The following is a 70,250-nucleotide window of genomic DNA, read 5'->3' as shown; positions in this document are numbered from 1 at the left end:
TTGGCATCCCTCAGCTTCCTCCCCTCTACCTACATTCTAGGAAGGTGAGATCAGTCCCCACAGACCAGGGTATTTCCAGTTAGTCACTGTACCTGGCCAGACACAACTCACATACCGCACACTTATTTAAAGTGTATGATCCCATGGTTCCTGGTGTATTCACAGTTGTGCAATCAGTTTTGGAACATTTTCTTCACCCCAAAAAGAAATCCTCTACCCGTTAGTAGTCGCTCCCCATTTCCTCCCAGCCCCTGGCAACCGGTAATCTACATCCTGTCTCTACGTATTAGTCTTTCCTGAACGACCTTTTCTACAAATGGAATCATACAACATGTGGGTCTTTTGTGTCTCATTTCTTTCATTTAGCACAATATTTTCAAGGTCCATCCATGCTGTAGCATGGTCACTGCTTCGTTCCTTTCTATTGCTAAATAAAATGCCACTGGATAGATATATACCCCATTTTAATCAACTGGTGAACATATGAGTTGTTTCCGTTTTTGTCTGTTAGGAAAAATGCTGTTATAAAGCTGAGTTAACATGTTTTTGTGAAGACCTATGTTTTCATTGCCCATCTACCTAAGAGTGGAATTTCTTAGCCATACTGGTAACGAATACCTAACCTTTTTAGGAGCTGCCAAGCTGTTCTCCTAAGTGGCTTTGCCATTTTATATTCCCACCTGCAGTGCAGGAGGGGTCCCAGTTTCTCCACATCCTTGTCAACACTTGTTATTATTTGCCTTCTTGATTTTAGCCAACCTAATGGGTGTGAAGTCACATCATGATGCTTTCAAGGTCTTGCTTCTTAAATCAGTCTTGCACAGAAAACAATTTTGCACACAATCGAGGAACGGAACACAGTGGCCTCATGGTTCTAAGCCTCTACTATGGGTTGAGTCTGAGGGTTGAGTGAAGACTGCCCTGCTGAGCCACCCCAAAGATGAGAGGTCCTGCAGGGGCAGGAGGCCTAGACCAAACCCTACCCTCCTCGGAGGAAACATCTAGAATGCATGATCTTTTGGCCAAACGTGGTCCGCATCATCCTCATGGTAAAAGGAGGTGGTAAATGCCCAGGATTGTTGTGTGAGACACGGGAGAGGAGAAATGCAGGCTGGCCCTGGGCTGGGCCCCTTCAAGAATGTCCCCAGTCTCTACCAGGGGTCATTTGTGTGCTGCCCACAATCCAATGACCTCCTTCACCACCTCCTTCACCACTCAGAGTCAGGGTCAGAGATTCCACCACATCTCCAAACTCGGTAAATAAGTTGCCGCCTTTTGAAAATGTGAATACCTCTGGGAGGGGTCGGCATCTTGCAAGAAGTCAATAGCTGGTTGTGAATGAGCTTATCAGATGCCGACCCACACCCGGCCGAGACAGGGCTCAGAGCAAGTGGGCGTTTTGACTCACTGGACAGGGTGGGGAGGGATGGGAGGGAGCTCTAGTGGAAAAGGGGTAGCTCTGCTCAAGAGGTAACATTCCAGGGGCGCCTAGGTGGCGCAGTCGTTAAGCGTCTGCCTTCAACTCAGGGCGTGATCCCAGCGTTCTGGGATCGAGTCCCACATCAGGCTCCTCCACTAGGAGCCTACTTCTTCCTCTCCCACTCTGTCTGCTTGTGTTCCCTCTCTCGCTGTCTCCCTCTCTCTCTGTCAAATAAATAAATAAATAAAATCTTAAAAAAAAAAAAAAAAGAGGTAACATTCCAGGATGCCAGGACGGGGCCAGCACTGGATCTGCAAGGAAAGTGTTCACCTTCATTCGTCAATGATACACAGGGATCATGATTAGTTTATGGCATGCCACGCGGTGTACTAAGTGCTTTGCATACAATTTTTCTGTTTTATTTACGTAACAAGCACTTATAGAGCTCCATGTACTGCCACCCATCTCTCACACTCCATGTGCCACATCTATAAGCTAACACAGATCCTGTTGGCTTCCCCTATAAAATGATTCCCCGATCTGACTATTTCTCACCACCTTCCCAGCCAACGCCTCCTCTCAGTCTTACTGCAGCTCCCACGCTGGTCTCCCTGCTTCCCCATTTTGCAGTCAGAGCAATCCTTCACCAAAGAACGGCCCTCCTGTATTTGAAATGCTCCATTGGCTTCCTATCTTTGTCACTATAAAAACCAAAGTCCTTACAATGGTCTAAAGTGTTACCTGAACTACCTTCTCTTACCTGGCTAATGTCATCTGCCCACTGGCTCAGCCGCAGGAATCCGGCTGCTCCTCAGCCACACCGGCGTGCTTCAGTTCAGGGCCCCCGCAATGACTGCAGTGCTCTGCCTAGAGCACCGTTCTCCCAGAACTTGCATGGCTTATGCCCTCAATTCCTTTGAGTCTCAGCTTAAATGTCACCTCCTCAGAGAGACCTTTCTTAGCAGTCCCTCCTCCTCCTAGAAGAGCCCTTGCATGCGCCAGATTGCTCACTGTCAGAAAAGAGGGTTATGAATACAGAAAAGGAGAAGACCAGAATGAATTCTAGGGTGATAGATTGGAATCAGAGATATGGAATGAACTCATGGTTTTCAATAGACACAAATATATATAGAAATAAATACAGATGGAAATGGGTGTGTGTGTGTGTGTGTGTGTGTGTGTGTGTGTACATACATATATTCTCTAGCTCAGACCACTGGAGAAGGCCTGGGAGCAAGAGTCCAATAACAATGAACACATCTCAAGCCCAGATCTTGACTTCCCAATATTATTCTCTACTAAAAGGAATCAGGACCCCTTGGAGAAATGGTGGATTCCAGGCCTGGGGCAGGAAAAGTTCAAGAAGAGCCTAAAACATTTTTGTGCCAAAAACTAAGAAAGTGCTGGGGTTCCTGGGGCTCAGTCAGTTGGGCGTCCACCTTTAGCTCCAGTCATCATCCCGAGGTTTTGGGATCGAGCCCCACATCGGGCTCCCTGCTCAGCAGGGAGTCTGCTTCTCCCTCTCTCCGTTCATGCTCTCTTCTTCCCTCTCAAACAAATAAATGAAATCTTAAAAAAAAAAAAACTAAGAAAGTGCTCAAAGGAGGGTGTGACACATCAAAAGGATACAGGAACTAGCTTGAAGCGTCTCGCACTAGCCAAATACTGGACAGCTTGAACACCAAAATAACTAATGACAAGAATCGATTATAACTCACGGAATAAACTAGGAATCTGTGAGCCCTTGGCAACATAAATAAATAAAAAGTTTGATGAGGACCCCGATAATTACAGTTTTCAAAATACGTCTGCAAAAAATAGTTCTTAAAGAGATAAAAAGAGTAACTTTACAGTGGAGAAATCTGGCAGATGCTAGTCAAGTGACTGAAGTTAATACCTCAAGTAACGAGACAAACAGAAATTGTCCACCATCTGACAGGAAGCAATGAGAAGTACACAGCATTATTTCTGTGATTATATACATATACATATATATGTATATGTATTTTTCTATGATATATATTTTTTCAGTGATTATATATTTTTTCCTGTGATATGTATTACTTCTATGATTTCTGCCAAAGATATATAACCTAAATCAAATCATGAAGAAACATCAAATAATCCCAAATCAAGGAACAGATTACAAAATAACTGATAATAATCTTTGAAAAGAAATGGAGGGTCTGCTCTAAACCGAGAGAGATGAACGAGATACGACTCCATAGCCATGTGTGGCATTGGATGTTAATTAGACTTAATACGGTCATTGTTTCATGGTACATACATGTATTGAATCGTTATGTCATACACCTAAAACTAATACATTACATGTCAATATATCTCAATTTAAAAAAATGGCAACTAAACGCGGTTCTGTGGTTCTGGAGGGGATTTTTGGCTCTAAAGGACATTATTGGGGCAAATGGCAAAATTAGAATGGGGCCTAAGGATTACGGTGTTGCAGAATTACACGATTCTTGCTCAAATTAGGGCTAGTCCCTGCTCACCTCCACAGTGGTTCAACGAATGCTACTAATGTCTAGTGTGCTTGTGACCAGGACCACCTTATCCCAACCATCTCTGCCACTGTCGCCTGTGTCCCCTCCTCCACTTTCTCGGTGAAGGGATTGATCCCCACCTTAGGAGTGTGGAGTTTGGATTCTCTTCTTGGGCTTGGATTGTGCTTTCTGGGGCTGGCAGTTCATCCATGTGGATGACCATTCTGTTGTCCTCTTTGCCCACGTGGGCAGCCAAGCTGCCAGGCTTGCACATTCCCAGGGCCCATCACTAGCATCTGGGCTTCCCAGGTCATCTTCCAGTCAAACAGGAAGACTTCTGCAAGTACCCAGAAATGATGTGTTTCCTAGAACAAAAAGTAGAGCTTGGAGGTGCAACATCTTTTAGTTTTGTTGTCATTGTTTTGTGTTGTTGTTTTTTTTTAATTTCTTGGTATAGTCACTAGTATCTCTTGGAGGAAATAAAAAGCTATGAAATCTCAGGCTCAGAATCTTCTAAGCAGATCCCCTAAGATGAGGAAGAGTGGGGGCTAGAACCTAGGGGGAAAAGCCCAATGTCAGGACGTTCCTTCATATTCTATTGCCTCCAACAATTAGAGCAGCTGGTCCTTTTGGAGAGCAAACTTTTCTACTTTAAAATTACACCAACTGCAAAGTGATAAGCAAATATCTGTGATTTCTAGTGGTGACAAACTCTCAGGTACAGCTCATGTGCTTGGTTTTTATTTTTGTTTTTGAACATTTACTATATCCATCATGGAAGGAAATGCTAAATATCATTTAAAGGTTTGTGAATAAGGATGTAATTATTTTCATCCAAGTTTATGAACATACTGAGTCCTCACCACCGACCCAGGTTAAGGACCCTGAGTTATCACGTGGTGAGTCTGACAGCCCAGAAATCACTTCAGAAAAGGACCTTCAGGATGCCCAACGAAGAGATGATGTGGGCTTAAATCAGGGCAAAGGCTATGGGCGCCCAGACGGGAGGCTAGAAGTGAGCCATCATCCGGACAGAAAGCCAGCTGGCTCGGTGACAGATGGGGCATGAAAGGTGATGGTGATTCTGGACAATTTGGAAGAGCAGTTGGGCAGGAAGCAGATGAATGTCTGTGAAACACAATGGCCTTACCATGGGCACGGTGCCTGTTACTTTAGAGATTAGCGCACTTCCCTGCAAAAGCCTCCCACAACCTCCCAGAGTGGGTGTGGCTCCCAGAAAAGTACCTTCTACCCTCCAAAATACTCCTCCCCCATTCAGGGTTAAGGACCCATTCTGCAAGACCTCTTAGTCCTGACCCTCCTTGAAATACAAATCCTTTTCAGAGAGGTGTTATTCACATTTTAGCCCAAATGAGTTTATCCATCCTTCCCTGAGAGTTATTAGGAGACTTTGAGTTCACTGAGCTTCTGAGAATAGGTGGGTATTGGGGCGCCTGGGTGGCTCAGTTGGTTAAACAACTGCCTTCGGCTCAGGTCATGATCCCAGGGTCCTGGGATTGAGCCCCACAACGGGCTCCCTGCTCAGTGGGGAGCCTGCTTCTCCCTCTCCCTCTGTCACTCCCCCTGCTTGTGCTCTCTTGCTCTCTCTGTCAAATAAATAAAATCTTAAAAAAAAAAAAAGAATAGGTGAGTATTGAGGGATGGGGGCTAAGAGTGTGACCCCTTTCCCAGTCAGGCAACCTTGAATAAAAGGGGACCTCACTGGAGCACCAGCAGAAAATTCCTGTTTCTATCACTTCTAGCCTGGGCAGGCTGAGCCCCATCCTCCCCCAACCCCAGTCCTCTCAGAGGCACTTTCTGGGTGGAGGGCAGAGTGGGTCACACGTTAAGGATAATTAGGGAAAAAAAAGAATCAAAATGTGATAGCCCTAAGCAAGTTGCATATAAATGTCTGCAGGTGAAGTGCAGCCAGTGGGGGCCTAATTAACATATTTTATTCACCCGTCTGGAGCCTCAAAGACACCTTGACGTGAGGATCCAGCATTTCCTGTAGACTCCTTCCTTACAGAGGGAATTTAAGACTCTACTGCCCTACCCTCTATTGCCTTCCCAACTGGCAAAAAGCCCCCATTAACTCACACGTTGTTGGGGGAAGGGCTAGGATAGTCAACTACCTGTAAACATTGGTTCTTTTTTTTTTTTTTTAAAGATTTTATTTATTTATTCGACAGAGACAGAGACAGCCAGCGAGAGAGGGAACACAAGCAGGGGAAGTGGGAAGCAGGGGGAGTGGGAAGCAGGGGGAGTGGGAGAGGAAGAAGCAGGCTCACAGCAGAGGAGCCTGATGTGGGGCTCAATCCTATAACGCTGGGATCACGCCCTGAGCCGAAGGCAGACGCTTAACCGCTGTGCCACCCAGGCACCCCAACATTGGTTATTTTTCTGATAATAAAAGACTCAAACGCACTAAGTGTATTTCCTTCCAGTTCTTTTCCTATGCAATTGTTACGTGCCCAAGAACTTACCGGCTGAATCTATACATACACTCGGTATCCTGCTTTGAAACTAAGCGAAGCAATACAAAAGGACATGGGTTGTAGTCTACGTCCTTACTGCATAGCAAAGGGCCTTGAAGGATGCATGCCAATTTGTGGGAATGTGAAAGGCAGCAAAGAAGAGCAACTTTCACTTTTCGCCTCACGGATTTGTGCATTTCCCGGTAAATGTTTAGGAACCATACACTACTGAGTGAGTTTCCTATTGCTGTCATGACAAATCAGGGCAGACTTAGTGGCATAAAACAACACAGGTTTATAATCTTATAGTTCAATAGCTCAGATGTCCGAAATGAGTCTCGCTAGATTAAAATCAAGGTGTTGGCAGGGCTGGATTCCTTCTGGAAGCTCTAGGTGAGATTTTTCATTTCTTTGCCTTCTCCCAGCTTCTAGAGGCTGCCCACAATCCTTGGCCAATGGCCCCCTTCCTTCTTTAAAGCCAGCAATCATAACCTCCTGACCTCCGTTTCCATCACCACATCTACCTCTGACGTTCCTGCCTCCCTCTACCCCTTAAGGACCCCTACAACATTAAGCCCACCTGGATATAACGCAGGATAATTTCTCCAACTCAAAATCCTGCATTTAATCACATCTGCAAAGTCTCTTTTTCCGAGTAAGGCAACATAGTCACATATTCACAGACTACAGAGACTAGGAAGTAGATTATCTTTGGAGAACAAGGGAGGGAGGGTAGTATTATTCTGCTTACCATCATTACTTATGTAACTTTTAGAAAACCCTTTTTGGGGCACCTGGGTGGCTCAGTCGGTTTAGCATCCAACTCTGGATTTTAGCTCAGGTCATGATCTTGGGGTTGTGGGATTGAGCCCCAAGTCAGGCTCCGAGCTCAGCATGGAGTCTGCTTGTCCTTCTCCCTCTACTCCTCCTCCCACTTGTGCTCACACGTGCTCTCTCTCTTAAATAAATAAAATCTTTTTAAAAGTAAATAAATAACCCTTATTAAAACCTTATATGACAAAATTTTTCTCAACATTAAAATTTCAGGATAATCATAATTTTTCATGGTGCCTAATATTGTATTTAGGGATATACCACAATTTATTTAAGTGGTCCTGCAATTTGGGGTATTTGGGTTGTTTCATCTTCCATGATCTTCATGATGAATGTCTTTGGGTCTTTCGGGAGGGGAATATGTAGAATTAGAAAAGGGCTACAGAAATGGAGTTGGTGGTCAGAAAGGCCTTCGTTCAAATCCAGGCTCTGTCTCAATTCTCCATGTCATTAGAGTCTTGGTTTCCTCAACTGCAAAAACAGGATCGTTACAACTCCAGCGTCAGCATTTTTTAACAGCTTTCTTGAGCTATAATTCACATACCATATAATTCACCCATTTAAAAGTACAAATTCAGTGGGTTTTAGCCTCAGGGTTTTTGCAGGATTCAGTGATATTAAACACTGAATTTTTTTTTTTTTTTGCAGGATTCAGTGATATTAAACACATGAATTGTCATCACTCTTAATAATTCTTTGATTGTAATTTATATTATTTTCTTAAGCTAAGTTCTTAGAACCAGCCATACGAGATAAAAGCCTATAACTCTCTCAAATGTTTTAGAAATAGACCTCGTGGGGGCACCTGGGTGGCTCAGTCATTAAGCGTCTGCCTTCGGCTCAGGGCATGATCCCAGAGTCCTGGAATTGAGCCCCGCATCAGGCTCCTTGCTCCACTGGGAGCCTGCTTCGTCCTCTCCCCCTGCTTGTGTTCCCTCTCTCGCTGGCTGTCTCTCTCTCTGTCAAACGAATAAATAAAATCTTTAAAAAAGGAAAGGAAAGGAAAGGAAAGGAAAGGAAAGGAAAGGAGGAAGGAAGGAAGGAAGGAAAGAAAGAAAGAAAGAAAGAAAGAAAGAAAGAAAGAAAGAAAGAAAGAAAGAAAGAAAGAAAGAAACCTTGTGAAGATAGAAGGTATTCTTCTGAGGGTTTGACATTTTGGGGGGTTGTATGTGTGTGTTTGGGAGCATAGGAGTTGGTATGAAATTGTTGGCCTATTTAACCCAAGATGCTCTCTTTCATTCTCCCTTGTGTAATCCTGGATTGTATTCACCCCTACACCCACACACACACAGTAACTAGGAGAAGTCGATTATGGTTCCCTGTCACCCAACCCTGCAGAGCCACTGACTTGTCCCTCACCATATCCTAGTGAGACTAACTCCAGTGAAGACTGCATCGGTACCATCTCCAACTGCCACTCTTAATTCACACCAAGCACACCGTATGGTGGGCTGGCAGGAAGGAGAGGCGGTGGGTCTTCACCAATGCCGTGGGGAACCCAACCTATTCACCAACGCATCATAAAAACACACTCAGTGTGGCCGTGGGAGGACCGGCTACAGGTTGCAGGGCTGAGTTAGGGAAGTGTCAGCCAAATCCAGGAGCACGTTGCACCAGAGTGATGTGTGGGTGAATCCTCGGCATCCCAGCAGGTGTGAAAGCCGGTTACGTGAGATGGGTGTGGGTTAGGTGGTGAGGGATGAGAGGAAGGTACAGAGAGGGTGTGTGGGGTCAGAGGTAGGAGGGGGTGGAGGCGAGGAATGGGGCCCCACTGGGGTTGGACCTAGTAGACAGACCGGGGGTTTGGAACCATTTTTGGGTCACAGCCTCCTTTGAGAATCTGATGGATGCTAAGGAAAGAATGCAAATACACGCACACACACACACACACACACACACACACACACACACTGCCTACTGTGTCAGGGATTCTTGGAACCCAGCAAGCTCATCCAAGGGCTCAGGATTAAGAATCTCTGGCCTAGACTAGCTCACAGGGACTTGTCAGAAAAAAAAATCCAAACACTGCATTAAGAGCTGGAGAATGTTTGTGCCTTCTTGCGTGGAAGACCTCTAGAGAGGTTTGCAGGTTTTGGACTTAAATTCCAAAGTCCACTTACTACATAAATGCTTTATTTATCTTCTTCTAGCTTTTGTTTTGAAAATTTTCAAATCTACCAAAAAGTTGTGAGCTCATGTAGTCTTCAACTATATTCTACAATTGTCAACATTTCTGTCTAATTGCTCCCCACTCCCCATGTATGCTTGTGCTCTAGGGAACCCACGTTTTTCTGGAGAACCATTTAAGAATAAGTTGCAGATATTATGATACTTCATCCTTAAACACATGGCATGTAACTCCTAAGATCAAGAGCGTCTCCTGAATAACCACAAGATAATCCTCACATTCACAAAATTTAACATTGATGCAATACTATTATGTAATGCACATCCTCTATTCAAATTGCCCCAGTAGTCCATTCATTAGGGTCCTTTTTGCTGTATTTCTCCTTCCCTCCCTCCTTCCCTCTCTCCCTCTTTTTCTTCCTACCTTTCTCATTTGGGATCAAATCCAGAATTACAGTTCTCTCTCTCAGGCTCCTTTAATCAAGAACACTGCTTCAGAGTTTTGTTTTCTTTTGTGTTGTTTTCTCTTGTGACACTGACAGTTTTGAAGAGTCCCAGACTTCGCTGTTTTGCAGAATGTTTCCCAGTTTGGACTTGTCTGATTCTGTCCTCATACTGAGATTCAAGGTAAGCATTTTGGGCGTATGCCATGTTCCTTCTTGGTGCATTACATCACAGGGTCTGTTGGTCCCTTATTGATGAGGTTAAATTTGACTAGTGGTTAAAGCAGTGATCTCCACTTTCTAATTAGTTAGTGATTTGTGGGGTAACACTGTATTCGTTGAAAGCCTCTAAATGTGGCGAATGCTGGGTGAGCCAGTGGCGAGCATCCAGAGTCAGTCCTTGCTCTCATGATGTTTTTACACTGGAGGAGAGAGAATTACAATTACAAAATATGCAGTTTTCTGAAGGATAGAGTGCTGAGATAGACAAGTGTCAACTCTACCATTTCAAGTGAACTTAAAGTGGTGCCTGGCTGGCTGGCTCAGTCCATAGAGATGTGACTCTTGAATGTGGGGTTGTGAGTTGAAGCCCCACATTAGGTGTAGAGCTTACTTTAAAAAAAAAAGTACAGATTTAAATAAAAAATCCATTAAAAAAATTTTTTTTAACATGGGGTGCCTGGGTGGCCCAGTCCCTTGAGCATCCAACTCCTGATTTCAGCTCAGGTCATGGTCTCAGGGTTGTGAGATGGGGCCCTGTATCGGGCTCCGCGCTCAGCCAGGAATCTGCTTAAGATTCTTCCACTCCCTCTCCCTCTGCCCCTTCCCCCCTTCAAATAAAAAAATAAATCTTTTTTTTAATATTGTTTTTAAATTTTTTTTTTTGTAATCTCTACACCCGGCTTGAGGCTCGAACTCACAATCCTGAGATTGAGTGGCATGCTCTTCCAACTGAGCCCGCCAGGTGCCCCTAAATTTTAAAAAATCCATTAAAAATAAGAAAAATTTAAAAAAACAAAAAGAGGAACTGAAAGAGAGCTTGGGAAGATGGAGTAAGAGGACCTTGGGCTCACGCCGTTCCATGTTAAAACTAGATATAATCCAGGGGCTCCTGGGTGGCACAGCGGTTAAGCGTCTGCCTTCGGCTCAGGGCGTGATCCCGGCGTTCTGGGATCGAGCCCCACATCAGGCTCCTCCGCTGGGAGCCTGCTTCTTCCTCTCCCACTCCCCCTGCTTGTGTTCCCTCTCTCGCTGGCTGTCTCTATCTCTGTCACATAAATAAATAAAATCTTAAAAAAAAAACAACTAGATATAATCCACATCCAAGTGAACAGAATGAGCCTTAGAGATGAGCCTTGAGGAGGAGAAAGAAGGCAGGCATGGGGAGGTGGGATGGAGGGAGAGGAGGCAGCCACGGCCAAGCTTGGAGGATGAAAGGAACCAAAAGCTGGGCACGTGGTGGTCTCAGGAAGGGAACAGTGATAGGAAAAGGCTCTGGATCTGCTGCTACTGGTACTGAGCACCTCATAACTGCTGAACACTGTTTTAAGTGGTTTACCTTGTCTGGGTCTCCCCATAGCCCTGTGAAGAAGGCCACTACTGTTCTTATGCTGTAAAATCTGCAGCACAGAGTTATTGGCCCAAGGTCACACAGTTTATAAACAGCACAGCTAGGAGTCAACCTGGATGGACCTGACTCAACAGTCTATGCTCTTAACTATATCAAGAAGGAGAAGCAGGGTCTCACCTAGAAAACAGAATATTAAAAAAGACTGGAGCCAGAGCAACCGGGGCTGAGTGGGAAGTGCTGTTGATAAAGGATGTGGAATGGGAAAGCAAGGCAAAAGAAAGGCCCAGAAGATCAAAGACAGTAGAGTGTTAGGAGCTAAAAAGCAACATAATAAAATAGGACAAAGTTTGGTTGGCCGCCTCACCTTCAATCCACGCCCAACCCCTCTCCTGTCCCTTCAGGCAGGACTCACTATTCTTCTTCTGCTCTGTCCTCGCCCACAAAACAGGACATTTTCATAGTCTCAAAGGGTCTCCCCACAGACTGCTTATTAATTACAAAGGGAAGGGGCGCCTGGGTGGCTCAGTCGTTAAGCGTCTGCCTTCCGCTCAGGGTCTGATCCCAGGGTCCTGGGATCCAGCCCCACATCAGGCTCCTCTGCTGGGAGCCTGCTCCTTCCTCTCCCACTCCCCCTGCTTGTGTTCCCTCTCTCGCTGGCTGTCTCTCTCTGTCAAATAAATAAATAAAATCTTAAAAAAAAAAAAAAAGGGAAAAATAGGAACTTCACAAAGAGCTACCTGGCCCACTCCAGCTTAACCAAGCCACAGAAGAGAGCATTCAGCGTGTTCTCAGGGAAGGCTCCGGAAGGGAATTAGGGGTTAGTGTAAGAGAAGGGTTTTGTGAGGAAGACTCTGGTTGAAGGGAGGAGGAATCCATGGGTGATAGGGCAGGGTCCATTCGAGAAAGAGGGGGTGTCCCCGGAAGGGGGGGAGAAATCTTGAGGCGGGGGATGTTCTCAGTGGTAAGAGTGAGTCATTGGGGTGGACTTGATGGGGACGAGTCGGTTGACAGGAGGGTCAGAACGGGGTCAGTATGGGGTGGGTAAACCCTGGGTGACGAGAGGGTGGAGGGCTTGAGGTAGGGGTCGCTAAGACCGTCCTGAAAAGGCCCGCGAGGGGCAAGGCCCAAAGGCAGCGGTGAGCGGGTTGGGGAAGCCCCATGGCGGGCGCACAACGCCGCCCCTCGGCCGGGCAGCTTTGGGAGGGGGACTCGGGGTGGCGAGCAGCCGGGGGCGGGGCCGGGGGCGGGGCCGGCACCGCCCGGCCGGTCCCCCCGCGCTGCAGGGGGCGCTGTGAGGCTGGGAGGCCCCGGGCCGGGCGGCGGCCGCTCCTAGTGAGCGCGGCCCCTTTTCCGGGTTGCCTCCTCCTCCTCCTCCTCCTTCGCCTCCTCCTCCTCCTCCTTCTTCGCCGCCGCCGCCGCCGCTGCCCCTTTCCCGGCCGGCGGCCGCCGCTGCTGGTGCCGCCGCCGCCGCAGCCGCCGCCGCCTCGGGGCCGCGAGCCGAGCGGAGGCCGCCGCGGAGCGCGAGCGCCGCCCGCCCCGCCGCCCCGCCGGCCCCTCCAGGGCCCGGCCGGCTCGGCCGGCGCCCCCCGCGCCCCCAGCCCGCCCGCCCCCGCGGGCCCGGCCTGGCGTGGCCGCCCGCCGCCGCGCTCCTCCTCCTTCTCCGGCGCCCGGCGGCCCGCCGCCTCCTCCGCCCGCCGCCCCGCGCCCCCCGCCGCGCCGCCGCCGCCGCCCTCTGCGCCCCGCGGCGCCCCCCGGTCCCGCCCGCCATGCCCGGCCCGGCCGCGGGCAGCAGGGCCCGGGTCTACGCCGAGGTGAACAGCCTGAGGAGCCGCGAGTACTGGGACTATGAGGCTCACGTCCCGAGCTGGGGGTAAAGCCGCCGCCGCCCCCGCCCCCGCCCGACCACCCCCCGGCGCAAACCGCACTGGCCCCCCACTCCGCGGTCTGCCTCCCCCGCCGCCCCGCCGCTGGCCGGCGCTTTCTCGGGTCTGGGGTGGAAGGCAGAGCCCCCTCCTCCCGCCGCACATGTGCTTGTCTCCCTGTCCCCCCCCCCTTCTCCCCGCCTTGTGCACCCCTCTCTCGCCCTTACCCCAAGGAATGCTTTCTTACTGAGAAGTGTAGGGTCCAGGGCCTGGAGCCTGGTGGAAATGAGGGAGCAGCCCTTCCTTCTTACACTTCTGGGTTTCTATTTGGGGTGGGCAGTCAGCAGCTGTCCTCTGGAGCTATTAAAATTCTCTGCCTTTTTAGTTTTTTGAAATGAGGCTGGGTGGGAGGAAATCTTTTAAAGACATCCACATTCTCAAAGCAGGCGCTGGCTACCTTTGGGGTGTGAAGTATAAGGCAGCTGCTGTGGAGCCCCAGGCAGAGGGGCATCCTCCGAGCCTCCAGGATGGATGCTTTGCTTACCCTTCTAGATTGGCTCGGAGCCCTGCCTTCCTATCTCTGCTCCCCAAGTTGTGATGGACCAATTAGGTTAGGTGCTGTGCGCAGAGTGAAAGGAGCCAAGTTTATGTTGGGGCTTTCATTTAGAATGAGTTGTGTCCTGATGTATAGACGCTTCCAACGCTTGATTAATGGAAGTGGCTGGATGGGGGTGTATAGTGGGCATAGGCTTGGTTAATCCCAAGTCCTGGCATTTATGTGTCACTCTTGCCTTTCACAGTAATCAAGATGATTACCAACTGGTTCGAAAACTTGGTCGGGGAAAGTATAGTGAAGTATTTGAGGCCATTAACATCACCAACAATGAGAGAGTGGTTGTAAAAATTCTCAAGGTGAGTGTCTTATGAGTGGCATTAAAAATTTGGTTCGCTGGTCCGGACGTAAATTCCAGCCACATTGTAGAATGAGCAGTGCAAACTCTCATTTCACACATCTTCTATCTGATGTCCCTTCGCTACTCCTTCTCCCACCCGTTTTCCTGTGAACTTTGAAGGAAGTATGTAGACCTGTTTCAAATCTGAGCAGTATCATTCAGGAGCATACTTGTCCTGAAATGTCTCTGTGGGCTTCCAAAGTGAAAATTCCAAAGGGGTCCATTTGTTACAAAAGAAATAGGGATTCAGATGAAAGAAAAGCTTTTCCAGAAATCCCATCAATTCGAGGGCTCCTTGGACATGGAGTTTGTTACCCTTGGTGCTCAAAATTATTCCAGAAAAAAAGTTGAAAGAATAGAGCAGCTCCAAAGATGAGTTTGAAGCTTGGGTAGAAACACCTCAGTGGGTGATGAGTCGTTTCGTCTCCTTTGGCAGTAAAAGTGTGTCAGGTGGGGTTGGATACAGCAAAGCAGTAGTGCCCAGAAGGTTCATTGTTGCTTATCAAATAGTAAAAGTGAAGTTGGGAGCAGTAGAAGAGTACATTGCAATGACTAAAATTAGTGGTTGGAACAAACAGTCTTAGTGTCTGGTTTAGTCACCTAGGTTTGATAAAGATACACCTTTTATTGTCTCTTCGGTGAAGACATGATCTTAATGAGCATGAAGAGTTGGCTAATTCTCCTTTGGGTAACAGGTTGGATAGGTTTAATAATGTTTTGTAGGGTGTACTAAAAAGGTAATTCTTAGAATTTGTGAAGGGTCCTCATTGTTGCCAGATCATTGAATGTGTGTGCATGTCATTTAGTGAAATATCGGAAAGACTAAAGAATAATTAATATAAGCACTTTGGCATGTACGAGATTTCCGATGTGGCCATTTTTCAGGGGCTCCGTGAATAAGGATGAGGAATTGGAAAGCTGTTTTTGTGTCTTATGGATCGAGTTAGGGCAGCTGTGTCCCTTAGTATGAGGGGTCAGGCTTACGCTGTCTGCAAATCAGTTTTCAGAAAAGTGATCAGCTCTGTTACTCAGTGCCGTGCAAGCCTAGTGATGAAGAAGCAGAGCTGCAGTAGAGAGAAGTAGACAAAGTTATCTGTGCCATCAGAGGCACTGGGGGTGAGAAGTGAGGAATTGATACTGAAGATGAGGAGTTTGACTCCCCTCTTCCTCAAATGTGAATTGGACCTGAAAAGTCACATGGTCTTTTTTTTTTCTTTACAAGCATAAATATTTAAAGAAATGTTCCCTTCAGGGAAGTCACCTGGGTAAGCCATATGATTTTTTCCTTTATACATAAGCATAAATGTTTTTAATATAAGCTGCTTAAAATCTTTCTAGGAAGTGAGCAAGGCATAAATTGAACTGAGGAATATCCATATTCCACTGCTGTGCATTTGGAAGAATGAATCGCTGACTCTGGAACAATTTTAGAAAAATAACTAAACTTTTACGCAATACTAGCATTTTTAGAATAAGTGTGTAACTTCCTGTGGTGTCTTTTTTAGAGGAATGGCCTTTAGGTATATGTGTAAGTGACAGTACATTCATGCAAGAGAACATTGCATTGCTCTTTAGTCTTCCTTCTAGAGATCTTCATAGCATCCGCTGCTGGATAGTTTTCCCCCTAAGGATTCACAGGATGTGTTAGGGAACCCAACATGGAAGCCGGAGGTTATTTTTACAGACGAGAAACCTCGGCACAGGAAAACTTACCTGATACCCCTATGTTGAAATGACCCATAGCCAGAACTCCTGTTTCCTCTTTCTCCCTCTCTCCTCATTTTAGCAAGGGTTTGTAAGATCTTCAGGATAAGTGCCCGTGTTCTGCAATAGGACTCAGGAGGCTCCCTGGATGCTCTAGTTAATGAAGTGTTCCTTGTATCTTTTCCATACAAGTTCTTTTTGGGGTACAGCCTGAACCAACTTCATTGCCACTGGTGAAAACCACCCTCACTTCTTTCTTTTCCAAAGGCCTGTGGCATTTTTTATCCAAATTTTGTTCTATCTGAAGGATGGGGTAAGAAACTACTAACGGTATTGCGATTTTCTCGTTTTCACAGGCTGAATTAAAGTGGATTAAAAGTACTTTGTTTGTTTGTTTGTTTGTTTTAAAGGACAGGGTCTTGATCCCAAGTTGTGCACCCTTATTCAGATAAGTTATGACTAATATCTGCTGTTACAGTGTTTGCTCATAGGAAATTAGGTCCTTAACAGAGTACCAGCTGTTCGTAATTTAGAGGAATTTAGAAAAAACTTCCTCTTCGTAAAAGGCCTACTGTACTTCAACTGCAGGAAGGAACTTATGTGTTCACGTAGTCACGGTGACCAAGGTAGAGGGTATATTCCTTGAAGCCAGGGCTGTCTTCTTTTTTGGTCAATAACATTTTCCTTCCATTCTTTCCAGGATATGAGGGTGGTCATTTGCTTAGAGACCACAGAGGAATGCTATGATTTAATTTGTATCCGTAGATTTTTTTTAGTATTTTTTTGGTCAGAATATATTGGAGTTCTTCAAAGGTTTTAGAAATTTAGAAGTTGGTGAGCAAAATTGTACTGTCTATTTAGAAGTGAAATTCTGAAGTTGAAATCTTAAAATGTTCCAGTCAATAGGAAGGTTATATCTTTTTTGGCCAAAATGATTTTGAGGAGAAAAAGAAGGGGAGATGGTGGGTGGGAAGGGTTAGCACAGGAGGGCAGAAAGCCACTTTTGTGCTGAAAGTTTCATCTTTTGATTCTGAAAAATCCATTGCGCAGTTCCTTTGTAGTACCCCTTAGGAAGGTATACACAGAGATAAAAGCATTTGGCCATTTTGGACAACTTGTAGCATTTCGTGGGCACCACCTGTGTATGGATTTCAGCCCTTCTTGGGATCCTTCAAGTTAAAACTGCTATTTCCTAAATAGAAGTTAAGAGCAATACCATTTTTAAATAAACGTGTATGGCGTTTTGAACCCATGCTGCCCTGAGTTGGAAATTATCATATAAGAGAATAAATTGATAGTCTGTTGGTGGTCTTATTTTATAAAGAGTTGGGCAAATCCATTTTTTCCCCAGAGGTTAATTCTCAAGATTAAAACAAAGAATGGTGGTAATGCAAGTTTACTTTTTAAGTCTGCTTAGCATGTTTGTAGATGTTTCTAAAATGTTGTGCTATGAGGAGATGGTGCTAAAAGAAGGATGGGAGGCCTGCTGATGACCCATCATGTGGGGTTACTTCAGAGCGAGCGGGCAACTGTCTAGGTTATATTAAAGTGGTGTTTGCTCATGCTGGTACGGGGCTTTCTGCCTTATTTCTGCTTTCTCCGGTGGTAGGTTTTTTCCCTCCAGGTACTTTGTTAGGCAAGTGTACCAAGACATCATCTTCCTGAAGCAAGGCATTAGTATTAATTTATCTAAAGTTTTTGTGATTTTTAGTTCCCGCAAATGTCTTATGGTATAAAAGTAGTTAAAATGGTATTATTAAAGTATTACTAACATCAAAAATAATATAAGTTTTAAAAATGTGTGAACTAGTCAGTGCTGTTTCTTTTTTCTTTTAAGATTTTATTTTATTTGAGAGAGAGCACACATGTGCATGTGCAAGCGTGAGCAGGGTGGGGGAGGGGCAGAGAGAGAATCGCAAGCAGACTCCTCGCTGAGTACGGAACCCCATGTGGAGCTCCATCTCACCACCCCATGTTCATGACCTGAACTGAAACCCAAGAGTTGGATGCCCGACCAACTGAGCCACCCAGGGCCCCTAGTCATTGCTCTTTCCAATACTGTGGTTGTAGGGTCCTGGAGAGTGCAGTGAAACAGAATCATGAAGTGAGGGAGCAGAGAAACCTTAGAACCCAAAACCTTTTTACAGATAAACTGAGACCCAGAGCTCGGTAGTTTGCTCAGAGTCACATGGTTAGGGGGTGTAAGCACTAGGGTCCTGGTCCTCTGTCCCTCTCATGGATCTTGCAGATGTGAGGAGCAGTTAGGACATTTGCAGGATATTTGATTTCTTGAGGTGTTGAACTGTACTGGAAAGATGGATAAACACTCACTGGAAGTCAAATGAATTTGTTTCTAATGGTTTTGGAGAGTTATTCTTCTGTACGGAAATGCTTGACTTGGACCGGTACTAGATGGAGTGTGGAATAGATGAATACCCAGAGGGCCCTAGGGACCCAGCCAGGGGCTGTGTGGTTTGGGTCTGCAGCGGGGTGGTGAATGTGTAAGTGAAATGTTACTTTGCTCTCTTGGTTTGAAGCCACAATAACCGGTGTTTTTACACTTTTTTTAACCCATACAGTTCCCTCATCATGATAACTTGCCAGATAAAGCTAACAGCTTTATCCCTCTAATATATTAGGGTTTGTTGGAGAGTAAGCCATGTGTAAAAAGAATATCGTGACGTAGAGGACCCACTTGCATGTGTACGGCGTGGCTGTAGATAGTTTCTTGAGCCTGATTTTAGGATCTGCCACCTCACGATGAGGACAGTATAGTGTTAAGAAGTGCTGTAAATGGAGGGCAGAAGACTTGGGTTCTAGAGCCAGCCTCCTCATTTATACCCACTTGACTCTGTTTTCTTATCTATAAAATGGAAATACGTTTCTTGTGGAACTCACAGGGTTGTTGGGAGAATTAAATGAGATCTGCAGAGATGCGTAGGTAGAGGACAGTGTTTTAGTAACCTGCACGGTCCTTCTTTCCCAGAAGTGGCCCTGGAAGTAGATTGCCTGCATTCAGATGGTCATTCCCAAGACTCGGCAGCTCTGTGACCTTGAGCAGTTATTTAAACTGCCTCAGCATCCTCATGTAAAATTGCGCCAATGGTAACTCCTCTCAGAATACTATTAAAAGTGGATTAAATGTGCTTAAAACAGTGCCTGGCACTTAGAAAGCAATTCTAATAACAATATTTCAGTTGGGCCCTGTGAATGATTTCAGAGGGCAAAACCGGTAGTAGAAAGGACCATACCATCCTCTTGATGAGATTCAAAAGGCCTACTGTATGCCTTGCTTTTTTAAATTAAAACACACACAAACATCCTGACAATAAACAGTCTCAAGGAGTTGATAACGTAACTGGAAAGATGGGACTTGAAAGATGAAGGGAAAAGTTGCCGTGAAGAAATAACATTGCTCAGATAATGTTTATATTTGGGTCAGTTGCAGAGGATTTGAGAGACGCCCCCGAGGTAGTAGAATAAATGCTGTCATCCAGGCTGAACTTTTCTTCCTGACTCTGTCCTACAGCCCTGGCAACCAGTGTCCGCTGTGGTTGTTTACTGTAGGTGACGACACTAATCTGTCCGTTGTCACCGAGGCACTGGAATAAAAGTAATTCCAGATTTGGAAGTTCTGAGCCACCTAACCGCCTGTGTCGAATTTATTAATTCAGTTGTGCTTAGAAAGAAATGAAAATGGGACTTTGCCTGTTAACATTTGCTGGGATTTCTTGAGGTCCTAATTCTTTTTTTTTTTTTTTTTAAGATTTTATTTATTTATTTGACAGAGAGAGAGAGACAGCCAGCGAGAGAGGGAACACAAGCAAGGGGAGTGGGAGAGGAAGAAGCAGGCTCATAGCGGAGGAGCCTGATGTGGGGCTCGATCCCACAACGCTGGGATCACGCCCTGAGCCGAAGGCAGGCACTTAACCGCTGTGCCACCCAGGTGCCCCTGAGGTCCTGATTCTTATGCCCTTTGTATATGTTAGTTCACAAATTCAATCACAATCAAATGCTAGTAGTTGAAATCATTCTCAGATCTGGCTTTTTAAAAATCAGCCCCATGTAAATAGGACCAATCACTGACTTCTTTAAGCAGCCCATCACTAAATTTATCTTTTGTTTTAAGTTTTTCAATGTTGGTCAATAAGGAGAGAGAAGTAGTATCTTAATTCTTGAATTATGTTGAACAAGGTTGTCCTGAATAGCTGGGACTCTCCACCACGTGGGCAGAAACCTTTGGGAGAGTTCCTTCCTTCTACCCCCTCTCTCTTTCTCTTTTTCTTTTTCTTTCTCTCTTTCTTGTTTTTTCCTTCCTCCCCCCCTTCCTTTCCTGAGCTCATGCACAGAAAATTTCAAATTGAGTTTTTTCCTTTTAAACATTCTCTCTAGATGTGTGCCAGAATTCATTTATTAACGAAACTTGATTTAATACTTTAATTTCTTTCTTTCTTTTCCTTTTTTTTTTTTTTTTTTTTTTTTTTTAGCTTTTTGCCATTTTTATCTACTAGGCTTTGAGTAGAAAAAAGAGTATTGGGAAACAGCTAAGCTGATTCATTTTGAATCTTTTAAACAGATATTCTTTGACTTGGGATAAATGAACCTTAACTGGGAGAGACTTTGTCTAGCTGGATGAAATGATGAGACTATGATGAAAGTGTGTGTTTTCTGTTTGTGTAGCTGCAGGTGACTGAACGCAAACATTGGGCTACAGGCTCAAAGCATTCTTATTTCTATAAAGTCCATGATCTGTTTTCCATAGGATGCAAAGGGTCTTCCTTTATAAATTCTAACCTTTCCTCTCTAGTTATGTTTACAGCATTAAAATGATCACTTTCGTTCCCAGGGAGCTCATTGGTTTTTTAGCTTCTAGCGCATCTCCCAGGTTCTGAGGAATAAGCTTGAGGCTAAAGGGAGTTCCCCAAGGCCTGGTTCCTGTAGAGAATAGATGTCCCTGCTTTGGAGGAGTGTCCTGGACTGTAGGTCACTTTCCTTTTGTATAGTTTCTTGGTCTTTTGTCAGGATGTGAGGACTCCAGGTGCTGTGTGAGTCCATTGTGCCACTTCAGAATTGCCTTGCTGTCCCCAGTCTCTAGGTGAGGAAGTTGTTGGACAGGTCACAGTTGGGTAGCAGAATACGCTCACTTGCTCCATAAGTTACCTTAGGACATAATGAGAGATACCTAAATCTCAGCGGCATTGTCTGGGAACCGTGTGCCTGCTTGACCTGTTGCTGCCTAATAGGAGGGCAAAGCAAGGCTTTATATGGGGCATTGTCATAAAGCCAACTTAGTTAGTGGGTTACCTCAGTACTAATTCACTGTTGGGAGAGGAAGGTTTTTGATGTATACAGATATCTGGCTGTGGTGTATTTTTTCTTCTGTGACCCCTATCACAGATATGTAACTGCTTTCCAACTCTAGAATTTTCTTATATTGAGTATACTGGTAGCATTGGCTGAATTTACAGATACAATAGCCAGCTTTTATTTTTCTTGTAACTTTTTGATGTAACGTCAGACTTAAAGAAAAGTTACAAGAATTCCCATATATCTTTCACACAGATTTCTCAAATGTTAACATTTGCTTTATGCTTTTCTCTTTCTTATATATAAACACACATACAAGTGTGTATAAACATATGTAACTATGTGTTAGTAAATCACAGTGATCCTTACTGTAGTGTGCATTTCCTAAAAACAAGGACAATTCTTATGTAACCCCACAGTGCCATGATCAAAAATCAGAAACTAACATTGATACAATGCTGTTAGCTAATCTCCGGCCTCTGTTCTCATTTGCCAATTGTCCATATAATGTTTTTATAGCAAAAGAAAATCCCAGGTCATGTGTTACATTCAGTTGTCCTATCTTTTTAATCTGGAACAGTTGTTCAATCTGTTTCCTGACATTGACATTTTTGAAGCTTACTTATTTTGTAGTATGTCCTTCTCTGGCTGTTTTTTATTTTTTGTTTTTTGTTTTTGATCAAGTTGTACTTCATGTTTGAGTCCTTTATTTCCCCTAAGTATTGAGCTCCCTAATTACGAAAAAGGGAGTGAGTTTGATTCCTAAGTGGAAGTGGGAGAGAGACACAGTAGCCAGATCTACTCTCCTGGGAACCCTGACAAAGCGGAGTGGACATGAGTGTGGCAGCTGGCTTGGAAGAATGCAGCTAGATTCCAGCCTGTCAGTCAAGCACCCCGTTAGAGGTGATGCAGGTGCTCTGTGTTTCATAATCTCCCTCTGTTTTGTTATGTGTTCAAAGCTGTAGCTTAGTGACCAACAAAAGATGACGGTGTCTCTGGCCTATGTATGTATCTCTCCCCTCCCACCACCACACACACGCAGGCTTTTAAAATCTTACTTCATCGAAAACCCATTGGACTCTGCCTGTGCTATCAGAAAAGTGTCCAGCGCCTTAGTGATAGAATACTCCTTTTCCTTAGTTCCCTTTCTCTCATAGCTATACTTGGGAAATGAGAGCACCATGGCCGAGATGGAGGCCTACGGAGTCACTGTCTAGATTCCCAGTCCTGCCCCCACCTTTCACTGTCAGCTGTGGGACCTTGGGCAAATGGTTCAACTAGGCTGAGTCCACTACATAGGAATTTTGTGGTTTGTTACTAACTAAAAACATGAAATAATAAATAATAAATTTTCATTTATTGGGTGCTTCCAACATGCCAGTCACGTGTTCTAAGTACTTTATAAAACGTAATTGATTGGGATGTGACTGTTGTTCCAGAACTACTTACATTCTTTAAATTCACATGTAAATAGCACATGTAATGCTAGTATTTCTGATAGCCATCTTTAATTTTTCTATCCAGCAGATGGAAAGGTTAGCAAGTAGCTGAGGTTTCCAGTCAGTACTGGATCAGAGATCCGTTTTCTCCTTTGCTAGTCCATCATCTCTTTCTTTAGGAGTGGGATGTGTTGGGGAGTTTTAGTGGCTCTGTGCTGATTTCAGATTCTAGATGTTGAGGAAATGGGAGTGGCAACAGGAAATGGGAGCCAGCAGCTGGGAAACAAGTTTGTAACTTGATGTCAGTGAACTGGTCTTCGCTCCTGGAAGACAAAATTACATGTAACGCTTTGGAAGAGCAGGTGTCTCACCATTTTGTTTCAGTTCTTCCATTTGCAAGTGCATGATATACAGCTGTTCAGAGCTATAACACGCGTTCCATTTGGCAGTTATCTAGAAAGCATTTTATTTTTAAAGTATGACATGGGTGTTTGAAATCTGTAAGTGCCCTAAATGTAACTACCTAAAGATCTGACACATATGCTATATGAGCCTGTATTTAACTTGATCTTAAACGTTCTCAAGGGCAGGCCCCATTTTTATCTTGATTTCTCTTTTCTAATTTAGACACTCCCTCTAACGTGACACGGTGTGCAAGATAACGCATTAGCCACTTGATTAGGTGACGTTGTTTTAAGGTTTTGTTTATTAACTTCAAAAGGAATCTCACTTCCGATTACTCTTGTGTATTTAAGCCAGTGAAGAAAAAGAAGATAAAACGAGAGGTTAAGATTCTGGAGAACCTTCGTGGTGGAACAAATATCATTAAGCTGATTGACACTGTGAAGGACCCTGTGGTAGGTGCCTGATGGTTGGGGGAGAAGGAGAAAGTGAGTGGGTGTATGAATGTGTGGTGAGACACAGAATGTCAAAATAATGAGAAGCATTATGACATAGTGGGAATGATTGTGTTCATCTTTACTACCGAGTAGTTTTGAAAACCAGAAAAAATGATGGCCCAAAGATGAAGTAGCCGCCACCACTTTTATAGAACCTTAAAGTGTGTATAGAAAAATCCCTGTCCCAGGGTTATCACCTCGCTTTGATTCAGCCTGTAAATGTTTGCGGAACGTCTTCTTTAAGCCCCTACTTTTCTCCCAATTTTGAAAGCTTATTACTACCAATTTGCCTTACTTTGCTTCGCTTAAGTAAGCCTGACATCTGAAAGTCTGGCCTTACCGGAGGAAGTACCAAATATGTGCACGTGGACACCTGGCATAGAGATCACAGCCCCACAGACCCTTTGAGGAAGGCATCTTGCTGTTTCTCATACTAGGCTTTAATTCAGTCTACCCCTGGGGCTCACCGTTGTAGATGCTGATATACTAAACTATTTTTGTTAAAAATGCTTACTTTGTAGCCATTTTAGATGTGCTGTTTAATTTTGTTTTCTCTTGTTGGGGAGTAACTTAAGTGTTTATGATTAGCTAGTTTTTATGTACCCACCTCCCATGGCATTTCTGGTCTTCGTCTGTGCTACCTCACCTATTTTCCTATCCTCCCATGCTAGCTTTTCCATGAAGAGGTAGGTCTTTGCTTCTCTCTGCTGAAGACATCATAGAGAAATGACATGCATTGACTGCTTACTGTGTGCTGGCACTGTTCTGGACCTCAGGGCAGTCCTCCGCAATCTACTGGAGTAGGTGCTGTAATTGGCCACATTGTTACATTGTACACATAGGAAAACTGAAGGCTGTGGGAGGTTCAGTAATTTGCTCAAGATTACACGGTATCATCGAACTAAAGAATCAGGAAAGTTTTGCCTTTGGGACCCTAAAAAGACTGAGAAGAATGCTTGTATGCTAGCTTCTAGCTAATTGGCATTAAAAATATGTCCCAGCCTGAGGAGCTCAGATCGATTTTAGAATGACTAACTCTGGACTCCCATCATCTTTGAAAATGGCCTGCAGTGTGAGCCAGTACATGTTACTGTTGTACCAGGGGCCTCTGCATTTTGTCTTTTTTTTTAAGTTAACAAAACTCGTGATACTTGTCTTACTGATACCGTAATGTGTTGCTTAAGGCATGTGTGTGTTTTATATAATATGGAACACAAGTAAATTAAAATTGGATGAAAACCAAGGAGGGGAGCCCTTCTCCTCTAACCTGTAGGGAAATGGGCTCACTTCCAGGCAGTAGAGAGATCTGGTGGTCTTGACGAAGCCCCACCCCCTTGGGGCTAGTGAGGAACCCTCTGACCAGTGCTGCCGGGACTGCTGCTCATTCTGACAAAGCCCCGTGTGCACGTACTGGGCCCTGTTTCCTAGGTAACTTTCACCTGCTTCATTGAGCATAACTTCCCAGCCATAAAGATTTCCAAGGTGATTTTCTTTCTATAACCCTTTAAGCCCCTGCTTTTCTCCCAATTTTGAAAGCTTATTACTGCTAATGAGCATTATTTTACCTTACTTAAGTAAATCTGACATTTGAAAAATTTATACAAGGAAATATTAGACATTTTGTACTCCATTGCATTAAATATTAGAGCACTTTAGAAATACTTGGTTATGTATGGTTTTTTTTTTTGTTTTTTTTTTTGCGGGGAGGAACACATCTACTTTGTAAATTGAGACATTCTCTAGTGTCTCTAGCCAAGGCAATAATTTCACATTATAGCCTACTGATAATCATAGATATTTTCCTTTTGGATTCTGAAAAGGCCTATGATAGATTCCAAAGACGTATGATAATTCTGTAAAATGCATCTGGCTTGCTAAACCAAGATGAAAACGTCACTCCTTTGTGGTTGGCAGACTGGAACACTGCAGAGTATAATTCTTCACATAATGTGCCAGGACCACTGACAGGTTGGTCAGAAAATACATCTCCTTTAAAAAAAAAAAAAAAAAAGAAAGAAAGAAAAGAAAAACCTTACGAAAAATGTCAACCATTTACGAAAGTAAAGTGAATAAGATAACGAACCTCCGTGCACACATCACTCAACTTTAGCAGGGCTGCAACTCGTGGCCAACTTTGTTTCATCTCCCTGCCACCCACTTTCCCACCACCCACCAACCCCACTTATTTCGAAGCAAATTCCAGACACATAATAGTCTCAAGAGGATACTTTCTTAATAGGCTCTCCCTGATGAATGAATCTCTTTTTCATTTAAGTGGGATTTGGGGATGGATCAGTACGACAGAAGGAAAGCACGTTTATTGTTTGAATACTTATAAGGCATTACTATTCTCTCTTGCAGTCAAAGACACCAGCTTTGGTATTTGAATATATCAATAATACAGATTTTAAGGTGCGTATATGCTTTTTCTTTCTGGCATGGGGTTAATGGGGGATGGGCAGGTGGTGATAAGTACTGTTGATACTGCAGAACAGGAGGGGGCCAGGAAAAGTCATTGGTGAGAGTGGGAAGTAACAAATCGGATTCCTTACCCGCATGAGTATAGGATGCCGAAAGTGGGTAGGGTTCTTGTATTTGGTGAAATTACTCATCACCGTTTGCTTACTCTGGGAATAGCTGCTGGGCTGGGTCTAAGCTAATGCCTCATCTATAGCACTCCTGTTTCAGACAACATCATTTCAGGTAGATATTTGATTTGCATAGGAATCTTTTCTTGCTGATAGGAAGTGATAAACGGATACAGGGCTCCTGTGAAAAGCAGGGCATGGGATTCAAGCTGTCAGAGTGTGTGTATTCACGGAACACTGTAGACAAAGCAAATGACACAGAAAAGCTAGTTAAGTGTAGCTGCGCTTTAGAAAAGCCCTGTCCTAGGTTATTTACTTTTCTTATATTTATAATGCAAATTAGTTTAGACTTGAAGTGTTCTTCTAAAAGCAAGGTTTTAAGCTGGTGTTTCATGAGTTTGTTTTTATTGTTGTTCAGAAACTGCAACCTTAACTTCTGGTAAGGTTTTTGGGGCCAGTTATTCTGAACATGGTAAAACATAATATGAAAACCAATATAAGAACAAGATATTGGTGTTGATTTTGAGGGGTGTTTGGAGAACTTTTAGGTGATTATAATACGGTGAGTGAATAAAAGGGTTGTGATTTTGTTGTGATGGAAGTTAGGGCCAAAACCACATCAGCAGTTCAAAGATGCCGGTATCAGGAGTGAAGCTTTTGGGTGCAAAGAAAAGAGCTTTATCTCACATTTAATTTTTCTTAGGTAATCACTGTAAAACAACTCTGAAATAAGGTTAATTAGTGGAAAATACGTAAAGGTGGATATTCTAATTTATGAAACAATAAGCAAATTTTATATACAGTGTAGCTTTTCCATGTGTAACAAGTTTCCTTGTTAGTGTGACTCCTTAAAGGTGAAGTCAGCAGTGAGCTCCGAACTAGGGTATAAATGTTTACATCAGCCTCACAGCGCTTAGCTAGTAGAGTTCTCTGCCGAGACACATGGCTGATCCCACTTTTGCTGTGAATGACCCAAGCTTATCAAGGTGTACATACACGAGTGGGAATGTGTGTGCATTTCTTAATGAAATCAAACATTTTCTGAAATACCAAAAGTTTAAAAGCTGGTCTTAATGAGACTTCATAGTGAAATGCCTAAGTTTTAAATGCTTCCGCTTCCTTAATGAGTTTTTACCAGTTGTCTGGCCACACACATAAAATTTTCTTATCAGCATTTTGTGTTTCTTAAATTGACAGCTGATTTAACAGCCTGCAGAAGATCGGTTAGCAGGAATTTTGAATTCCCTGGAGAAATCTTATTTCTTTTGCATCTTAACTCTCGAAGGGATGCTGTAATGGCACATTCTCTAGGGCCTTCCCTGAAAGAGGCCATGGAGAATTCATGTTTTTTGAGGCTTGCATATCTGAAAACGTTTTAATTTTATCTTTCCAATTAATGTACTCGCCATGGCATAGAATTTTGGGTTGTAACTAATAAGTTTCTCAGAATATTGAGGAGAATTTTCCAGTTTTACCACTGAAGCCGTCTGGTTTCACCTTATGTGATCTGGTTTTGGTTTTGGTTTCTTCTTTGGAAAGCTTTTAGGATTTTCTCTTCAGTCACAGTCTGTGAAATTTCACAATGATGTTCCTTCGAATGGGTCACTTTCATCTTTTGTTCTGGACACTTGCTGGGCGTTTTCAATCCAGAAACTCATGTCCTTCCGTTTTAGAACAATATTTTTAACATTCTTTGATTTTCTTCCCTTTCTTCTTTGTTCTCACCCTCTAGAACTCATTCAAATATTAGACTTCATCTCTTAGCTCTGTTCTGTTCTCAGAACTTTTAAAAGTAGTATCGGTTCTTTTATGTAGTATCTTCTATTTTCTCACTGAGAATGTGTGGATTCCTTCCCCCTGCCCCCCGCCCCGTGATGTTTTCTTCTTCGTGTTCTTTTCTCGGTTTTTCTTTCAAATTCTTTTTTGTGTGTATTCTTGTTTTTTGTCTCTGTTACAGTTGTCTGAAATGTTACGGTTTTTGACTATCTACTTTTTAGAGTCATGAAATTACTGATGACTGGTGTCAGCTCCTGGAGGATACAAGCCTGGCTGCGGGCCTCTCGGCCCCAGCGGAGGAGCCCGTGGGGAATATTACTTTCACGTAATTCCCCATTTTCAGTGTGATGTTTTAAACTTGTTTTCCTGTTTTCAGCTGAATCTGGTGACTCTCTTTCATTGATCCCTGGGGTCACTGATTCCTGAGCCTTTCTGTAGTTCTTCCGTATGCGGTTGTCTGCTTCTGGACCCCCTCTGCTCTTGGCAGAATTTTCAGCTTTTTTTGGTCTGCTCTGTCAGTTGGACATTTTTGTCTTGCTTCAAAATGTCGTCTCTCCCATTCTCTTAGTTATTGTGAGTGAGTCCCCCAAGCCCCACTCCTTTTACCGTATGTTAGAGAAGCTTCAGGAGGAAGCGGGGGTAGGGGGTGTGTGCTCTGCCGTATCTGGAGGCCTGCGCATGGTCAGGCAAGCCCTGCTGTTTCAGTTAGCTTACAGGATTGTTAAATACCAGGGAGCAGATGCAGGTTTTGGAAGAGCAAATCCTGACAAGATGGTCGTTTTCTGCTCCTGATAGTATAACAGGCCACAAATAGGGAAATCAGCTAGTTTAATGCCCTCGTGCCCTTCAGGCTTTTTATTGTGTCCTGTGTCTGTCTAATTTATTAGAAACCTTGTTTTTATTTTTTTCATTTTACTGATTAAGTGTATTATAGCTGGATTTAAGGTACCGCTCAGGGGAGGTTTGTCCCAGGTTTAATATCAGAGGTGAATCAGCAGTGATCCAACCTGTAGCCTGTTCTTTTCAGAATTTTGTATGGATGTAAGTGGTCATAAATTTTTATTCATAATTTCCTTTTATCGTCGACTCCTGATTATTCCTAACTTCATAAAATAAGTTGGGCAGCTTTTCCTTTCTAGTCTCTGAAAGTTTATATGAAATAGGGATTATCTACTTGTCTTTTGGGAGGGAAGGGAGACTTTGGACTATACTTTCCTTTTCACAATGTACATACGTATAAGTGAAGGGTTTATCCTGGTCTTTCATCTCTTTGTGAGTTTGTTTGGACGATATCTATTTCTAAAGTTGTCCACTTTCAATTTTATTTACGTAAAGTTGTTAATAGAATTCTCTCAGGGCTTAGAAACTTTAATATGTTTGTAATTATGTTTTCATTTACATTTTCAACATTATTTGTGCCTTTTCTCTCTAGTTAAAAATTACTGGTATTGCTAGAGAGCTCTCTTATTAATATTTTCAAAGAACGAGCTTTTGGTTTTATTGCTCAAATGTTTTTGTTTTTTCTATTTCCTTGTTTCTGCTCCTATCTTAATTATTTTCTTTCTTCCTCTCTTCTTTGTTCCTATTTTTTTTGTTGGGTTTTCATTGTTTTCCCCCTAACTTCTTGAGTCAAAGTCTGCTCATTTCATGTGTTTCTATTTTTCTTGATTGGTGGTAGGTGGGATTTAAGTCTGTGTAACCCCAAGCACCGCCTTAGCTACATTCCGTGGTTATGGAACTCACTTCTGTATAGTTTTCAAATTAGAGGTACAAATTCCAGGGGCACCTGGGTGGCTCAGTCGGTTGACTCTTGGTTTCGGCTCAGGTCATGATCTCAGGTGTTGGGATAGAGCTCTGTGTCAGGCTCGGCACTCAGCTCGGAGTCGGTTCATCCTTCCCTGCCTCTCTCCCTGCTCCTCCCCTGCACGTGGGCACATGTGGGCACATGCGCACTCTCTCAAATAAAGTCTTTATTTTAAAAAAAGAAGAAATACACATTCCAAACTTGTGGATTTGGGTTTTTCTCCCCAGATTTTGTACTTTGAAATATTTTAAACCTACTGAAAATGGGAAGGAATAATGTAATTAATACCCTCATGTTTTTCCCCTAGATTTACCAGTTGCTAATATTTACCACATTTGCTGTTTGTTCTCTTCCCTCCCTCTCCCTCCCTTCCCTCTTTATCTCTTTTTGTTGAAATCATCTCAAAGTAAATTGTAGGCATCATGATACTTCACTCCTAAATATACTAGCCCTGGAACTAGGTAGGACCTTTTGGTACCTGCCAATACTATCAGTACACTTAAGACATTTAATACTTCTATGATAATGCCATCTCATACACAGTACAGAGTTCATAGTCAAGAGTTTCCTGGTAGTTATTGTCCTAGGAATGTCCCGCATATCTGTATGTTTGTGAATAATGCAATGGAGGAGCCACATGGTTTTTCTTTCTTTTTTTTTTTTTTGTTAAGATTTTATTTATTTATTTGACAGAGATAGAGACAGCCAGCGAGAGAGGGAACACAAGCAGGGGGAGTGGGAGAGGAAGAAGCAGGCTCATAGCGGAGGAGCCTGATGTGGGGCTCCGTCCCATAACGCCGGGATCACGCCCTGAGCCGAAGGCAGACGCTTAACCGCTGTGCCATCCAGGCGCCCCGCCACATGGTTTTTCAACAAAAATACTCTTTTATTGTTGATTCCTAATTTGGCTGTGCTGTGTCCAGAGGAACATGACCTATATAATGCTGGTTATTTGGACCGTGTTGACGATTGCTTTGTGACTTCAGTGCACGGCCATTTTTTATATCAAACTTGTTAATTTAGTTCAGATCAGCTATGGCCTTACTGGTTTGGCCAGTTTCTCCTTGAAATCATCAGTTATGTTTCATATGTGTCAAAACGATCATAAAAGATACATCGTGACACTTAGAAAAAAGGACAAAACTTCCAAACAAAGGCATAGGAAAAGCCCGTCTCTCTATTAGTTGAAATGAACAGTTCATTGAGAGAGCACTCTCAAACATGACATTGTCTCAAGGAAGCTAAAATATAGTTTGCGGTAGAAAAAGTTTCTACTGAGACATGCTTCTCAATTTTCTATGCTTTTGTAAGGGTATAAATAAAAATGAATACACATTTTAAGCAAAATGTATCACCTGGACATGTTAAAGATTGGTAAGGCATCCTGAGTAGACTCCATTTGAGAAGACAGTAGACCCATATTGCTCTGTGGAGAATTTCTCAATCACTCCCTGAGAGGTGAGGGTGGGAGGATCTTCTTTATAAGACATGTTCAAGTGATTAGTAATAACTTTGATTAGTAATTTGTTCTGCTTCCTTAAATTTCTATAAATATTGACCTTGGTTTTATTCTGGATCTTGGGGTTCTGTGTTAATGCCAGTACTGGTGACGACTGCATTAAGCACCTTTCACTTTATATCCCACTTGCCCCGCTTTTTCTTCTTCCTGAGTGGGGACCACTGGGATTTCTGGACACAGACTGAGCTGTGTGTGTGAGGGACTCTGCAAGCTCTGTGTGCAGGGTGAGAGTTTGCTGTGTCGGTGATTCCCACGTGTGGCCGGCAACCTTCCTGAGCCCTGTGGTCCTGCTGAATGACAGTCCTCAGAGATGGGGCCCTGCAGCCTATAGTTGATCGTGATTGTAGCCGAAGCGCACGCACAGTCTCTGAGGAGCAACGAGTACACAGCGAGAGCGAGGCCCACGTGGGGCCATTCCGTTCTGGGTGGTGGTCTTAGACCAAGGGGGTTCTGAGGCTGTTGAGCAAATTGCCTTTTTTCCATTGTCCTCCTCAGACTTTCCGAGGTTAGTAAAAAGTCCCAGGATATTTCCACCTTGGGCCTTTTGAGCAGTCCTGGAGTAGGCCTGATTTCTGAGAAAAGGCCAGTGTGTTTTGAGGCTTTGGAACCAAACTGGGATTGGTGAATAGTTTCTTCCTCAACACCTTTGTAATCTTCTGGGAAGCATAGGCTTGTTTTGCTTTCAATAAGTCACTTATTTCATGAAAATATAAGCAAAGCTAACTTCCTGCCAACACTTTGCAGTTGGTTGGTTAGCAGTATTCTCCACATAGCTGGCCAAGAAGAATGGAGGAAAGTGTGGTTCTTGTGAAATTTCCCTTTATAACTTGTCATGGACTCTTCACACTTGTGTTTCCTGGAAGACAGTTTTAAAATTGTTCCATTGACTGGTGAACATTATCAAAGACAAATATTAATCGATTGCCTTCTGGGTGCAAGCTGAGAGCCACCATCGATGGGGTGGGTGTATACCACACATGCTTCTCCGCTGTTGTTATCTGAGCACTTAGAATATGGACCAGGTTGTATGGTGGCCCCTTGTATATTTGGGGGAAGGAAAGCAAAGATCTTGAGTCAGCAAGTTGGTGACTACCACCAGCCACAGCACCCATTTTTCCCTCATCGTGTGTGGCCTGATATGTGGGGATGCTGGCATGAGACTTGGTGTGCGGGCAGAGTGGAGCAGCCCCTTGTTGCTCACAGCCAAGTGAGGTTATCTTGAGAACCTCAGGTCACTGCAAGTACCTGAGTGAGGAACATTAACTCTGGGGACACGACTGCTGTCCGTGTCCGCTGAACACCCCAAAGGGCAAATAAATAGCCAGGGGGTTCAGAGAAGGAAGGGACCACTGTTGGCTAAGGGAGAGGGGCGGGGTCTTCTAGAATCGTGGGAAGTTGGGACACTGGAGAAGGAAGAATGGAGTTGGGGACTCCCGGGGGCAGCAATGGAGACAGAGCTGCAGAAGTCGGAAGAAGCCAGACTGTGGACCCTGGTGAGTCCTGAGTTTTAGGCCCAGGTGGTAAAATGTTACAGATGTAGTTGGGTCTCCTCCTACCCAGAGCTCCTGAGAAGTGAGAGTGAATGTCAGCCTGTCATTTGGGACTTCATAATGTATTAGGCCTAACCACTATATTCATTTAGTGTTTTATGTTACATAAAATTGATATTGGTTGGAGTAGCTAGAAATATCATGTTGGCAGTCCAAGGACATTTATTGTCATGCCTTAACACCATTTACACAGATGCTTCGTATAGATACCGCACGATAGGAGAGGAAAGCCTTCCACAGATAAAAGTCCAAAAGATAAAATAGCCCATATTTGTTCTCTGGTAATAAAATAGTCCAACCCTCTGAGGGTTAGAAAATGCTCGCTTCACTTTCGTGGCCTGTTTATTGACTTGAGGTTCAACTTGGCACAGTCTCTGGGAGTGATCTCCTTAATTCTCAGAGGAGGAGCTGGTTTGACACCCACAGAAATGGTATCTTCAGCCTGGGTCTGTACATGCGGGTTGTTGGTATGCTGGCTGGGAAGCCTTCCTTGCTGTGCAGAGCTGGAGGAGAACAGGACAGTTGGATGTTTGGCTGTTACGCAGTCGAATTCCTCCTGAGCAGAAGTGGTAGCGTGTGTGTGCTGCTGTTCCCAGAGTAGTTCCCAGCCCAGGCACCACCAGCGGACTGGTCTGTATGGTCTCATTCCCTCCGCTGCCCTGAGTTGGCTGCTGCCTGAGGTTGATGAAGGCAAATATTTTTACCAAGCTAGAGGGAGAATTACTTTTATTCAACAGGGGAAATTCGAGAAAGAAGCTAAATCCTAGTGTTCTTAGAAGATGTTAAATTTTATTCTTGGCAAATTGTTTATCTTTTTGAACAGGTAATGTATTTACATGGATCTAAAATATAAAATGGTATGCAATGAAAAAAATCTCCTTTATTTCCCTGTGCTCCAGCTGTCCATCCCCCACACGCATATATATGAAGCCATGTTTTATTTATGTCTTTATATCATTCTTGTAACTACAAACAAATAGGGATGTGTAGTTTTGCTTCCCCTGCCTCACACAGACACATTGTATAGGTCGGTCAGTGCTCCTTAGGGAACTCTCCTCTATCACTGGAGTCTTCCAATAAAGAAACAAAGTATGTTTAATAAAGTTGTGCTGAGTAATATTACAGAAAGCGCTGCTTGGGACTTATGGGGAAACAGATCTACTTGGAACTGATTACCAAAAATAATAGTATTAGTATAGTTCCTGATGATTTTAATGAACATGGATGTATTAATGCTACTCTGTCTCCTAGAAATGGAAAAAAAAAAAAAAGACTCCCAGTGGGTGTGTCTTTGTCCCAGTATGAGAACTCTTTGTGTGTCCTTTTGGCCTGGAATCATTTTCAGTAGCGGTCTCTCTCCTTTTTTCTCTCTCTCTCTCACTCCCCTACTGCTCTGTTAAGTCTCTTTACCATCTCCAAGGGCTAGAGCTGTCACTTTTCTCCTGTTTCTTTGATGAGCAGATGGGCTGTGTTGCCGCTTTTTACCACATGGGCCGATGAAGTTCTTCAAGTTCTGCTCTCCACTCAGAACTTTGTTCTCTAACGGACACTGTGCTGCTCTAGTGGGGTTAGTTTGTTTGAAGGGTAGTAAGGATATGAGGACGATTGGACAACTTGGACTTCATCTCATAATAATGTAATTTGGGGTGTTGAAATCATGGAGCATTGAACAAGTTTTTAAAAGATCCGCATTGAATTAAATGTTTCTCTCCCTTGGAATTCCTTCCCCCCACCCCAACAAAGAAAGAAGTATTACACCCTTCTCCTTGGTCTTTGTTCTCATTTGTTCCAGATCAGGTGGTAAAAAGTCCTGGAGTTCTTTAGTGACTTAAGCAGTAAGTTTACAGAGAATGATGACCAATATTTAGGGTGACAAGAGGCAATGAGACTAAAGTAACTTTTTCTTTTCTGAAATCTGTTTCAGCAACTTTACCAGATCCTGACAGACTTCGATATCCGGTTTTATATGTATGAGCTACTTAAGGTAAGTGGCATTCATAAGCAGTGACCTTTTTCAGGTATGTTCGTTGAAGGAGAAGTTCTTGAGAGAACGAAGAGAACTCAGGCAGACTCTTTCTTGCTTCTTAGAGAATTTAGTGAGGTTTTTATTTCTGTCGTTTAATTATTTTTAAGTAGGCTCCACGCCCAGCATGGGGCTTGAAATCACGACCCTGAGATCTGGAGTCACAGGCTCTATTGACTGAGCCAGCCGGGCACCCCAGGGGGGGTTTTGTTTTAACTTACATTGAGATCTCTGTCATGGGATCTTTACATAGAAACTTTGAGTGGAACTGAGAAAGATGGCCACATCAAGAGATACCAGGAACATTATGCCAGAAATCAGAACCTCCTTCTTCATAGCTTGTACTGGTCCTTGGATTTTCTTTTTGCTGCATAATTAATACTGTTAGTTTTCACTGCATAACACATCACCCAGAACTTAACAATTTTTTAAAAAATTATTTATTATTTCTTCTAATTCTGTGGGTTCCTGGGTGAGTCTTTTGCCGGGGGCAACTTGACTGGGGCACATTGGTCTAGGATGGCCTCATTCACATATCTGGGATGATAGCTGAAATAGCTGAAGGCTCCTTCTGCAGGGGTTAGTCTAAGCTGCTTCTTCCCATGGTGGTCTCAGGGTTCCTAACAGCACGAGAGGGCAAAGTTTGATGTGTAAGTACTTTTCAAGCCTCTGCTTGTATCATTGTCTCCTAATGCCTGTTGGCCAAAGCAAATCCTGGCCAAACCTAGATTCAAAGTGTGGGGAAATAGACTTCACCTTTTGATGGGCAGAGCATTGATGTCACAGTGTGGAGGGACATGCGTACTGGGAGGGCAGGCATTCGTGGCCATCTTTCTCTGGCCATCACTCATAATCCCCTTCCCAGCCTACTCTGCAGCGTTGACTGACCTGGACACGCAGGGAGAGGTGATGGGTGGTCCTTCTAGGAGATCTAGTAATCTCCCAGACGCAAATTTTGAAGCATTACTGGTTGATGGAGGAATGATCTTTTTTAGTTTGTCTAGGTAAACACTTAGATAAGGAATTCCAAAAATGGCTTGTAAAATGGTATAGACCAATGGCTCCTAATTTGTTTTGAGTCATGGATCATTAAGAATCTAATGAGAATGTGTAAAGTCCCCCCAAAATGCATGAATAAATATACAGTATTACATATTACATACAGTATTACATTTATGGGGGGTGTGGATCTCAATTTAAGAACCTCTGAAAGATAGAGATGACTAAGTTATTGGCATTATTGAAGAAAATTGCCAAGATGGAGTTTTGATGGGATTGTGAACAGTTACTTGAACAAAATCCCACGTTTAATTAAGGATAAGGTTTAGGGAACGGGGGTTTGAAGAACTAGCTCTGTGAGGTAAATGTGTTTTCTTAGAAGCCCTTATAACAGACCACTTGTCATTAGTACCAAGGTGGTGGATTTAAGGGTCCACTCTTAGAACTAATGGGTCTTTCTTTTGTCAATAAGATCAGAAACATGTGAAGGTAGAGCTTGGTTTATCACACCTTTCTGCGTGTCCTCCAGATTTGAAGGCATCGTGGGGAAGAGGTTTGCGGTGTTGTGGCCTTACGAGCTATCAGGTTCCCTGGAAGTGCTTTCCGGAGAACCCCATGCATCCACCCAGTGAGAACTGCAATCCAAATCTCACAATCGATTATTTTTTTTTTAAGTAAAGTGTTAAGGTTTTGTGGTTTTCACTTAGCACACCAAAGATGAAGATTGTAATGTAGCACAGTTGTGCTTCGGTCAGGTGAAGACACCCCGATGACGCAGGTCTTCACGGGCTGGTAGTTCAGACGGTACCATGTGTCTGATATCCCTTCTGCATTCTGTAGGCAGTGGCAGACAGTAAGGGCATGCTTTCTGCTAATGAGGCACAGAACCCCACATGAAGCTTGAAAAATGTCTTTCATGCTTAATGGTCAGATAATACGATTTTGAAACTGAAATAACTCCCCCAAGGAATTTAAAAGCATGTCAGCGACTCCACAGGGAGTCTGACTAGTGAACTTGGCAAAAGAATTAATTCCCTTCCTGTACTTGTTCAGCGTCTGCTCTCCTCAGGTATTTCTCACATCCCAGGTATTATGGTCCTAATTAGTTCATTCCTTTGGGCAAAGACTAGGCAAAATAACAGAATCAACACTTGCTAAATTTTCTCTTTGGGGGGACAAAATGGGGATGAAGAAGAGGAAATCTTCAGTTTCACAGAAAATGTAGAAGAAACTGAGGCTAGGGCTATGGAGTGGTTGCTGAGTACACAGTGCAGTCTCCTGATTCAGATCCGGGGAGGTCTGTCCTCAGGAGCCCTGGTTTCATAAGACACTGCCACAAAGCCATTGTGGAATCTCGCTACACCTGTTGTTGTGAAACAAAACAAAGAGAAAAATTAAATTGAAGTAGAACTTCCATAAATGAATAAATCTTAAGTGTACAGGTTTTTGGGGTTTTACATAAGTGAAACCTTCACCCAGATCTATATAGTACTATGCTGCCCAATACAGTAGCTGTTGGCCACGGGTAGCTATTTAAATTTTAATTAAAATTTAAAATTCCTTTCCTTAATCACAGTAGCCACATTTCAGTGGCCTCATGTGACTAGTACCTACCATATTAGACAGTGCAGATCTAGAATATTCCTGTCATTGCAGAAAGTTCTGCTGGACAGGGCTGGTAGAGAATATTATGAATACCCCAGAAGGCTCTCATGTGCCCCTTCTCTTCAGGATCTCCTTTTCTGAAGATACTATTCTCACTCCTACCACCATAGTTTAGTTGTGGCTATTTTTTTAAACCTTCATATATAAAGCATCATACACTGTCTACTTTTTTGTGTCTGGGGAAAGCAAAATTTGTTTATTCCTGGAATGCTGATCCTAGGGATCATTCTCTGACCTAGTCCAGTGGTTCTCAACCAGGTCAGTTTGGCAAAATCTGGAACCATTTTTGGGTGTCACAATTGGGAAGAGTGCTATTGGCATCTGGTGGGAAGAGGCCAGGGATTCTATTAAACATCCTGCAGTTCCCCACAACAAAGAATTATCTGGTCCAAAATGTCAGCAGTGCCGAGGTGGAAAAACCCTAATTTTTTCCTGTGGAAAACTCCCCTAGAAGCACTCAGTGCCAAGCACATAGTAGGAAGCACAAGATGACGGTTGCTGTGATTATTACCTAAGGAGGAAATCATGGCACTCAGGTAGGCTGCAGTGCTTTTGAAGGCAAGCCAGAGAGCCTAATTTGAAATGTATGTTAATAGTTACTGTGGTCACAAAGGGAGAATTAGAAGCAAATACCCAAAGAAAAAATGGTGAAAGATAAAAATGGCTAAGAATTAAAAAAAAAAAAAAAAAAAGGTTTGAATCAGTGCTTGTCCAGAGAAGATACAGGATGTCAACTTGATCACCCAGTAAGGAAATACAATTCAAACCCACAGTGAGGTCCCACCTCAGACCCACCAGAACGGAGATAATGCCAAGGATGAACCAGTGACAAGATGTGGCGAACCGGAACCTTCATATGTGCCTCCTGGGCATGTAAAATGGAGCAGGCACTTTGGAAAACAATAAGGCAGACTCTTAAAAAGGGTGATGTAATAACCGACAGCTCAGCACTTTGACCCTCTAGAGTCTGCGTGAAAGAAATGAAAGCCTGTGTCCCCTCAGAGACAAATATTTATAAGCAGTATTATTCATAATAGCCCCAAACTAGAAACCCCCAGATGTCCGTCAGCTAGTACAGCCGTGCAGTGGAGTACTACTCAGCAAGAAAGAAGGAACAAGCTGAGTCTCGGCAACATTGTGCTGAGGGAAAGAAGACAGAGTACTGTATATTGTATTGTTTCACTTTATGAATGCCCAGAAAAAGCAGATCGGTAGTAACAGCAGATTTGTGGCTATGGCTGAGGTAGGGAGCAAAGGGGAATGGAGACTGATCACAGGCAAGCTAAAGGGGAATTCTTGGGATGATGGCAAGTTCCAAGACTGGACTGTGGTGCTGGTCACACAACTCTGAATGTGCTAAAAGAAATCACTGACTTATATGCTTAAAATCTTAATCTGTATATCATCTATCTTGTAGGAAGCAATATCTTCCCTTAGAGTAAAAATTGAATTCTTAAAGGCCAACTGGTTCAGGGGTTGTTTTTAAAAGAAAATACTAATACTAGAATACTTGGTAATCTCGAAAGTCCACGGGGATGGGGGGGGCATTGGGCTAAAAGACAAGCCACGTTGAACAACGTGTTGGGATGTCATTCTTCATCCCCACGGTGACTCTTGCGTGCCATTTGAACCACTATGAGAGGGGACTCCAGTGAGTTTCCCAGATCTGGTTTTGAACCCATCGAGTTAGACCAATAGATTAATGTAGGATTTCTAAATCTAGGTGGCTGGTGAAGTGTAACCTACTTAACACCTCAGTAGGAAGAGTGTCCATGTCCCCTCCCTAACATAGCCCCCTTCCCACCAGCCAGCATAGTGTGCACAGAGAGCAAGGGGTTCCTTCTGAAGCACGTCTCCTCTGTTACAGACAGGAAGCTGCCCCTTGGGAGACTATCCAAGTCAAGCTGTCACAAATAATAATATGCTTGCATTGGGGGTTGGTAGACGGTTTGCTTACTTTTCTCTGTGCTTTCTTATCTAATAGGCTCTGGATTACTGCCACAGCAAGGGAATCATGCACAGGGATGTGAAACCTCACAATGTCATGATAGATCACCAACAGAAAAAGGTACCATTGCAGCCAGGCAGCAACAAGGCTTTCCGTGGAAGGCCTAGGGCAGACCACAGCGCTGGCCAGTACCTAGGTGGTACTGCAGACCCGTACTACTTTCTTTGGCAGACTTGTGTTACTGTTACCTCTTCAGTCTCCGGTGTTGCTTTCTACTTTGCAGAAGCATGGTACACAAGGAAAGTAGACAGCCGAGCCTCACTGTAGTCCCTTGTTTATTTTGGTCGTGGTTTTCCAGAGGGCCTCAAAAAGAAACTCTAGCTGATGGTTTCTGCTTCTTCTAATGGCCCTCAGACCAATCAATCTGCCTGGCCTTAAAAGTACACTTGGGTCCCTCGTATTTTTGCTATCCAGTTCTGGTTGTCCTGGTTGGTGAGTAAACGCATCAGCTACTAGGAGGTGAATGAAAAGCTGGAGCAGTGCTTCAGTCCTGGACTGGGGCCTGGTGCCCAACCCTCTCAGTGTGGCTAGAGCTTGTAATGGAAGCTGTTAATGACGGGGGAGTGTGTTCCACATGCCAGGGGTACGGACGCAGAGTAAAAAGCTTAAGCTTGATTGATCTGAAGAGAATGATAAGCCAGGATCATTTAAATTTGTAAAAAGATAAAGTAAATAAGATTCTGAGGGCTCTGCTCTAGAAGTGACCTCCCCCACAGTTGCTGAAAGAGTTATTTTTGCCAGTGCACTTGCTAACATTTTTTTGTGGCCCATGTAATTGTTAGCTAATGTGATGTGGCCTTGTTCTAAGGCACAGGCGTCTAGAAACACTCCTTCACGTGTTCGATTTCTGTCATGTTTGTAGCTGCGACTGATAGACTGGGGTCTGGCAGAGTTCTACCATCCTGCTCAGGAGTACAATGTCCGTGTAGCCTCAAGGTACTTCAAGGGCCCGGAGCTCCTCGTGGACTATCAGGTAAAACTCTTAGCCAAGCACCTCCGCCTTCTTTGTATGTTTCCTTAGGGCTTCTCCTCATTTGCTGTTTAGTCAGTCAGTTTGGATACATTCAAAACCCCAGCCCAGAGCGATAATTTCAGATTTTTCTCCGTGACGTTTTTTTTTCCTTTGAATTCTAAAATATGTGCAAAGGTCAACTGAAGACTAGAAATCCAGATCACAGAAACGCATTTGTAACACCCTTCACTGACAGGCTGACCTTATTTCCCCAGATGTATGATTACAGCTTGGACATGTGGAGTTTGGGCTGTATGTTAGCGAGCATGATCTTTCGAAAGGAGCCCTTCTTTCACGGACAGGACAACTATGACCAGGTGAGCAAACACTGACTGGCTCTTCCCCGTGTGGGGACTTAGGCCAAGGAAGTGGAGTCCCATGACAGGGATGCTATCCTCGAGCCGCTAAATATCACTCGATGACTGCACAGAAGTTTTTCTTCAGGGTACAGAGTTTCATGACATTTTGTCTGTGGTTACCATGTCCCCAAACGTAGAGACAGATAAAGCTCTCTTATGCCCAACTTCCAGAGTGAGTCTGTGAAGAAGTCAGGCAGTCCTTGTCTAACAGAACCGGACTGTAGGCATTAGATTGTGATGCCCCCGTAATTGTCAGCTTCTGGAAGATTATTGTCGTAAGTTGTTACCATTTTAAAGGCAGATTGGAAATTTGTTTTGTGTGAACATCGTGTCGTGGGGTCTGCTGCCTGTCGGCCCCAGGCTCCAGCCTGCATCTGGTCCCTGGGGACTCGGTAATGTGGAAGCCCCTTAATGCCTTGGGACAGCGTCCTCACAGGCTTGCAGTGAGCTCTGTGCTCAGTGATTTGGTCAGTTTGTTTTGTGTTTCAGCTTGTTCGCATTGCCAAGGTTCTGGGTACAGATGAGCTGTATGGGTATCTGAAGAAGTATCACATAGACCTAGATCCGCACTTCAACGATATCCTGGGACAGTAAGTAAGAGAGAGGGAGAGGGAACGAGGGTTTTAACTTACGCCGTTTCAGAAGCGGGAATGTTCACCAAGATCACTTGCTAATCATAGCAAAATTGAAACCTTCTTTTTTTCTCCGTATTTTTTTTTAACTTGCTTCGAGGTATTTGGGCATTGTTTACATGTGTCTTCTGCGCATTGTACTTCTCTAAGAGGTAACCTGTCAGTCAGTAGAAAATGGAAGACAAAATCCTATTACAGAAGAAAGCTTTCTGGTACAGCATATGCTTCTTTTAATGGAAAATCTTAGAAAGCTGTGATTCTTCTTTGAGTAAGAGATTTATAGTTTTTTTCTTGTTCTGTGTAATGGATTTTCTCCAGGGCAGCAAACTTTAAAGCATATTTGCAGGTACAGTGCAATAGTGTTGAAAAGAAAATGCGTTGACAGTTTTCAAACAGTGTTTTATGGGGCCTCTGTGTTTCTGAGGCTAGCTCTAAATATTTCTGCTGAGCGACAAAAATAACTCCGTCACCTCTTTGCCTCACCAGAATGAACTAAAAGCCTGAGGCATAAGAAATGATCTAAGAAGGTGCCACAAATTCTAAATCAGATATAGAAGTTTTAGCTCCTTTTATGTATCAGAGAGCACGGTTTTTGTTTCAGGATGCTGCGGGTGTCCCTGTGGGGGGTGGGGCAGATACCAGTGAGGAAGAGATTTAACGAGCTTGAAATCAGTGCAGTATTCTAAGATTTTGTTGCCTTTAGCCCTAGTAACATCAGTATTCTTGTTGAATAGTATCTCAGTACTAACGCTTGCCTTTCCTTCTCAGACATTCACGGAAACGCTGGGAAAACTTTATCCATAGTGAGAACAGACACCTCGTCAGCCCCGAGGCCCTAGATCTTCTGGACAAACTTCTGCGATACGACCATCAACAGAGACTGACTGCCAAAGAGGCCATGGAGCACCCGTACTTCTGTGAGTGCCCAGGGGTGTAGTTTATTAAAGAAAAAATTCTTCTGTTCTTTATCTTTGAGGCCAGTCAAGAGAATTCTAGGTATTTGGATTGAATCGTCCTTGGAATTTGGCCTCATTAGTTCTAGACTGTTGAGACGGCTTTGCAGTTCCGTGTCTGGACCTGCAGGGGTGTTTGCTTGTCCCCCTCCCGTAGCTCTCCTTGACTGTGGTCTGTGGACCGTTTCCCTTGGCCCTGAGTTGATAGATCACAAGTACCTAAACATTGTTTTCAGATATCTACGTCGGTGTGGAAACCTAATCAAAGATATTTTCCCCTCGAAAAACAAGTAGTTAAAAGTAAATAAGGTGACTGTAGTATATTTTTAAAGAAGGAAATGAGTTAAATAAATAAAAGGAATTTGAGGAAAGGAAAGCAGGTGTGGAAAAACCTCACTAAAATCCTACCTCAGTTAAAGAATTTTTAGGTCTCCCTTCAAAGTGTGTGTATATATCCGGTGCCTATGGTTGCTTATTGTCGACATGTGTACACTCCTCCTCCCCCAATAAAGTGTGTCTCAAATAAACTTTCCCCTTAATTGCTGGCAACGTGAGATGATTTAGTCCAGGCACAGAGGAGACTGGGGATAAAGGTTATGGGACCCATCTCAGCTCATTCTCTGAATCAAGAAGAAAACCTTCAGCCTATCTGTTGGCTTGGCCAGTACGCTATCTTCCTTTCTTTTCTTCTCCTCTGGAGAGTAAGCAAATCTTACTTGAATAATACAAATCTTGAACCCGCTGGCCCATAAGCATTAGTAGACAACAAATTGGAAGGGTTTTACCCTTTGTCCTTCTAGACCTCAGACAAGTGCAACTCAGGGGTCCTCTTTCCAATTTCTGGCACAGGAAGCTATTTTCACCCTTGAGTTAGATCCAATTAAGAATTCAGATGTTTGTAATATGTAATTCATGATCCGTCTACTTTCCTAAATACATATCTGCTGTAAAAAAAAAATGTGTTTCAAATAACTGTTGCTTAAAATTGATAGGTCTTCTAATGGCTCTTTTCATTCCTTTGCTCCCAAGTGCTCATTACTGCACATGATTTGAAGAAATTGGGGGTTGGATCTGACATTAGTATTCAAGGAAAATAACACATAAGAAGATTAGTAGTGATTTTGAACAGTGGGAAGTCAGTGTTCATGGGCCTCTGTTTTCCAGGAGTCTCTGTAGTTGAACTTGCCCTCTGAGGGAAGTGAAAGAGTTGACTAGAAGAGCAAATTCCCCTGATTATTTTTCAGTGTCTGATTTTTCTCTAACCTTAGTTCTGTAATTTCTTTCGTCCTTCTGACCCTGGCTTTCCCATCAGTCTGTCTGTCTCTCCCTACCCCACTGTGGAAGGGGGTTTGTCGTGATGGTGTCTCCCACACGTTCCAGCCCAGATTCGGCTGACTTCCATCCTGTTTTTTTGCAGACCCCGTGGTGAAGGAGCAGTCCCAGCCTTCTGCAGACAATGCTGTGCTTTCCAGTGGCCTCACGGCAGCCCGGTGAAGACTTGGAAGGCGACGGGTAATGCGGCATTGATGCTTGCCAATAAAACCAACCAACCAAACACAAATCTTGAAGGAAAACTACAATGTGATAGAAAGAAATTCTAGTCATTCCTTCTAAATGCAAAGAAGAGTAAAGACCTAACTGTCTGTCAAAAAGAAAGAAATCCCCCAGTACTAGTCTACAGGGAGCTGCCGTTGTGGCAGCGTGACGATGCACATAGTTCAGGATCTGAGGGAACGCTCCCTTTGGAATGCATGGGAGAGGAGAGACTCGGAGTTGTTGTCCATTTACTTTTATTTAACAGGAGACCACTGTTGAATTAACCCGTTCAGTCAACAAGCTCTGAATATCTGACTTCCTATCTATTCCACTGTGGTCTGGGTTTCCTTTGGTGAGATTCAGGCTCAAGTTTTAGCAAAACGTCAGCAGTCTGTACTGACACACCAGCCTCATTTACGAAAAGGAGATATTAAAACAGTGACAGTATTTTTTTTTTTTAAGCTCTTTTACAAAGTCATGTTTTATGTATTTTTTTATGACATGAGCTCTCTAGGAAATGTACCTCATCCTTGCAGTTTTCTTCTAAGTGTATTCATTTGGGAGCAAACTGCAGTCATTCACAAGAGGCCCCTTTGCCGTCAGCAGGCATCACTTGAAACCTTGTGATGCCGTGAACAGGTCCATCTGTCTCATCAAAAGTTTGATGCGAAGTGCATAACTTGGAGCTCACTGTAACCTTTGTTGATTTGCCTAACCATAAAATCTTGTTGCTATTTTTTCCGTGTAGCCTTTTTTTTCCTTTTGCAGCCTTGTAAGGAAAATCTCACCATTTCCCAGCACATACATCCCAATGTGTGCGCCTGTTTTCATGCACCTGTCTGAAACAGACACTTTTTGGTCACAGCCATAATGGAAGCTGGAAAGTCGGTCTTCAGGCAGGTTGGGGAATGAGAGAAACATCCTATTAGAATGTATTTAGAAAAGACCTATCGGGTGAGAAAAATGTACTCCCCCGCCACCACCACCCTTTTTGCCTCTTTATCCCCACGAGAAGCAATTTCCCTCTGTAATCAGGGTAAGCTGCATCTTGAAGCTCCGAGAGGTCATATGTGAACATGATGGCAGGGCTGTCCTCCTCACGTGCAGGGACTGGGGTGTTGTGTGCAGGGCCAGCCTGTTCCCCAAAGACTGAGCAGAGCATCATACAAGGAGCCTGGGGGGTTAGTTGGAGCTCCTGGAGCCACTGTTAAAGCTTGGGATCCATTGTGCCAGCCTTCATGTTAGCAAAGGAAGCTAGATTCTACTTTAAGAAGTAAACAGTCAAGCTGATTTCATTTTGGGGACTTGTCACTAGTCTGGTTCGCAAGCAGTCCCCTCCCCCAGCTGCAGAGCCATGCCACAGCTGTGGGGACTTTACAGGTAGGCTAGAGCTCAAGGCGTCTGCCCACATCAGACCTTAGGATTTCTTTATTAACTATTTAATAATGCCATACATTTTTATAAGGTTAGATTGTTTGTTTGAAAACATCTGTTTACATTCCATATTCCAATAAAATCGTATTGGTATTGGTAGCAGGTCCTATCTCTAAATGTAGATTGTATTTTTGTCGTTTGGTCGGTGGGAATTTAAAATGCAAATAAAACTCTTACTAGAGTTGAGCTTACAGATTGAAAACTAAAAATAAGACCCCAAAGCCAGAAAATCCATTCAGTTAGGATTCTCATACCAATACTACCTGCCTATATTGCACATTCTGTATATTGATGTATACATTTGTTCTACCTGAAAATGAAAGCCAAGGCATGAGCTCTCAGCTGGACCTGTATTGGTATGTCAGGCCGCAGGAGCCTTCTGATGTGCCCTTCTAGGCAGCACTGTTGGTAATTATCAGGGAGATGTGCCGCTGTGTGTCTTTTTTGCCCCCTACCTCTCCCTCTCATCACCGCCTCTGTCACTCATTCTCTCCCCTCTCCCCCCCCCCTTTTTTTAAGTTGCCTGCCTGGACCAGGCAAAGGGAGCACACTGGAGGGTCTTGGTGAGGTAGTAACCCCAGTTCTTTCCCTCGGGTTCCCAGAGGCAGTGAAAGCATCTGGAGGAGTCTAGTCAGCTGAGGGATGGACTTCTGCCTCTCTCCGTTGATCATGATTTAGTTGGTGCAGACACAGCTGACCTGCCTATCCTGGGGCTCTGTGACTGCGGCTCTGACACGGGCATAATTCTTCTTTCTGTGCACGGTTTACTTTTCCACTGCCTGTACTTTCACTTCTCCTCCTACCTTAGACAGCATGACTGCGTTTAAAATGCCCGCCCCTTTCTGAGTCTGGTCTTAACACCTAGCTGGCTGGCTGCTGACTGTAGGTTGTTCTTTCCCAGACTGAAGTGAGTCCAGTCCATACCTTTTCTCTTACCCATCTCCAGAGCCATTTTGTGTCCAGATGTATCTAGCTCCCCTGAGATTTCGGAGTACTTAACCTGGGTTAGGAAATGGTCATGGAGAGTTCCAAAAGTGGAGGGGGGGCGCGGGCAGGGAAAGAAGATGAGAGAGAGAGAGAGAGAGAGTGTGTGTGTGTGTGTGTGTGTGTGTGTGTGTGAATGAGTGGGAGTCTGCTCTTAGACTCAGCTGTGGTGTATTTACCCACCCAATATCCTTTTCGGCCAGCAGATTATTTCTGAAGTTCATCTCAGTATTTTTGATTAGCCATTTTGTTTGCTTTGTTACCTTTAACCAGTCAAAAGTGCCTATGATAAGGACTTAGTTATTTCCTAAAGAAAAGCAAAAAATGTGGGGAACAGGGTAGTGTTACATTATCATCTCAGGTCCTGCCTGTGTTCTACGACATAGGCCTGGTATGGTGAGAACAAAAAGTTCCTATGCCAAATACCGATTGGTCTGTCAGGGCTGATGGGCCACGAGTAGCGTAAGTGCACGGCTTGGCTTCAGCTGACAAGTCCCATGGTGAGAGCAGAACTGAGGAGATGCCAAGTGATCTTTCCATCTGCAGCTTGCTTGCAGTTCACTCTCCCCTGGATCGCATCAGCTGCCTGCTCCTGTCCCGTCCCTGAGGGAGGGGACCGGGTGGGAGAAGCCAAGTGGACAGTGCAGACCAAGCATTCCTGGGTCTTCCCACCAATGACAGCAGTGCCGATGGCGGCTCTCTGAGGCGCTTACACCCTGGCCGCCGCGCCAGGTCTAACAGACATTCTCTAGCACATCGCTGCTCACCAGGCTCAAAGCTGCTGTGTTCCCTTGCAGAGAAGGGAGGGACTCAGACTGCTTGGCTGGAGAAGACAGAAAAGCTTGTAAGCCGTGGGGGCTCAGGCAGGAGGTGGTTCAAAGGAAGGGAACCAATAAGAAAAACAGTCAAAGCAGAAATCTTAGGAGGGAGCATGACTTCTCGAGAGTTAGGGGGCACCACCTTCATGAGCTGGAATTATGTCCTGAGATGGGCATGGCGCCTGGAGTGGTTCCAGCGGGACTGGAGGGTGGTGCCCTTGAGGCAGGTGCTGAGTCCCAGAGAGAGCTGGCGGCCATGGGTCTTGGTCCACACCTACTCAGGGAAATGACTTAGGTTCTCCCAGGTGCTGTATTAAGGATGGAAGGAAAACGATTTGGGGAACACAAGCAGCAATTGGAAGAATTTTTATATATGCATTGAAATGGTTCTAAGAGAGCCCACTTAGCCGTTTCCCATAATGCCAGTTCAGACCGCACAATTTGTTTAGAAACCTGTGTTACTGCATGAGCACCCACAGGAGAAAGCGAACTTCCCTCCTACAAATAAATAGGGGTGGATAATAACGGAGCAGAGTGAAGGTCATTGAAATCTAAGCCCTTCCAAAAGCAAAAGCAGGGTGCACAGGAGCACACGAGAAGCCAGTTTATCAGCGAGCTTAATCAATCTAAGATGGCATAACGTCCTGCTTTTAAAAAACTAACCCCAGGGTGGGAGTGGGGGAGGGGAGGTGGTGGTGAAACATCTGGCCAAGAAAACCAGTAGTAACATATACTTTTGAGCTGTATGGATGTGTTCATGGAAACGACTACAAGCAGGTGCCGTGGAGGCTGGGGAAAGCGATGTGATGGGTTATACAGCTGATGAGATGAGTACTTCTGTGTAGAGACTCAACAATGTGCTACAAATGTGATACTTAACCCTGAACTGCATGTATTGGGGATTGTTCAAAAAAAAAAAAACTTTCATTGAATCAATAAATTAACAGTTTTGCACTTGCTGGCTTTTCTTGCTGTAAATGGTAACTAAGAGGTTGGGACAGAAATCTTGACACCCCATGGAAAGCTTGGATAAATCTTCAAGACCCATGGAGCCAACTATTTCCTTCTGTTTGCAGAAAAACACCACTGCCTGGGTTGTGATCCTTTCCAAGTGACCACTTCTGACACACTTGGCCACTTCTTTGTATCACTGGATGACTGATGTATGACTGGTGCGCTGCTGCCCTTAGAGGAAAGACAAATGCCATGTTCAATCCTGTTTTCCTAAATAAAAATTTTGATAACCACCAGCTTCCCAAGCGGGAGACCAGCTACTGCTGTGGGGACCTTAAGCTTGTATTTCCTGTGTCTTGGGGGAGAGGCGGGGTACACCTTGAACTGTAAAGATGTGTGTAAGGGGGTTGCAATGAATCCCCACCTTCGTGTGGGGTCAGAGTGGTGTCCCCGTGGGGCATGTGCAGTTCCTTCGTACCTGCTTCCCCCCCGGGCACCTGCTTCTGGGGCGGGCCCCTTTCAGTGCCCACCTTTCACCTCTGTGCCAGCGCGCTCTGCGGTGATGAACACCTCTCCCTGTCCCCGTTCCTTGCATCACAAGCAGGCACACACTATTGTGTGTCCGCCTTTGGCAGATGGTGGTGTCTTTAATTAGTGTGCTTCTCACTGATGGATCCCTCTGTGGCGCTGGATGCTTGGAAATCAGTTGCTGAAGTGCTTAAAGGCAAATAGTCCTTTCTTTCTTAACCTTTGTGCCATGTGGCCTTTGTTCAGGACCCTTCCTTGACCCAGGGAAGGTTTTCATGAAACGATGTTTCTGTGACCACCTCCCGGGGGCGTAGTCCCTTCTCTCCTTGCTGTAGCACCGATCTCTGAGACCCAGCTTCTAGAATTCCACTGCTGGCGTCTCACTGCCCACTTCACTGTGCTGGACATGGAAGGAGAAATGGGGTTTTCAGGCCATGCCACACAGCTGCTCCCAGGGGAGAGTTAAAAATATTTGAGCTCCCTTTTTGCTCTTTGTTTATTAGTGGACTCGGCGCTTTCCCGGCGTAAATACAGTCATCTGATTATTAGTCCCTGAGATGTCCTCTTAGGTAAATTGGGTCAGGGCTGATGGGGATCTGGAGTTGGGCTGCTGAGCTTGTGGCTCGGCTGGCACAGAATGGTCAAGAGACTTCGGTGCTTCTAAATCCGTGTTCTGGACCCAAGAGGTGGGGAGGAGGCCTGGGGAACACACAAGATGTCTGGAGCTTTTCCCTTGCTGTCCCAGAAGGCCGCGCCTAAGACCACCTCTGTGAGTCGCGATTGCAAGAGGAAGGAAGAGGGTATTGCTTGAAACCTGAGACTATAAAGTTAGCTCTTACTAGGTTTTCCACAAAGTGGCATGGGAAAGTCCAGCTTGCACACTTTTCCCAGCACTCTTCCAGAGAAGGAAGCCGCAGGCAAGTGAAGGCCTGTCCTCACTCTGGGTCAGATTGATTAATGCCGTCTTTCCCCTCCTCCCATCTCTTTCCCCAGGTCTGTTGCGGTTCCTCCCACTTTTCCATAAGCAGAACAAGAACCAAATCAAACGTCTTAACGTGTGTAGAGAGATCACGTTCCGTGAGCAGACACAAAATGGTGGCAGGTTTGGCCAGCACGAACCAGACCAACTGAAGGGCAGCCCACCACCGTATATCAAACCTCACTTCTGAATGTAAAAGGTTCACACGCCTTTGGCTTCCTGTTGACTTCCTCCTGACCCAGAAAGCATGGGAAATGTGAAGGGTATGCAAAATGGTTGTTGGGTACTGTTGCTCCCCTGCGCCCCCTTGACTCAGCCTGTGGCCACCTGTTTTTCCAGCAGACCACATTAACTAGACGACCACAGACTCCACAGTGGGGGCACGGGGGTAATCTATGGCATGATGGGCAGTTACATATTATAATTTTAAAATTATATATTATTGAATAAAAGGTTTTAAAAGAAATGTATGGAGAGTTTTCAGTGTGGAAGGGGCCATTAACCGAGACCTGTGGCCACAGAGGACTGAGTGAAATAGAAGAGCATTCGTGCCAGGTTCTAGCCAGAGGAAAGCAGGGGGAGTCCCAGAGGTGGAGGGCCGGTTTGAAGGACGCTTTTGACCAGAGATGAGAAGTCGAACAGGTATCACGAACTACTGGGAATGGGGCAAACCGCAGGTGACTCCAGTAAACTGGGCAAGCCAGGAGAGCCATGTTTTGCCTTGACCCTTCCTTCTAACCCAGTGATTAGGCAGTAGACAAATGTCATCTCTAGTGACCTCTGGAAGATGCCTTAGCCCCTTCTTTGCTTTTCTATTGCTGGTGTCTCCATAGTTCATTCCACCTCTCCATCCTGCCCCTCTTCCCCGTGGCCCCTTCTGGAAAAGCATCTTACTTTGGAGGCTGGTTGAGTCTGCTGTCGTGCAGCAGGGAAGGGGTCAGGGGTCTCCGGTCCAGATCCAAGGGCCGTTTCTCATGGCATTCGGAAGTTCTCATGAGCTGGAAGGAAAAGTGGCCCGCTCAGCTGTGAGAGAGGGTGTGATGGAAGCACCGGTTATATTTGTTAAGTGAAAACGAAACGCACTTTACAAATGAGCCTTCCCTGGCTCCCTTAGGCCTGCCCTTGCAGGACAGATGTGCCGCAGGGAGGTGAAAGCAGCCATAACGTGATGGCCACCCAGCTTTGCCTCTGGCTGTGGCCCGCGTCCTCCCACAGCCTGTAGAGAGCAGGCGCACCGGGCAGACCCCGATGCCCACACGGCTCAGGGGTGCCCATAGTTCCCCACAAAAGCCACTTGGTCCCACAACATTCCTTCTTCTGTCTTTGCTGCTTGTCCTGAACAGGTGACTGTGGGAACCCAGGTGTGGACACTCACAGTTTCTGAAGCAGTTGTGGGGGGAAAGCAAAGAGGCCCCTCGGGGTCACCACGGCATCACAGTGTCCCTTGGAGCAGCCTCTGTCGTATCCAAGCAGTTCCACAGGTGTGGGAGCCCGAGACAGTGCCTGCCCCCGGACAGCAGCGAGGAGGGCCCTCAGGCCCACTGCCAGCAGACTCTGTAAGGCCAACAGGACACCGAGCAGATGGACTTGGGACTTTCCAGCACCATCGCTGGCCTGGTTTTCTCAAGCAGGTGCTCTCGCGCGGCCCTTTTGACTCAAGGCTCTGCAGATTTCTCGTGGTCTCCCAAGTCTCTGGGGGACGGCTTCTCAATACCTCGTTACAATGAGCACAACCCCGCAGCTCGTATAGACACGGTGCATTGCATGTGCACGTTTATCTACGTGGCACATTACCTCCGTGTTGACCTGCCAGCACTCGCAAGCCTTCCCAGAGGAGAGGGGTCTCTTCAGAGTAGATGTTGTTGATTGACCTGGAACGCTTAGATGCCATGCAGAACTTGAATGCTAGCTCCCCATTTATCTTCTCAACCAAGGTGCTCTTTAACTTCCCTGTGGGAAAGTCTCGTTTTCCAGAAACCTCTCAAGCATATCAGATACATTTCTTTTTTGTAGATGATATACTGTTGGGTGGGAGAGAGTTTGTGGAATGAAGGGAAAGGAGGAGTTTTTGCCTAGCCTCTTTTTGACCTTGAGAGAAGGGGACAAGGGACCTGCTTAGCCAAAAACAGTCTATAAAGCTTATCCACAACATGCTTGGAAACCCAGAACACCAATTCACGTCTTTTCAATACTCCTGCTTGTGTTTGGGCTGTTTAATGTTTATTTAACTTTTCTAATCACCAAAGTAATAATATGCTCACGGCAAAAAATTCAAATGTTACCTAAAAGCCAATCATGAAAGCCTCCCCCACACACACACACACCCTGCCACACACACACACATGAAAACTCTTTCCTCCCTTGGAGGTAGCCATGGTTAAATTTGGCATATCTCTTGCGATTTTTTTTCCTTTGCATTTACTAACAGTTAAAAAATCATGACGATTTTTATTTTTACAGAAATATCATCAAGCTATACAATCTTTTTTTGCAACTTGTGCTTTCCCGGAGTTGTGACAATTTCACCGTTAGCACGTTGAGATCTACTTCACCCGTTTTCGTGGCTGGGTGGTGTCCCGGTGTGTGACGTACTGCCGGCGAAGCAGCCCCTTACTGATGACAGACTGTCTGCAGAACTATGACCAGTACTGCTGCAGTGGACACATTTGCACATAAATTTTTACATGGTACACTGTGTGTGAGATAAAATCTTCAAAAGGAATTACTGTGCCATATGTTTTGCTTTCTCTTAGGGCATTGCCGTGATTCAGAGAAAGCAGGCTTCTCTTCTCTTCTCTCACTGGTGTAGGTTGGAACTATGATGCCTTTGGCCATGGATTCTTGCGGGGCTCTGTTAGGTACTCGGGACATGTGTCCAGAGTTTTTGAGATTTCCAGGAAAACAGGAATGTTTGAAACCTGGAAAAAAAAAAAGGTGTTGGTGCTCACATAAGAAAGTTACAAATAAAAAATTAATAAATGCAATTACATGTCTTTCCAATCCTATGAGCTTCATTGTTATTTGCTTTAAAAAATATTTTTCTCGGGGCACCTGGGTGGCACAGCGGTTAGGCGTCTGCCTTCAGCTCAGGGCGTGATCCCAGCATTGTGGGATCAAGCCCCACATCAGGCTCCTCCGCTGTGAGCCTGCTTCTTCCTCTCCCACTCTCCCTGCTTGTGCTCCCTCTCTCGCTGGCTGTCTCTATCTCTGTCAAATAAATAAATAAAATCTTTAAAAAAAAAAAATAAATAAAATAAAAAAAAATAAAAAATATTTTTCTCATCATAGTGAAGTGTCACAATCACCAAATCAAATAATTTCAAAAGCAATTTTTAAAGATCTTTTCGAGAAAATACAGGAAAAAAGTTACCTTAAATATGAAAAATGGCTACGTTTTTATATGTTTGAAGTGCTGTAGGGAAGCCTTCCAAAGTAAGCGTGCAGAGGGCTGGCAAATGTTCTAAAATATCCCTGGGCAGAGGGGTGGGTGTAGAATGGATGAGCACCAGTTTGAGGAATATTCAGCAAGCTTTTAAAATGTGCATTTCAAATGCATGGTACTGAGTGAAGAGGCCAGACTCAAAAGGCTACTTACTGAGTAATTCATTTATATGACATTCTGGGAAAGGCAAAATGTAGGAAATGGAGAACACATCTGTGGTTGCCAGGGATTCGGCATAGCGGGGGGAGGGGAGTGGTAACGGGGGGAAATTTGGGGGTTGATGGAACTGTCTATATCCTAAAAATGGCAATGGTTATATGACTCGATGCTTTTGTCAAAACTGTACACCCCCCCCAAGAAAAGAGTACATTTTACTGTATGTGAATTAAAAAATAAATTTTAAAAATGACAATAATGTGCAGGGGCCCAACGGAGTCCCATCCGAACTTCACTCTCAGACGTGCCCACCACTGGATCTTTTACTGATGTCAGGCCTCATGGTCTTTGGATACAACCACTGGCGCTGGCACGCAGTAGCCCTCCGTCCACCAGCCGAACACCCAGTTCCAAGGCACTCTTCCATCTTTGCTCCCAGCTAAAGGGTGTTTCTCCAGGCACAACTACTGCCCTTGTTGCTGTACCTTCCCATCCCGATCGGCAAGGAGGTGTAGGGCATAAACTCTGCCTTGCCGTGTGTGGCAAGTCCCTATGTCTCTCGGAGGCCAGTGTTCAGAGTTTCTGGGCTTTGACATGAACAAACACTGTCAACTTGGTTCTGGTGTCTGACCAAAGCCTTTGCACACTGAAAGGGATGCTTACCATTACTGGTGTTTCTAATAATATCTTAGTTATTAAAGCTGTACATTTAAAATCTTCTTCGTGTTCTTAACATTGATTTCCAAATCTTGTTCTAACTATAAACTAGTTGGTTTTGTATATAAACACTTTTGCTTATTCCTTGATCAATGCTCAATCAAAACGTAATGGGTTAAGCTGTAAATATTGTTTGTACACTTAGTCTAGTTTCCTTAGACATTTCAAAGTCACCCACATATTTCATCTGTTTGATTTCCATAAACATTTCCAATAGCTAACAGGACAGACCTAAAATCGAATGAAGCCTTCCTGAGCATTCAAATATGAACATACTTAAACTCATAGATTTAATATATCAAAATCTTTTAATAGTAAATGTTTATAACTTAAAATGTCTTCAACATTTTTAAATTAAAATCGCAGATCTAATTTCACATTCCTTAAGCATTTCAAATTAAATTCGAAGTATCAGATTCTCCAGTGCGTTAAGTTATCTTAAATAACGAAATACCACAATAATCAGAAACTTATTCCTCACTTTGACATGGATTACTGATATCATGGGTTTGATTTACCTGCCATAATCTCTGTGGATGTTTTGACATCCTACCAAGGTAACCTATCTAAACTCAGGACTGTGATACATTCAGGGTCTGAGATTCTGGGCTGGTCAAGTACTGGTTGCTACTTCTGTAATGGTTTTACCCAAATTTCAGGTTAACAAACTAATCCCCTTGCAGTAGTAATGGGTTTTCAAGACCACCCCTATCTTGTACCTCACTCCATTGACAGAATTATGTTACCACTTCTGAAACTCTTAATGGCCTGATTTGCATCAGTTGAGCTTCCTCACCCACTACCTAATAAATTCTGCTTCCTTTCTATTTATTACTTTTTTGACTGACTCATCCACCCCATTCTAATTATAGAAATCATTGAAGGAAGCAACTCATTAGCAAGATTTTTCTTGTGTTTTGTCATTACATGACTTCAGGTTGATGAAGGGAAAACAATCTTAGAAAATTATAGTGTTTAATGAGTTTTTCTGTGACAGATGTCTGTGGTTTTAGGTTAATTTGGTCTACATTACCTTTGAAATGAAAGTAAATGTCAGAGATGATCATTTGGCTCTAGTCTACTCATCCATCCATGCATCCATCCATCCATCCATCCATCCATCCATCCATCCATTCATTCATTGTGTGTCTGCCATGGTGGTGGTACTGTGTAGGTGCTGGGATACATGCACAAAAGATAGTCTGCACCTGAAAAAAGCATGCCAAAATTAGGTCTACAATGGAGCCAACTCACTAATTTATGTTCTCCAATCTTTGATCAGATCATCTTTACTGTGCCAAGGCCATAATCACAATCAACTTTGAAACCCAACATAAGAAAGAACTGAGTACATTTCAGGCAGACATGTACTGAGAATGAGTAGTTAGGAGAAGCAAACACTCATTTTCTCCATCAGCTTGCTCATTGATTGGCTATCTGTTCAAGGCACTTGGGCCCACGCTTGGTCAAGGTTTCCATTTTAGTTGAGAATGCATGGAATGAGAGATTTGTGAGCAGGCAAATGGGATAGGTGAGCCCCAAGTCAGAGCAGAAGGAGATTTCTATTGGCTGGGTGGTGTGGAGCTACTGAGGCCGGGAGAGACAGAGCCTGTGCTGGGCCTGCAGTGACCAGGACCGCAGGTCCGTGACTCTGATTCACTGATTGAACACATACTTACTGCATTCCCACTTTATGCAGACACTTGGATTGGGTACTGGGAATACATCTATAAGCAAGACAGATCAAATTCTTTCTCCCAGAAGATCAAAATCAGGGGAAAGGAGATAGCAATAAGTAACTATATTGACTATGAAGTGATGGTAAGTGCTGATAATAAAGTGGGGTAGAGGGACAAATAGTTGGGGTGGGGGTGCCATTTCAGGTTAGTTGTCAAAGAAGTCCTCTGATGAGGTAGTATAGTGAGTTGAGTAGTGTCCCCTCAAAATTCATGTCCACCCAGAACATCAGAAATGGGCATTTATTTGGAAATAGGGTCTTTGTGGATGCAGTAAATTGAAGGTCTCAAGATGATGTCCTACTGGATTCAAGGTGGGCGCTAAATCCAATGATGGGTGTGCTTACAAGAGGAGAGGACACAGAGGAAAGCATATGTCAAGATGGCAGAGAGATTGGAGTGATGATGCCACAAGCCAAGGAGCACCTAGGGCCATCAGAAGCTGAAAGAGGCAAAGAAGGATCCCTGAAAATGTTAGTAACAATCAAGGGATAAAGTGTTCACTGGCCTAAAGTATATAGAGTCCCCAGAAGTCACCCAAAAATAAGTTTCATATAAATATAAGTTGACTTTCTACTCTAATAAGATCCATATGTCTGGAAATTTTGGTTAGATTGTTCACAGGGTTGCTGAGAGGATTAAATGATTTAATAAAGGCTAAATCTCTTAGTATAGTGCCTGACACCTAATAAATGCTCAACTGATCTTAGCCATTTGTAGCCGTTTTGATGATGATGTTAACTGCAAACTCCTTTTCTGTCAGCCACAATACCAACCACAGGCCTGGGCACACGTATAATATTGAAGTAGACGCTCAATGAGTGATTGGTCTCCAACATTTGGGATTTCTTCCCCACTGTGAAATATCAGAGCTTATTTTATGTCTTTTAAAAAATGTTCCAAGTATTACTCGATTTAAAACAGCTGGTGGTTCAACCCAACTTTATTTTATTAATTTCTGCTTTTGTCTTAATGTTCAGAATTTTTTGTTTGCTAGTGCATTCGTAATACATTTTCCTGAGAGCACTGGTTTGCATCCCACGAGATAACACGGTGTATTCATAGTGACTCTATTGATAAATAAAGCAATGATGCATATAAGGCGCTTAGCATAGTGAGTGCACAATAATGGTCGGGTGCTTTAACCTCATCCTGCACTTGGCCAACACCTATTTGACATTCTCAGAACACCAGGGAAGCAGTTGCTCAGCCAAGCCACCTTCCGCGCCTTTCTCCACTTTTCTTTTGCCCTTGTAACTCCTCCCAGTCTCTCGGGGGGGGGGGGGGGGCAAGTCTTCCCGCCCCTGACCCCACCCCCGCCACGTTTCCTTGACACCGTGCGTGTGTACCACACATTCTATAATCCTCTGTCTCCTTCCGCTTTCTAAAAGCAACTGTGCAGGACTACGATGGAAAAATAGTCCCTTGGCTACAGTGTTCCTTCCACAAGGAGGAGGAACTGGGGCGGGGCTTAAGAGCGGAAGGAACAGGAAGTCCATGATACTTGTGGCAGGATTGGGCTCCGCGCGCCCAGAGGGCGGGTCAAGCAGGCGGAGGGATCCATGTTACGCGGCGCACGGCCCACCGCCTCCATTTAAGGCGGGGAGAGCGGCGAGGGCGGCAGTTGCTGTGGTTTCCGAATTGAGGTGGTTTTTTTTCTTGTGGGAGCTGAAGTTTTAGGACGTAGCGTCTCGCGTCCAAGTTTAGCTGCGGGTGACTACAGATCAGGCGGTCAAGAGCGCAGCTTCTCATCTTCGGACCAGGGTCGGCCCTGCTTTCCCTTCGCCTCTTGGTTCCCGTATCTAGGTCGGCTCCGGCGCGGCTGGGAAGGCCGCGGGCGAGATGTTCAAAAACACATTCCAGAGCGGCTTCCTCTCCATCCTCTACAGCATTGGCAGCAAACCCCTGCAGATCTGGGACAAAAAGGTTAGGAGCTGGGGGACGGTGGCTGGGCGGGGTGCAGGGGCCGCGCCCCCTCCTTGTCCCGGGGCTGGGGACGGGGTGGCGGGTAGTTGTGCCGAGTTGGAGCTCCAGAGAGGCCAAGCGGGCGCTGCTGTGACCTGTCCCCAGGCTGGCGTGACAGAGGCGCGAGGTGGGGACGTCGTGTCGGCAGCGGGGGGCGGGGGGGGGTGCGTGTGGGGTGGGTGTGGCTGGGGTTTAAGTGTCCTGCGGCCATGGTGTGGTTGGGACAGTGGTCCCTCGCCGCCGTCTTGACTTGGTCAGTCAGTTCCTCAGAGAGAGCCTTGGTTTCCCCCTTTATATAGTGGGATCGATAGTGCCCATCCCCTAGTGTGAAATGCATAAACTTGAGGTTGCTTTGGGAACATACAGATGAAAGAAGCTCCTGTTCACTGATTTCACAAATATTTACAGATATCCTGTTTTGTGCCAGGCACTGTGCTGGGCACAAGACACAGAGCCTTTGTTCCAGGCACCCTTATAGGGGTACAGCCAGAAGGCAGTTATGTTTGGATTTCATTCATTTGCTCCTTTCCTTCCAGTGATGTCAAACAAGGCAGAGTTCGTGGCTTTTGGCACCTGCTCCACATTCATTGCTACTTGGGGTCTGCGCTGTGCCTTCCATGCTTGATGTCTACATCAGGAAAATTGCAAAATGGTGATAAAGTTTTGTTTGGAGTAATAAGCTCAGAGCCAAGTATCAGCCTCATTATTTTTATTGAGGTGTCCACTGGATAACACTTTCACTGACCCCAGGAGATGATGACCCTGTCCTTCATCTCCTGTCTTTTTGGAGCTATTGAGTAGGGGACATGTGTGTCAAGCATGCTGTGAGTTGGTCTGCATTTTATTACTTCATTGTTCCATTTCTCATGCATGTTCCCAGTCAGCTGTACCCTTTGTTTTTTAAAGGGTGAGTTAAGACAGGTACTCTATTGCGGAAGACAGGTGATTCCTCAGGGGATCACAGAAAGAAGTGTTATGTTGAATGGTGTTTTTATAGAGATGGATGTGGAGTAATCTAAATAAGCAGTTTATTGGTAATGAAGCCAAGAATCTTGGATTTCATCTCAGAACAAGTCTTCGTCTTCCTGTATCCACAGAGAAGCGTTTTGGGCCACACAGAGATTGGGAGAGAACACAGATAGCCTTCTGCCTGTCATCACTAGGGATTTCTGCATTTCCAAAGCAGTTTTGAGGGTGGTGTGTTCTTAATGTCATTTTTATAAGATAGTTGAAAGATCTGAATATAGTAAGTTGTTTGGGCCTTATGCTTGGGTGAAAAATCTGACTAACTTTCCTCTTTCACAGTGCTTCTATCCACAAGTTCAGGCTAATACCAAGAGTATTACACAGGAAAGTGGTTCCTTAATGTTTTCCCTGCGTTACTGAGGTTTTCAGTTCCATGGTTTTGTTCACATTGGAATAAATACTGTAAACTCTGAAATTGCATCTCTGCAAAGAGAACCTGAAGTGAATGTCCCTGAGAACTTTGTAAGGATGATGGGTTCCCAGCTGTGGCTCGGCTTAACTTATGGGCTGTCAGGAGGCATGGAGAGAGTGACCTTGTGTGCTGTTGAACATGGAATTGTAACAAAAGTGTCAGTATGAGGCAGTTGAACTAGAGGATGGGACTTGATCTAGGAGAGGTTTACAGAGCAGGTCAGAGAACTTAACTAACACTGAAAAACTTCCAGCAGTAGAGAGGCCTCAGCATTTCTAGTAGGTGAAACTTGCCAGAGTTGTCCATTTTAACCCTTCCGGGGTCTAATCTTTTGTAGTGTGTTTTATTTTTCAAATGCAGCTTTTTGACTAGTCAACATGTTTACACACAGAATATAAAAGCAAAGTAACCATGGTGCACTGTGTCCCTTAACAACGCCACTAGAGGTCGGATGGTACCCTGATGACATAAACACGTGTGAAAACATTAGAACAACTGGCGGGGTTACACGGAGTAAATTAAACAGACATTTTGGCAAAGAAAACATTTAGAATAGCACTCATTTTGAGCAAAGTTCTGGTAATAGTAAAAGTTAATTATGTTTCTACTTTTCGTATTTAGACTGAAAAGTATTTAGGGGTGAATTTTTTCCCCTGGGGCAAGAGAAGGGAAGGGAGGAAAATGGCAATTTTGGGGTCAGATCCATAGGCTTTGTGCTATATGACAAAATACTCAGAAAGTGTTGGGGATCCAACCCAGTTGGGGAAACACTGGGAACTGATATACTTATCAAAGATTGATTGAGCAACAGTTAAGTCACAGGCACTGTGTAGATTTGGGGAGGTACAAAGAGAGAAGAAGACATTTTCCCTGCTCTCAGGAAGTAAGGCAAAGTTGTAGTAAAGGCAAAGTTTGATGGAGGGAGGGATGGACTGCCCACATTTATCTAGAAATGACCCTGAACTTTGCCAGTAGGTACATATGGCTATTTTTACTATTTTGATTTCACAAACTTTACTATTCTCCTTCCCAACTTTATGAAGACGGAATTTCTATAGTTTGTTTTCTGTGAAGAATAATCTTGGAAAAATTAAGTTTGTCTTCTGTTCAGGCTCTGTGTCTTCTTATGAACGTGAGGAGTGAATGCCATATTCCTAATACCAGTGAATTGACAAACTCCATTTTCATGGGTGTGGTTACTAACATTTGTAACATCTGCATTTATCCTATACTCTTTGAAGTTCATACCCCCCCCCATTCCATCCTTCAAATCTCAACTTAAACATTATTTCGTTGGAAGCTTAGGTCTTCTCTGTGCACCTGTGGCCCTCTACATCACACTGTATGGCGGTTGCCAGTTTATTGTGTATTTCCCACTAGACTGCAAGTTCCTTAAGGGGAGGAAAAGTATTTTACCTTGAAACCCCAGGGCTAGAGTTGGGACAGTGTGGATTTGTGTCCTGGCTCTGCCCTCTGTCCTGTGCTGTGTAACCTTGGGCAAGTACTTACCTACTCAGTTTTCTCATTTTGTAGTGATGCCACCTCCTCCCATGGTCATGGAGATTAGATGACGATGTATATAAAATGCTTGGCAACAGAGTTATGGCATACAGTATTAAATAGGGTAGGAAACCGAGGAATTTGCCCAAGAGTAAATAAGTCTAGGGGCGCCTGGGTGGCACAGTCGTTAAGCGTCTGCCTTTGGCTCAGGGCATGATCCCAGCGTTCTGGGATCGAGCCCCACATCAGGCTTCTCTGCTGGGAGCCTGCTTCTTCCTCTCTCACTCCCCCTGCTTGTGTTCCCTCTCTCGCTGGCTGGCTGTCTCTCTCTGTCAAATAAGTAAATAAAATCTTAAAAAAAAAAAAAAGTAAATAAGTCTATAACTGATGCCTAGGAATAGGAAGTGCAGTAAAGTCAGACTTCAGAAATTAGAATAATTTTGTCATTGTACCAGGGCTTTCCCAGTCCAAAAGCCTTAACACAGCTCTCAGGACACACAGCACATGGTCTGGTGCCCACTTCACTGGTTCTCCAGGCTCACCTCTCCCAGGCTCCCCACCTTAGCAGTGACCTCCTGCTGAACTCAAAGAGGTCGTGTTCTCGAACCTTCAGGCTTCTGTACCTGCTGGGACCCACCCTGCCACCTCCTCATTAGTCTCTAGGTCACAGTGCAAAGGCACCTCCTCAGGTTACATTAGTTTATATCCACTCGCCCGACAGGTTAAGTTCACTTATATACCCTTATAGAACCTCTACTTCCTTTTCATCGTACTCCTCGTACTTGAAATTAGCTTCCGAAAATCTATGCCTGGTTGCACTGTAAAATTCCTGATGGAGACCTCTGCAATAAAAACAAAAACAAAAACTTATCTGTTTATTTGAGAGCCCAAGAGAGAGGGTAGGGGAGAGGGGCAGAGAGAGAGGGAGAGTATCTCAAGCAGACTCCCCGCTGAGCCAGAGGCAGAAGTGGGGCTTGATCCCAGGACTCTGAGATCATGACCTCAGCCAAAACCAAGAGTTGGACCTTAACTGACTGCACCATCCAGGAGCCCCAAGACCTCTGATTTTTCAAACCAACAGCTTAGGAGAAATTGATGTTCCCTTAACTTCTGGGACCAGCAAATATTACATTTACTAAAGGACTTTTACGTTTAATGTAGACATTACTTCTGGTTTGTAAAGAAAATACCAGATGGTTCTATTCCCATTTATGCCTGTATAAATCATACAGTTTTCACATTTCAACATATAAATATGTCTAAAATGCTAAAAGTCTACTAGATGAGGATGTTAATTTCATATCATCTTCTCTACCTTTCTCGCCTCTCACCTTGTCTTTCAGCTGCTGCTGATTCTTGCCTGTTCCAAAGCTAAATATTAGAACCAGACTTTTTGTGGTTGTTGTTGGATAGTATTAGATTCCCATTCCCTGTTCCTAATTTTATTTATTTATTTTCCCTGTTCTCAATTTAAAAAATGAATTGTCTCCAGAAAAGTAGTTTCCACACCCTCGTTTTTAATTAGCAAACCTTATTGGTAAATTGTTAAACTGCTGCGGTTTCCAGTAGCAGAGTCGAGGGCATTTGGACGGGAAGGTAGTACAACTGTTTTTTTTTTTTTTCCAGACTTTCCCTGGATCAGTCTGATGATGTTTCATATTCTGAGGAACAGCTTTTACTATAATTGGACGAAGGCATGGGTTTTAGTTATACTTGCCCTTGCAAGGCATTTCTACGAAGACTAGTTAGCAATGCACTTAATTGATCCATTGGAGCTTGCGAAGCCCAAGACTCGAGACAGAGCTATGCCCAGCTCTCCCCACAGAGGTCTCCCTCTGCCTGTTTTCAGACTTAGATCCCAGCCCCTAGCTGTGGGCAGAAACTTCGCTGCTGAAATGGACAGCTCTCATGGCTTAATGTAAATTGGAGCATGTGTCATTAAGACTAGGATGCCAGATGGCTGAGGGCTCAGCTGTCTGCCAGGATAAGTGGGTGGAGCCAGAGAAATGGAAGGTGGGGGTAGGGAATGCATACAACTCATGTGTTATTTTTAAAACACTTGAAGAAATATGGAGCATTGGCCAGCTTCCTCCCTATCCCAGGAGTACTTTTTTCCCCTCAGCTTGACCCTCCTCCCTGGAGCTTACATTGAAAAAAAAAAAAAAAAAAAAATCAGTGTTCTTTATTAGTTGCCCCAGCAACCATGGAAAGCCTGGGAGAGTGATTGCAAGAAGGGCTTGAAGGTTCCCTTCCTGGTGTCTGCAGAGGCTGAGAACTGTTCTCATTTGCAACAGCTAGTAGCCTGGGTTCTGCCACTCATAGCTTGGCAGTGGCGGGGGGGGGGGGGGGTGCGGGGGGGGTCTATAACGGATGCCTAGGAATAGGAAGTGCAGTAAAGTCAGACTTCAGAAATTAGAATAATTTTGTCATTGTACCAGGGCTTTCCCAGTCCAAAAGCCTTAACACGGCTCTCAGGACACACAGCACATGGTCTGGTGCCCACTTCACTGGTTCTCCAGGCTCACCTCTCCCAATGTTGGGGGGGATTGGTGGGGGTAGGGAGTTCATAAAAAAAAGTAAGATTGGCTTTGCTTCTTTTTTGGAGGAATGAAACACTTGTAGCCCACACCTTGATAGTAGGAATGTGTCATGAAATAAAAAAGAATTGACAAGTCAAAAACAATTGGCACTTTCTCATTTAGAGAGGGAAGTAAAATAAAACCCACTTCCACTGTAAGCAATAAATGCTGACCAGTTCATTTTATCTTCATTTCAAAGCCAGGCCTGCTTAGCGACCTCTGAACTGGAAGGAGCTAAGGAAAGGAAGTCAATGCTTTCTGAGGCTGTGTATCTTGTTATATGTGTTTGTCAGAAACTGGACTGAGGAGGGGTTGGCTTCCTGGAAGATCTTTACAATTTAAGGTGGTGACAGCCAGATTGCCAGGGTGGTTGGGAGGCCTTGCCCCAAATTGTCCACCCCCCCTTTTCCCTTTGATCCTAGTTTTAGAGCCTAGAGAGGTTTTGGAAGGTTTCCTTTCAGTGCTCATATGTCTAATTAATTGCACCCCCACCCCACCCCTCTTTTCCAGTGAGTTTGTATTTGCAGCCCTGTGAACTTAATAAAGGAGAAAAATCATAATTCACTAACAAATCAACTTAATATGATTTGAAAGCTCTGGCAGCTGATGATATGAGAATACTTAAAACTCCAGAGAGACTGGTGGGCATTCCTTTGAAAAAACTGCCTTTTTTCCTGAGTTCTCTTGTTTTATGGACTATGTTAATTAACTTCGTAAGAATTAAGTCTGTGAGTGTGGTGGTTGATGTGTTGCTGAGAGAAAATTTTCTTTAGGAAGTTATTGAAAGTCTAACTAAAAATGAGCTTGCCTCTGGGGCAGAAGCAGAAGAGAATACACAAAGTCTGTTTTGGCTTCCAGTCTGTTGGCTTCTGCGTGCAGTGTAAGGCATTGTTTTCTTCTGTAAAGACTTGAATAATCGCATTTGCTGGGGTGAAGTCATCCGCTATAAACTTTGAGATGGGCAGAAGCAAGTTTCCTAACATTTCCTGCCTGTGAAATCTGGCTGGACTTTCTGGAGCTGAGAGAGAATTCTCACTGTGCTGGGAGAGACCTTCTGGATGTAAGATCTGAGGCCATGCTTTCAAGCAGCATTGGGTAAATTGCAACAAGTTGCCTTTTAGTTGTCCTTGAGCCCTTGATCTTTTCAAGTTAACCATCTGATTGTTGCATTATGTACCTTTTAAAAAAAGAATGAAGCTATATTAGATAACTGTAATTGTGTTAGAATAATTAGCAATATGTTATAAAATTAGTGTTTGCATCTTGTTGGAATACTGGCGGCTCTTAGCAATATGACTGCATCATGTTATTTGGAAATGGAAATAATTTCTCATTTGATTCCTCCTTCACCGACAAGTCTGCAGCTTGGGCTAGCAAACAGAGGAGGAATATTGACACTTCGGTCCAAAGTATTTATATGGGGGATGAGGTGGGCAGTGTTGGCATGTGCTACACAGACCCAAGGCTTTGTGCTCTTAATCTCCCTGGGAAAGAGGCCCAGAATTCGAAGCAGGAGGGCATTGGGTGTCGCCAGCTTTGTTTGAGAAGCACTTCAATGTGACATTTGTGTCTTAAGAACCTAAGAAATGCTGCATTGGCAGAGATCTGGGGCCCATCCACCATGCATTCTGTCTCTGATAATGGGCACCAAAGGCTGATTTGTGGGAAAGCATTCTTCTCGCTGGCAGCCTCCCTGGCTTTGTGATATACCCCAGGCTCTCTGGCTTCCTGTAATAGTCCATGGTGGATATGTTATCCAGGAATTTTTTAAAAATCCTCCTTGAATCTATTCATTCTTGCCAACTCTCAGGGTGACAAATTCCAGAAGTCAGCAAATATTTGAATGCTTAGTTTGTGCCTAGCATGGTACTAAGCATTGTAGAAGAGACCAACAATGCTTAGTACTTGATCCCTACCTTTGAGGAGACAAGACTCAGTTGCATCTTGCAGAAAAAGCTGGGCAGTGGTGTCAGATGTCACATGGGAACACCAAGCACACCATAAGCAGATCAGATTCATAGGAACACAGGTCACAGAGACGAGGTCTAAACACAAAATGCCATATTATTAATAATCCCTTGTGAAAAATACAACTATCTGTCAGACTTGACACTGTGCTCTCTCTTTATATGCAAGCCCAGTGGAAGGCCAAAGGATTGAGTCCTTGACTCTGACAGGCCAGTACAGCCATTTTCACTCTACCTGGAAAAAGACTACATGCTTTTGGTGCCTCCTGTTCTAAAGCTGGTTGATCTTTTTCATGTGTGAGTACACGCGGCCCTAACAGGCCAGCCCCATGTCACAGTGCCTGTGCCCGACTCTGCTCCATCCCTATAGGTGCTTCAGAGTTGAGAGCTTGAAGGTAATTGTGCTTTCCTGAATTATTTTGAGAAGGGAAACCTGTGTTGAGTGTTGGTCCGTCCCCATCTGTACCTCCTACGTATGCAGCAGCAGACAATACAAAACAACGTGGGATAAAGTGCTGAATTATGTCCTCTAGACCACATGAGCCGGACGAGCAGATCAGAAAGAAGAGAGGTCCGTGTGGGACGAAATGCTAAAGAAGGCTTCTGCGTATGGCAAAGATGAGACTTGAATTCTTACTTTAGAAAGTTGAAGTGTAAGAGACTCGTAACGATAGAGAACAAACTGAGAGTTCCTGCGGGGGAGGTGGGTGGGCGATGAGCTAGATGGGTGACGGGCATTAGGAAGGGCACTTGTTGTGGTGAGCACTGGGTGTTGTATCCCACCAGTTCAGTGAGTCACTGAATTCTGCTCCTGAAACCAGTATTACACTGGGTGTTCGCTAACTAGAATTTAAATTAAAAAACCAAAAACTTAAAAAGCTGAAATTTAGGGAGCAGAAGGTAGGGAAGGGGAAGTAGGAGCACAGGACTAAGCACTGCAGGGGCAGAAACGATGCTTCCTACCGGGGGCGGCACGCTTTCATGTTTCGGTTGCCGCCCTCCTTCTCAGTGGCACTCAGCGTTCGGCCTCTCTGGCTGGAGTGCATGAGGCAGTGCAGGGCAGCGGAAAGCCTGGTCATTGACCCTGACTCCCTCAGGATCCTCATTTGCATTCCCCGGGTGTCCATGTCCGCATCTGTAAGGTACCACCGCCTTGGTGATTTCTCTTGTTGTTAGGATTAAGTCAGAGAGTGTACATGAATGTCCCTGCTGCGCAGTGCATACAACATTATCCTGATGTACAGATTGCCAGGTCACCTGCGGTTCCTGTGCTCGTTGATGGGACCCTGTCACAAAGTTCTGTGCTATGCCCCAAGGGCTACTGTGGTCTTCTTTAAATGGTCCCATTTGGCCTTCAAAATCTTAACAAGGTTATTGCCAAATATTTCAGTACTGATCAGTTTAATTTTCTTCATTGTAGGTGCGGAATGGTCACATCAAAAGAATCACTGATAACGACATCCAGTCCCTGGTGCTAGAGATTGAAGGAACAAATGTCAGGTAAGCGGCCCCTCCGTTTGCCCAGAGACACTGTGCACGAGCAAGGCAGTACTTCATAGAGGTTAATAGCACAGACTGCGGGGCCGACCATCTGCTTACACCTTGCCTGGGGCAAGTTACTTAATCCCCTTAGGCCTTAGTTTCCTCATCTGTAAAATAGGGATAACAGGACACCTTCGTTATGGGGTTATTGTGAAGATTAAGTAAGTGAATTGTGTATGAGCACACTTAGGGCCTGCACAGCCCGTAGTAAGTGCTGTGTGTTAGTTATCTTATTATTAATACGTAACCAAGGCTTGTGGACGTGCATGGAGGGGTGGCACTAATCATCCCGTGGGTGGCCTGGGCCACAGTGGTCTTAGTTTGGGTTTTCTATCACTTGATGGTTCTCTTAGACCAGAGGGGAGTCTTCTTTGACTGGAGGAAATTGCTCAGCTCGTTGGCCTGGCTTTGTTTTTCAGGTATTTTTTTGCTGATGTCTAGCTCTGTGAAGCTTTTGTTTCAGGGTCCAGCATTGTTTTTTTTTAAAGCCTCAGGATTGAGGGATTATTGGATGATGTATCTGGATCTTTTAGATCTACTCTCCAATTCACCTCTTGGACCGAGTGTTTTCGCGGTGTATGCCACAGAAGAAAAGGCACCTGGTGTGTTTATTAGTGTCTCCTCTCTCTGCAGCACCACATATATCACGTGTCCTGCAGACCCAAAGAAGACGTTGGGGATTAAACTTCCCTTCCTCGTCATGATTATCAAAAATCTGAAGAAATATTTTACCTTTGAAGTACAGGTTAGTAGGTGCATACGAATGTGTATACTCTTCGGTCTGCCAGGGGGATGGCCTGTCAACTTGCAGGACAAGAGTAGCTCTAGGAAAGTACCCTTACTCTTTCGCGTGTCTTCGTTTCTGCCTCTGCTAGACACTTGATGCAGCCGTTATTATTATGATATAAATTTGGTGTTAGTACTCAACCTTTAACGCAAAGTTTTTAAAGGAGAAGCAAGCACCTAGGAAATCTGAATGATAGCTACAGGATTTCAAAGCTTGAAGGTTAGAGTAGTGTCCATTCAACACTGGTTACTGTAGGCCTGTGTTCTAGTATTTTTGATTTTTCAAATGGAAGAACGTTTATGAAATCATTCTGTGGTCTCTTGGCCCTCGGCTGTGTCATGTGCCCTAAGCAGCTGGTGTTGTCTCGGCAACGGACAAGATAAACTTGCTCCTTCCGGGCCATCTGCATCCAGTGTGACCTGTATCTGGTCTGTTTATTCTCCCTTGGGCCTCAGCCTTGGGAAACCGGGCTGCGGGAGCTCAGGCCCTTGCCTCACCAAGGTTGTTTGCTTCTTCCAAGGTAGAGTGAATGTGGTGGCTCTTTTTCTGTGTTTCACAGGTGCTAGATGACAAGAATGTGCGCCGGCGGTTTCGGGCTAGTAACTACCAGAGCACCACCCGAGTCAAACCCTTCATCTGTACCATGCCCATGCGGCTGGATGATGGCTGGAACCAGATTCAGTTCAATCTGTCAGACTTCACTAGGCGGGCATATGGCACCAATTATATCGAGACCCTAAGAGTGCAGGTACTGGCTCCTTTTCTGATGGAGCCCCAAACGGGAGAGGGGAGTGTGTGCTGCCTGTCACTGTCCAGAGGGCTCAGAGACGTCCAGGACACATTCAGGTGTCTGCTCAGATACAGTGGGAGAACACAGCAAGCAAAATACCGCTCTTGCCAGAATCCATAATATCCCTAAGCCAGGCTGAGGAGATGCCAGAGAGATGAAGCTCTGACAGCATCATGGGAGGGGCTCCAGGAGAAGCAGGAAAAGAGGAAAGCCGATCATATTTTGTCCCTTAAAGTAAGTCTTGCACCCACAGATCCATGCAAACTGTCGCATCCGACGGGTTTACTTCTCAGACAGACTGTACTCAGAAGATGAACTGCCAGCAGAGTTCAAACTGTATCTCCCAGTTCAGAACAAAGCAAAGGTAAGCTGCCCTTCCTCAGAGGAGGCCAGATGGTGAGTTGGGGAAGCTGGAAAGTGCGCTCGTCTGAGGTCAGCCGCAGAGCCTCTCCATGTTGACATGGGGGCTGGAGCACCTTTCATCCTACAATCTTCCTAAGGTCTTCTTCCACCATCAGCCCTGAGTCAGGATCAGTCCTGTGCAATGTTCTGTTACTGCTGTCTCTCCCTGCACAAGGTGATCCTGCCCCTCTCGTGGGGACAGCCTGCTGCTTCCTGCTCACAGACCTTCCTTGGAGAATGTCTTCCATCCGAACCTCTTTAGCAGCCCCAAATTACCAGCAGCCCGTTGGGCTCCTCTAACAAAATGGTGGCTGCTTACGTGCCTGACTGCTGCTGACATTACGCATTTCCGCACAGCCCAGCGTCCCCTCTGGTGTCATCAGAGATTGGGGTGGGGGGTGGTCAGTGGCACTCACCATTTATTTTCTGATAACTTAAACTGATGCTTCTTCTGTTTGTTTCTTTTTCTCCAGCAATAACTGGAATGCAACTCTAAGGGATAGCCCCTGGACATGGCTCTTAGTTTAAAAAGGAAACTACCTGGAGGACAATGCAAAAAAACAAATATTTCTATTAGTTTACTGTGCTGTGGTTCTTTTATCTATTACTTGGTGTTCCCTGTTGTGGACACCAGTGACCATGCCATAATGCAGTAATTGCATTGTAAGTACAGTGGGGAATTAGCCGTCCTTTGGAATATGAATGCTGCAGTTTATCCTGCTGCCTGCCTCAGTGTGTGGGGAGATACACTCACCACGAACTTACAGATTTAAAAATGTCCCATAAGGCAATTCAGACCAATATTTCTTCCTACGGTTTGTTCATTGTTTTATATATTATCTAAATATATGTATATGCTGTGTAATACTCATAATCCGGAAATGAATAAAATACTATATTCTTGGTTTGTAAATTTGTTCTTAGTTTATTTTTTTAAATATTTTTCTTTCCTTTGTGATATGAACATAGCGCTCTTTCCAAAGAATATCCCATACACTCGTGCTATGGAATAGCTTGCAGTAAGCACTTAAAGACCAAGACAGACCTATAGATACTGATTTAGAACAACTTCCAGGATGAACTAAATGGAAAAAAATGTGAACAGCGTTTGACCAGTAGAATCATCTTACTGGGGGTCAGGGCCCATGTCAAGCTTAAGACAAAGTGGCATCTAGTCCAGATGGCTCTTTGTATTATTATTATTATTATTATTATTATTTAATTATTTATTTGCTTATTTATTTAGAGAGAGTGAGCGTGGGTGAAGGGGCAGAGGGAGAGAGGGTGAGAGAATCTGAAGCAGACTGAGCTGAGTGCGGAGCTTGACGTGGGGGTCCAATCTCACGACCCTGAGATCACAACCTGAGCCAAAATCAAGGGTCAGATGTTCAACTGACTGAGACACCCAGGCACCCCCAGAATGCTCTTCGATTCCTTAGGAAGTTGTCCTGTTGGAGTCCCACATCCTCTCTGCAGCAGCACACGCAGTGTCCCTCAGCATGGCAGCCGATCCTCACGTCCCTGTTTGAGCTCCAGATGAAGTGCTTGCCTTGAATTTAGTACTTGGAGGAA

The 70,250-nt window shown here is 44.4% G+C and overlaps 2 protein-coding genes across 8 annotated transcripts; both read left to right on the top strand.

Moving 5' to 3' along the window:
• Positions 1–13,095: 13,095 nt before the first annotated feature.
• CSNK2A2 (casein kinase 2 alpha 2) lies at positions 13,096–50,123 on the top strand. 3 transcript variants are annotated; one of them, XM_048223778.2, is made up of 12 exons: positions 13,096–13,242; positions 14,035–14,146; positions 23,393–23,494; positions 25,898–25,948; positions 34,698–34,757; positions 39,445–39,528; positions 40,331–40,441; positions 40,696–40,797; positions 41,329–41,429; positions 42,240–42,388; positions 43,842–43,936; positions 49,672–50,123. In XM_048223778.2, exons 1-11 carry the CDS (start codon positions 13,139–13,141, stop codon positions 43,916–43,918), a joined length of 1,053 nt encoding a protein of 350 aa, XP_048079735.1. In that variant the 5' UTR covers positions 13,096–13,138; the 3' UTR covers positions 43,919–43,936; positions 49,672–50,123. The 3 variants fall into 3 exon arrangements, with proteins under 3 accessions (XP_048079735.1, XP_048079736.1, XP_057170145.1); XM_048223779.2 differs by lacking the exon at positions 39,445–39,528; XM_057314162.1 differs by lacking the exons at positions 23,393–23,494; positions 25,898–25,948.
• Positions 50,124–57,283: 7,160 nt separating this feature from the next.
• On the top strand, positions 57,284–69,591 carry CFAP20 (cilia and flagella associated protein 20). 5 transcript variants are annotated; one of them, XM_057314347.1, is made up of 7 exons: positions 57,284–57,634; positions 65,327–65,454; positions 65,691–65,728; positions 66,578–66,657; positions 67,333–67,444; positions 68,046–68,234; positions 68,530–69,591. In XM_057314347.1, exons 2-7 carry the CDS (start codon positions 65,451–65,453, stop codon positions 68,674–68,676), a joined length of 570 nt encoding a protein of 189 aa, XP_057170330.1. In that variant the 5' UTR covers positions 57,284–57,634; positions 65,327–65,450; the 3' UTR covers positions 68,677–69,591. The 5 variants fall into 5 exon arrangements, with proteins under 5 accessions (XP_057170330.1, XP_057170329.1, XP_026350654.1 ...); XM_057314349.1 differs by lacking the exon at positions 57,284–57,634 and adding an exon at positions 58,210–58,325; XM_057314348.1 differs by lacking the exon at positions 57,284–57,634 and adding an exon at positions 58,210–58,497 and having other exon boundaries at positions 65,332–65,454.
• The last annotated feature ends 659 nt before the right edge of the window (positions 69,592–70,250 follow it).

This window comes from Ursus arctos, unplaced genomic scaffold, assembly GCF_023065955.2.
Source record: "Ursus arctos isolate Adak ecotype North America unplaced genomic scaffold, UrsArc2.0 scaffold_19, whole genome shotgun sequence".
Taxonomy (NCBI): domain Eukaryota; kingdom Metazoa; phylum Chordata; class Mammalia; order Carnivora; family Ursidae; genus Ursus; species Ursus arctos.
Note: the sequence above shows the minus strand (reverse complement) of the source record. Positions and strands in the feature narration are given on the sequence as shown.

What these genes read in the sequence shown, in the direction of transcription:
- CSNK2A2 (XM_048223778.2), top strand. Translation starts at nt 13,139, where the DNA reads ATGCCCGGCCCGGCCGCGGGCAGCAGGGCCCGGGTCTACGCCGAGGTG. An exon ending in TCAATAATACAGATTTTAAG is followed by an intron (nt 25,949 to 34,697) that starts GTGCGTATATGC and finishes AATCTGTTTCAG; the next exon opens with CAACTTTACCAGATCCTGAC. An exon ending in TTCAACGATATCCTGGGACA is followed by an intron (nt 41,430 to 42,239) that starts GTAAGTAAGAGA and finishes TTTCCTTCTCAG; the next exon opens with ACATTCACGGAAACGCTGGG.
- CFAP20 (XM_057314346.1), top strand. Translation starts at nt 57,551, where the DNA reads ATGTTCAAAAACACATTCCAGAGCGGCTTCCTCTCCATCCTCTACAGC. An exon ending in TGCAGATCTGGGACAAAAAG is followed by an intron (nt 57,635 to 66,577) that starts GTTAGGAGCTGG and finishes TCTTCATTGTAG; the next exon opens with GTGCGGAATGGTCACATCAA. An exon ending in ATTTTACCTTTGAAGTACAG is followed by an intron (nt 67,445 to 68,045) that starts GTTAGTAGGTGC and finishes TGTGTTTCACAG; the next exon opens with GTGCTAGATGACAAGAATGT.